This window comes from Nuphar pumila, chromosome 8 (genome assembly GCF_984573655.1).
Source record: "Nuphar pumila chromosome 8, dmNupPumi1.hap1.1, whole genome shotgun sequence".
Taxonomy (NCBI): Eukaryota; Viridiplantae; Streptophyta; class Magnoliopsida; order Nymphaeales; family Nymphaeaceae; genus Nuphar; species Nuphar pumila.
In genome coordinates, this window is record NC_143256.1 from 21,219,463 (window position 1) to 21,291,551 (window position 72,089).

The window sequence follows — 72,089 nt, forward strand, 5'->3', positions numbered from 1 at the left end:
TTCTTTTGGAAATCCGAGTTTCAACTCGGGTTTTTCTTCTATTATTTTCAGTCGAAGTTCTGAGTTCCGACCAGGACTTCCTTTTGAATCCAATCCTGGCATTGAAAATCCTTTATTTCCTTTGAAAATCCGAGTACCAGCTCGGGTTTTTCTTCTATTATTTTCAGTCAAAGTTCTGAGTTTCGACCAAGACTTCCTTTTGAATCCAATCCTAGCATTGGAAAACCTTCCATCATTCCTTTGAAAATCCGAGTTCCAGCTCGGGTTTTTCTTCTATTATTTTCAGTCGAAGTTCTGAGTTCCAACCAGGACTTTTTTCTGAATCCAATCCTCGCATTGGAAATCCTTCATTCTTTTGGAAATCCGAGTTCCAACTCGGGTTTTTCTTCTATTATTTTCAGTCGAAGTTCTGAGTTCCGACCAGGACTTCCTTTTGAATCCAATCCTGGCATTGAAAATCCTTCATTTCTTTTGAAAATCCGAGTACCAGCTCGGGTTTTTCTTCTATTATTTTCAGTCAAAGTTCTGAGTTTCGACCAAGACTTCCTTTTGAATTCAATCCTAGCATTGGAAATCCTTCATTCCTTTGAAAATCCGAGTACCAGCTCGGGTTTTTCTTCTATTATTTTCAGTCGAAGTTCTGAGTTCTGACCAGAACTTCCTTTTGAATCCAATCCTCGCATTGGAAAACCTTCCATCATTCCTTTGAAAATCCGAGTTCCATCTCGGGTTTTTCTTCTATTATTTTCAGTCGAAGTTCTGAGTTCCGACCAGGACTTCCTTTTGAATCCAATCCTAGCATTGGAAATCCTTCATTCTTTTGGAAATCCGAGTTCAAGCTCGGGTTTTTCTTCTATTATTTTCAGTCGAAGTTCTGAGTTCCGACCAGGATTTCCTTTTGAATCCAATCCTCGCATTGGAAATTCATCATTTCTTCTACCCCTTCAGGTTAAGGGATAAACCTGATGCCTCCTGCTAACGAGGTATTTCTTTCCTTCCTTCCTAGTTCAGGATAAGGAGATAAATCCTGAAAACAGACCACACGCAGTTAGGATGTGACGGTCCATTGAATTCAGAATCTTTCATCAAAATTTTACTTTCCTAGCTCATCTTCCCACCCCAGTCCTCACACTGGCTATTTCTCAAATTTTTCAATCATATGTTGAACTCATTTAGAAAAACCGGTCCTCGCATCGGTAACCTTCTAAATTCAGTGTTTTGATCAAATTCTTCCCTTTTTACAGAATTCAAGTTCTGACTTAAATTTGATGTACTTCCAAAAGATCCAGCATCTCGCTGGTCATGTGTTTCCAAAAGATCCAACTTTCGTTGGTCATGTATTTCCAAAAGATCCAGATTTTGCTGGTCATGTATTTTAAACGTTTCAGCTTTCCGCTGGTCATGTATTTCAAACGTTCCAGCTTCTACTGGTCATGTATTTCAAAGGTTCCAGCTTTTGCTGGTCATGTATTTCCAAAATCAAAAGACTGCAACTCAAGGTCTCATCAAAATCTATATTGAATGATTATTTCATAAAGAATTCATGAAAACTTTGCCAATTTGCTAAAAGCATTTGTTGATTCTAAATATATTCTCCACGAAAAGAATTCTCTCAGATTACCTCCTGTATTTCCTTCCAAAAGGTGAAACTTTTTGCGAAAAGAGGTAAAATTCAAATATTTTCCTGTTGATCAACCAAAAGGATGTAAGAAATATCCTCGATATGATCAATAAAAGAAATCTTCAATGATGTTGAAAAGCCAGAAGCGAATTGATATTGATCTTGGCTATGGCGCGTGTTTTAAAATGACTTTCTGGTAATCAGACAGTGGAAATATCTGGAGCTATAAAACAATCCACTCAACCCATATCTTCTCATTGTCGTTTAAAAAGTTGCAATCAAATATCCGCAAAAGGGATCTCTCAATTGTCGTCAAGATGAAGGCGAATTAAGCGAGTGGATCTCCCGGGCCAAAGAAGATTTGAAACATCTCCAAGATGACGGAGTTTGTGACAGATCCTTCCAGGGAAAGTTTGGATCACTGTCGAGATGAAGGCAGATGTGATAAACCTACCGACAAACCCTAAAAGATATTTGATTTCAGCTACATCTAAAAGACCTCTTTGAGCCAATATCATATAGAATACCTGAGATAAAAGAAGGATCGAAATATATCCAAGATGAAGGAGTTTGTGACGTACCCTTCCCTGAAAAAGAGAGAAAAAAGTCAGGACATCCAAATGAAGGATGATGTGAGAAACCGAGAAAGCCCAATGACTCAAAAAGAGTGCAAAAGATCATCATGGGAGGACACCCAGATATAAAACTGCCAAAGTTGCCAAAAGTCATCTTTTCTTATGCAAAATTCTTTTATCAATATCTTTTCATTACTTGCTTTTATGAAATTAAGAATATTTCTTTTATTCTCATATCAGGGAAATTGATAGCTTCCTTGAAGAAAATCATCAGTGCTAAATTTTTGAATTTGACTCTTAAAACCGAGGAGTTAACCTCATTAGAGGAAATACTCTAGGTAAAAGAGGGAATATCTTTGCACATACATGCACATTTAGTAGCATCTGAATCTACTATGATTTTATCTTATTGGCAAAACTTCCTAGCTATTCCAAGAATTAAATAAACATTCAATATTCACTTTGACGCAACCTAGCGTTGTTTGTATTTCCCAAAAAGGGTTGCCTCATAAGAAGTATCTCCTCCTGTCCCATCATGGTTTTCTCATTAACGAATTCTGTATGGATGACCCACTCAGGATAAGGGTCAAAAACCTGAAATTTCTTGCGAAAGATTCTTTGATTTCAAAAGCTATTTCAGTCTCAGCAATGAGACGCCCAATTTCTTCTCCCTTTTCAAAAGCTTTAGGGACTCTATATTTCCTCCTTTCGCAAAAACCCCTCTCGGATTTGTTCATCCAAATTCCGAAGGTCCCATCGTGCTTCCTCCATTTTTGAGAAACCTGTATGGTAGATTTCCCCCACTCAGGATAAGGGACAAACCTGAACCATTTGCGAAAGATCATTTACTTCAAAAGCTATTTTAGTCTCAGCAATGAGACGCCCAATTTCTTCTCCCTTTTCAAAAGCTTTAGGGACTCTATATTTCCTCCTTTCGCAAAAACCACTCTCGGATTTGTTCATCCAAATTCCGAAGGTTCCATCGTGCTTTCTCCATTTTTGAGAAACCTGTATGGTAGATTTCCCCCACTCAGGATAAGGGACAAACCTGAACCATTTGCGAAAGATCATTTACTTCAAAAGCTATTTTAGTCTCAGCAATGAGTCGCCCAATTTCTTCTCCCTTTTTAAAAGCTTTAGGGACTCTATATTTCCTCTTTTCGCAAAAACCCCTCTCGGATTTGTTCATCCAAATTCTGAAGGTCCCATCGTGCTTTCTCCATTTTTGATAAACCTGTATGGTAGATTTCCCCCACTCAGGATAAGGGACAAACCTGAACCATTTGCGAAAGATCATTTACTTCAAAAGCTATTTCAGTCTCAGCAATGAGACGCACCATTTCTTCCCCTTTTTCGAAGCTTTAAGGACTCTATATTTTCTCCTTTCGCAAAAACCCCTCTCGGATTTGTTCGTCCAAATTCTGAAGGTCCCATTATCGTTTTCTCCATTTTTGAGAAACCGGTATGGTAGATTTCCCCCACTCAGGATAAGGGTCAAACCTGAACCCCCTACGAAAGGTCATAGATTTCAAAAGCTATTTCAGTCTCAACAATGAGACGCCCAATTTCTTCCCCTTTTCAAAGATTTAGGGAACCCTATATTTTCCTCCTCTCGTAAAACCCCTTCCGGATTTGTTCGTCCAAATTCCGAAGGTCCCATTATGGTTTCTCCATTTGAGAAATTCGTATGGTAGATTTCCTATCCAGATTAAAAGTTAACCCGGAACCTCGCTTCGCGAGGTATCTTCCTTGCAGGTTTGGGTTAAACCTGAGTCACATTCCAATAAGATTCCTCATTTTTGACAAGATGTTTTCTTCCAGTCCCACCGTGGTTCTTCTCATCAAGGAACCCATGCTTCATATATTCCTCCAAGAAAGGACCATACTCGAGCTTCATTTCACAAGGCCTTTCCCAAAATGTCCCATCAAGGTACTCATGTATTCCTTTCCTCATTTCCAAATTCATTTTTGATATATCTTCGTCCCATCCAGGTTAAGGGCTAAACCTGAATCATTCCAAAAAGAGTATCTTGTCTCACCCACGAGACCTGATCAAAATTCTCATTTCCCACCATTTCAGAATTTTCATCTAAAGTCCCATCATGATTTCCTTATTTTCTACTCAATCATATCATGTTCGAGGATTTCGTCTTCCCAAAACCATTCAGGATAAGGTTCTAAGCCTGAAAAACCATATTTTCAAAATAATTCTTCCACACCCAGTTCAAACCTGCTGACTGGGGCATTTTCAAAATTTGGAGTGTTGTCTTTGCCACTAAGCTCGGCTCTCAACCGGCTTAGTAGCAAACAGGGGCATCTGTGAATACCCCAAATTTTTCAAAGTTTTGTAAAAATGAACCTTTTGCCCCTGATTCCATTTTCTGAGAAAATCAAAACAATTTCAAAGCTAAATTTCAGTCATTCTTCAGATTTTCTGAATTAAATTCCATATTAATGTATTCAAAATCAATTCCGGATCGGAATCCAGCACTTTAAATCCATATTTCCTTAAAATCCGGATCAGAAACCCATTTCTGAGGAAATTTTCTCAAAATAGCTTTTAATTTCTCAGAAAAACTCTCTTTTGTAAATATTTTTGCAAAAACACAAAAAATTAGTTTTAATCTTTTATTTTCTCAAATCTTAGGAATTTTACTTTAAAAAAAAAATTGGAAAAATAAAACAAAAAAGCAAAAAAAAAAATGGAAAATTTCAAAGAAAAATGAATGAGTTTAAACCTTTTAAAGTCGATTTTGCTAAAAAAATCATTTTAAACCTTTTTTTTTTTATGAAAATTTTGTTAAGGGAGCCTCTTTTTGGAAAAACCAAAAAGTTTTCACAAGTAAACCCTAATCGCCCCCTCTCGTTCACGCTGGAAGCCCTCCTCTTCAGCCATCTGATCCCCAACAACCTTCATCCTTCATCTCCACCTTCCATCCGGAACGAACCCCCCTTCTCGATGGTTCTCCTCCTTCGATATAAGCAGGTATGGAGAAAGGGGTAAGGCATCGTCTTCACCCCCGCATGCTCCCTTTTTCCTTCTCCTCAATCATCCATTTTCTTCAGCTCTTCACTATATTTCTTCTCATCCATTACAACCAACCAACATAAGGTTTTTCCTCTCAGCATTATATCCTTCTCCATTTTGATCTTGAAGAGAACCATACAACAGATCTCACCTCCTCTCATCTCATTACCTCTTGAGGTCTTCTCTTTAAGCGGCTGAAGGTCGACCTTCCTACAATCCGTTCTGAAGCTTCATTTGATAGCAATAGCATTCAGCGAGAGTGCTCTCTTCCTCTCAATCGAAGCAAGGCTACGACTCAATCTGCCATTGAAGGAAATACCCCTCTCAGAATCTCTGCAACACGTCTAAAAAAATATATATATATATATTTAAGACAAGAATAGAAAGGAAAGCCCCTTCTGAATCCCTACGGTAAGAGGCGGATCACCCATGCAGCAGAAGAACGGTAAGCATCCCTTCTTCTCTCTGATATATTTACATTTTCTTCATTTATTTATTTATTTTTTGCTTTGAGCCCCATTAGAGCACAGCTTGTAAATCCGATTTGCATATAGCAACATCGGTTTACACAATGCTACATCACCGGAATGGTCGAATTCCTACATTTTTTTTTTCTTTATGATTTGCTTGTATGCTCTGTTCCATACTAATGATCGGGCAGTAATTCCCTTTTGATCTTGTGAATTGTTGTTCCTCCTCCTGTTTGTCATCTGTTGAATCTTAAACTGCTGTCTCCATCAGGGTCGGTGGTTGATCTGGATAGTCGCAATTCCTTTTTTTTTTTCTCTTTCTCATATTAGACTTTGTTTCCTTCTCCTATCTCGGCTTTGATTTTCTGTTTTAACTTCAAATACTAGTCGACACCTGATTCCTTGCTTTGATAACAATCAATGGTGTTTTATTTTTCTTTTTGATATCTTGCTGGTATACTTCACCACATACGATTGTTCTGAGCATCACCTATCATGATCATTACATCTTCCTTTCATTTGAGTATATATATATTTTTTTGTGCTTTTTTTTCTCTTTTTCTTTTATTGTGTGCTTTGTTCTACCATTATCTCGTAACCTCTGCATTTTACTTTCGTATTTCGCCATCTACATTTTCTGTGCATTGGAATTGCATCGTCGGCATACCGATCTTAATGTTGTGAAAAATTCGAGAGGGGTAATCAACACAGCAAAGATGTTCGGGACTACTCTGGTTACGACCTTCTGTGATGAGTTTATTGTTATCTCATTGCTTGTTACAATATAATCGGCATTCCAATGCCCATTACAACATGTTCACTGTGCTAAGCCAAAAGAAAAGAAGGCGATGAGTCCCCATTTAATTTGCTAAAAGCAAACGGATTCTGGTTGGGCCCCCAAAGAGATAAATCAAGGGTTTCATATTCAAACAAATCCATAGAGGAGACCTTAAATGATTAAGGATGGAGATGCTGTGTCCACGCAGGTATGTATCTCTGTGCGTGGGTTACATTAAATTCCACCAGAATTTTCAACTCATTGACATGATTTCATCTATTATCTGGAAATTTCCATAGATTTTCAGGTGGTACAAGCAGAAGGAGCGTCAGTATTGAGGTTCTCTAAAGTTATCTTAGATTTTCTAAGTTCTGATGGCTGTTAGTTATGGAAATTGCTGTATCTTTTTTTTTAGTTCATTGTTATACCTGTGTATCAACATGCTCTGCATCCCTTTCATCTACCATTTATATACTGTTTATTGTAATATTCACACTTCATGACCATACCTTTTGCATTTTAGTTCCTTTTCTTTTTGTTTTGTTATTGTTATTCTTCACTTATTTTTCTGTTTTGTCACTTGATTTGTGACTTTGATCTGGTCCATTCCATCTGTTCATGAATGTACCATCTTGATTTAAAGCCTACCTGTGAGACCTACAAAGACATGATAAATTTTCCTATCAAAATGAAAGATTTCAAAGAGGCGTACCAGTTACTGGCTAGTTTAGATAAGAAGAAAATCATGCCAACTGCAGGTATGTATAATTCCATCATGGGAGGATGCTTCAGAGAGAGAAATGTTAGATGGTTCTGAAACAAATGGAACAGACAAATGTTAAATCAGATTTAGAGATTTTTTATTTTTTATCTAATATTCATTGCTCAATGACTTGAATGATAAAGTCTAGCTGTGCGATTTTGATAAACACAAGATTCGATCCTCTTCAGGTTCATGTTTGTTGCTCTGGTGAACTCCTGTTCTTAGTTGCAGGGATCAAGGAATTATACAGGTGTTTTTCAAGGAATTGTCTCCCTGTTGCCAGCTTACAGCATCGTTGGCATTAGAGTATTAAAATCTTAGGACCAACTTGGCTTAATTAGGGTACCCTAGGTTCTAATTAACACTTCACTCCCTCTGCACCACTAATGACTGACGACTTATATCTAACACACATTTTGCTGCATGGTGTCACACTCACAGCTTTCATAGCACTTTCTAGCCAACATCTTACTGCACAGCATCATATGTAAAGCTGTCATAAAACACTTGCACTTTCACAGGCGATTCCCGTGACACCCTTACCTTTCTCCAGTTCATCTGCTAAAATTCACCACTTTCAGTATGCTGTCGCCACAGCACTGCCGCACCAACCATACCTGCCATTCATATACTTACATGACTTCCAGCCATTGCCAACCTCACCATCCTGCTGCTACAGTGGAGTTTGCAGCAATCTGCGTATATCTTTTGCAAAAGCTTGTATGTCATCTGATTATTATGTCAAAATTCGTGTGTTAGTCTAAATATACCTTGACATTTACATTCCATTTACCCCATCCATACACTCTATGCTTCAAACAACATATAGGCATCTGGCATCTATCTTCAATCATTCCTGTATATCATTTCACAGCACAGTTGCATTCTTGGCCTCCATGCAGCGTCAGCATATTGCATTGCATTGTCTTCACTATATGTACATATACCAGGTCACTTTTATTACTTTGGCTTCCAGCTCCCAGCATCACCATCCTTGTTGTTCGTACCTGCAACATCTCAGTCACTCCTAGTTCATGTTATAGCCTTCACATTCACATACTCCAACACTACCCATACATCCATAGGCTATAATAGTGCTGGTTGTGGCTTTCATTTTTAAGCAGTGACAACCACTGTTGTGGCCTCCATTTTTGCATTTTGAGCAGTGTTTAGCATAGCTGAAACCCTTATTATGCACAACTGTCCTCCAGCTCCACTTTCTGCACCTACACACCCCTTATTTCATCTTTGCCTCATAGTTAGCTGTATCCACCCTCATCACCACAGGCTATCATCGAAGCCCTTAACTTAGGATATCTTTCCACATTTATCTTTCATTAGGATATTACATGTATACCTTGATGTTCATGCCTCACCAGTTTGCCACATCACCCTAATGCATATTTTAAATAAAGCATTGCATTTTCATTGGTAGAGAACATATACATAAGCATTTCATTAGTTGTATTCTAGGTTCAATGTGAGATTTTGCAAATTTTTATATGCATCTGCCATCTTTGCTAACTCTATTTTTGCAGGAAATATGTGAAGAATGTCATTTCCTAGGGGTTGTATCTTCAAAATTAAACCTTGTAATAAATTAGATCATAATGAGAATTCTTTGTATTTCAAGCATTAGATTAGAATGAATGAGCATTGTAAATATCATACATTACTTGTTTTCATACATTTTTTTTCTTTATTTCTCAAAATTCTCACTAATGACAACACGAATGGCACGTGCACCATTTCGTAAGAGGTAATTAATCCTAAGTTGAAGATTTACATCAACGGCCATAGTCGGGATGTAAACAAGACTTAGTATTTTTATCTTTTATAAAATAACACTGGATCCACACTGGATTCCTTTTTCAAAATCATCATATTTTCTTTAAATATTTTTCTCTTTTATCAGAATTTAATCTAAAATTAACTCAATATATAAACCAATGGCCATAGTCAGGGTATATTGAGAGTTAATTTCATTTTAAATTCTATAAAAGCACCAAAAATGTATTTTATTTTTCACTTGAATTTAAATGTGGTTATTATATAATATATCCAATGACCATAGTCAGGGATATATTATATCTTCAATCTCATTTTTAATTCATTTAAAGAATGAAATAGCTTTTCAAATTCCAAATTCAAATTTCAAACTTATTCAAATTCATTCATCATATAGGATAGAATTGCATCATGTTTTCAAAACTTCCTTTTCAAAATTCCAAGTGATCCTTCTTCTTAAATCTTATCCAAATCCAATTCTATCTCATTTCAAAGATTCAAAATTCAACTTCAAAAGTCCAAATTAACTTTGAAATACCAAAATCATTTTATTTCTCAAATCAAAATTCAAAATTCAAAGTTCAAATTAACTTTGAAGTTATCTTCTGATTTCAAAATCAAGTTCATCCCCTTATCTTCAATCAAAGGTTTGGATTTGAATCTCAAGTTTCAATCTGGGTTTCCAAAACCCAGATCCATCTTCAAAAGTCCCATTTGGACTTCTCAAAACCCAAATCCAAAATCAAATCCTAGTCTCAACTTGAATCCAGATTTCCAAGTATAGGACTCCATTCCACTTTGGATCTCCAATCACGGATCCAAATTCCATTTAGGATTCAAATCTTTATTCCACTCTGGATCTCGAATTACAGATCCAAATTCCCTTTAGGATCTAGAACCCAATGCTACTTTGGATCTTAGACTTCAGATCCAAAATCCATTTAGGATTCAGATCCCATTCTACCATTGGATCTCAGATTCAGATCCAAATTCGAATTCTTAGGATCCAGAATCCAACTCTACTTCGGATCTCAGACTTCAGATCCAAAATCCATTCTTTAGGATCTAGAACCCAATCCAATTCCATCTTAGGACCCAGAGTCCAACCCTATTTCGAATCTCAGATTTCAGATCCAAATACCATCTTGGATTCCAAATCTTGAATCCAATTCCATTCAAAATTTCAAGTCCAAATTCCACTTTAAATTCCAAATCTCAAAGCCAGTCCCAATTTTTCATTCAAATCAAAGTTCCTATTTCAGATCCAAAAATCAACTCAAAACTCTATTCAGAATCCAGAATTTGGATTCGGATTTCATCTTGAAATTCCAACTGTTCCAAATCCCATTCCTCAATTCCTTTAGATCCCCCACATTTCCTTCTAAACTTCAAAAAATTCAAAGTTAGAATTTCAATTCCATTCCAAATATTCATCCAAGTCCAAACTTCCAAATTCAAGGTCCATTTATGACTTTGAAATTTTTTCTTTCTTTTAGTTTCAAGATCATTTCTCTCAAAGATCCAAATTCATTTTCCTAAGCTCTGATTATTCTAAAAACTTAGAACTTCAAATCTTAAGTTCTAAGTTAGAAAACATTTCTTCACTTTATCTGATTCACTTGGAAATCCTTCAAAAATATTTTTCAAAAAGAGCATACATCTTTGCATTTGCACAAGCATGATTCATTGTGCATTTTAGACTTAGGATAAATACTTAGATAAATTCATTGCGAAGCAAAAGGCATTAATTCGACCCTTGGTTCGATTACCCCTGGTAAAGGCGCCAGGAATGGTCGAACCTCGTACCGACGAGCGGATCCCGTCTCCCAATTTTCCCGCAAATATTTCAAAAACGGAGGCGAGTTATTTTCAATATTTTTAAAATTAAGGTCAAGTGAGACCCACAAAAGAGTTCCTCTTCTCTTCTCTTTTTTCTTTTCTCTTCTCTCTTTCTTTCCGTTCTTTTATCTTTTCTCCTTTCAAAAAGGAGGAAAATAAGAGGTTAGAAAGGAAAAGAGAAGGAAGAGAGAGAACATTATGAGAGGAAAAATTTTGTGATGATCACAATATCCTTATCAACTACTGAAGCTGAATACATTGCTGCTAGCCTAGCTTGTACAAAAGTTATCTGGATGAAACAAACCTTAAAAGATTTTGGTTTAAATTTTGAAAATACAACTATTTTCTGTGACAATACTAGTGCTATAAACTTATCTAAGAATCCTATTTTACACTCACGAACTAAGCACATTCAAATAAGACACCACTTCTTAAGAGAACAAGTCTTAAACAACATAATTAAACTCGAATTCATCCCCACTAATCAACAGTTAGCAGATATATTCACTAAACCATTGAAACATGAAGACTTTACATGAATTAGAAGAGAACTAGGAATATGCAAACTAAGTGACTTATAAATTAATCACACTTATTATAATTAATACTCCTTATAAGTTAGGTTAAAATCTTATTTTAAAAAGTTTTTTTCTTCTTATCGATTTTTGTTAGTCAAACTAGGTTTCCATATTCACGTATACTCTAAACTCTTATAAGACACATTCTTTATGTCTTTCAACTTGTCATCTTTCAAGTACACATCCATAATGACTCCTTGTCCTATCTCCTTTTACTCATATCCATAAGAACTAATTATATTAAAGTAAAAGCTATCATGACATTGTTCACATCACTCATCTCATAACTCCTTTATTATTTTTGTTCTTTTGTGAAAACTTCTCTCACGATAAGTTGATTCACCTTCAACATGATAACATATTATTTTATGAGAAATCTTGCTTTTCAAATTTTAGTCAAAATCGAATGATTATTTTTTGGTTCTTTTTACCTTCTTCTAAAGATCTAGTTGCTATGTTTTTTACGTATAAATTTTACTATATCATTTGTTATATCATATATTACGTACACTCTATTTCTATCATGTCTTCCTTTCCTCCTATCGAGACACTTCACTAAAATATTAATACCTTTCATAAAAAAAAATTCAAATGATTATCCTCTCGTACCACCTATTAAGTTGTTATATTTCACATAAAATTTTTACTATATCATCTATTATATCATAGCCTAAGAACAATCTATTATCATCTCTTCATGCTTTACATCTTTTACAAAAAAAGTGTTGTAAAATTCTCTTTTCAAAAACTTGTACTCCACTCATAAGTACGATTTGTATCACCTTTTTATCTCTCTCTCTCTACATTATACGAAGTTCCTTTCCATCCGTGACCATGACTCTCTCATATATTTTATATCTCTCTCCAATCGAGATTCATTAAAACCTTGTCCTTAACTTCACTTTATGTCATACATCTCCTATTCAACTTCAAGTGATTGGTGTCCTTTATGACCACTTTCATTTCTCTACATATCCGTATCACCCTCCTTTATATCTATTCACACTCCTTTCACGTATATCAAAATATACACTTCTTAAATAAGAAATTATCGCATTTCCTTATACTCTCATGTTTGTCCTATTCCAAACTCTCTCTTCACGATTTTGGAATGCTTTCACATAAAGTAAATTCTTGAAAAAGTTGTTTGTTCTTATTAGGCCATTATTCACTCTCTATCTATTCTTCATGATCTTCACGAAAAACTTTAAAAACTCTTGAATCATTCTTTCTCTTACGTTTAATATGACACTCCATACTCAATTCATGACTCTTCTCACTATCCAACAAGATTGCCCTTAGTAAATTTGTTACTTATATAGAAAAATTATTTTGAAACTATGTCCTTCTTAATATCTATACTAATATAATACACCTTCTTCCAAAATTGATTTGATTTGTCATTCACAAGTCTCTTATTTTACAACTCACGCATTTTCTCTTTCCACTAAAATCTAAAAATCCTTCACTTCCAATGTCATTCATTTCTTATCACCATTATTTTTCTTCTTCTATTTATTAGATTGATTCATATCTCATTCCCACGATTTTCTCTATTCTCTTACAAACTCTTACTCTTTCCAAGTCTCTTTCTCTTGCTCGTTCTTTCTAAGCTCTTGCCATGGCTTCCTCGTCCAACACTGCAATCACTGTCGCCGACCTAAGGTATCCCGATCTATTTCACTTCTACAACTCCCTTTGCTCTCGACCAATTCATGAAGGTAAATTGGTTAACTACGACGACTTCGTATTATTTGACCTAGAAAGATCTCTCTCCGAACTTAAACACTTACTAGGATCTTCATCCCAAGCTGCTTACTATCCCGAACTCGTCTGACTCTTCTACACAAATTTTTCCTCTGATCATGAACAAACTACCATCACCACCAAAGTACGCGGACGCCTGATGTTCTTTCATGCTTCCTCATTAGGCAAAATTCTTAACCTTCCTTCCACCGGCATAAACCTAGACAACATAGTACCACTCGAACGGTCGGTACTTCGAAAAATTCTTCTCTGCACCAACAGCTCACAACTTCCCTGGCACATGAGGAATCTCCAACCTCATGCTCAACTGCTTGCCCAGATTCTTCTCCACAATATCTATCCCAAGCCTCCACGCAAGGGATTAGTACCAAGAAAAATCTCTCTCCTTCTCTACGCAATTTTTTCTTCTACTCCGATAAACTGGTCCAACATTCTTTTCGACCTTTTTATTCGTTATAAAAAATTCCAGCCTCTTCTTTTCGGGTGTTTTATAACTTCCATTTTAAAATACTTTAAAGTACCCCTTCAAAACGAAGTTATCCTCCATCCCTCTCAGGTCCTCAATGCTACTTCCTTCAATCTAAGGTCACTGCACCTTCTCGGCTCTGATGAAGATGCTCTAACATCCAACAACTTATCTTTTAGACTGTACTAGCTGTACTTTATTCGGTCTGTAATAACTTTTAATTAATTTTGGTTTGTAATAACTTTACATTATTTTTTGGTCTGTAATAACTCTCTTACTCTGATCCCTTCCTTTTTGTCCATGACAAAGGGGGAGAAATCCTGTCTCCATTATTGGAGAAAAATACTCGTATTTAACATTTTTCAATATTTTTATGATAAGTATTCTTTCTATGCATAATGTCTTTTTGACAGGGGGAGCATATTTTGTCATCATCAAAAAGGGGGAGAATGTTGAGAAACTCTGTTTTGATGTCACATAATATGATACACTGTCTTATTTGATTTCATATGATATGATAATATGTCTTCTTGAAAAATGTTATATAATGACTGGATATGTTTTGCCATATATCTAACGAGTATTTGATGCAAGGATATATCACTCAAAAAGGATGGAGACCTCCTGTTCAAGTACAACTATGGTGCAATCATACTCCTTGAAGAAAAAGCTTGTTGAGCCATACACTCCTAAAGACCATCTAAAGAGATCGGCTTCCTCAAGTTGAAGATTTTTTCTTCTTTAGAGTCATATGTAACAGAACCTTCAGAAGCATGCATATTGCATATTGCATATTACATACTCATTCATAAAAGCTATTTCATAAAAGTATACGATAGTTTCAAAAAGCTCCTTTTTGAAAACAAATAATTGTACCTTCTTACAACCCTTTATGAAAAAGGTATTTTGACATGATTTCAAAATGTAATAATTGTACCTTATATTATATACAAGACAACTTGAAAAGTAATGATTTTAAAAGTAGGAAAAAGACAAAACATGAAATCGGCTACACAAAGAAAATAAATATAATATGTTTTAAAAAGACTCTAGTTACCTTCTTTAAAGAAATGATTTCAAATATAGGAAAAAGACAATACATGAAATTGGCTACACAAAGAAAACAAATATAATATGTTTTGAAAAGACTCTAGTTACCTTCTTTAAAGAAATGATTTCAAATATAGGAAAAAGACAAAACATGAAATCGGCTACACAAAGAAAACAAATATAATATTGGTTTTGCAAAGACTCTAGTTACCTTTTTACAAACTCATAGAATGTCGACTTACTTGAAGTCATCATTCTCTTTGTATAGCATTAAATACCTCCTGTAAGAAATCCTTGTTAAATATCCTTCTCAAGAATGTCGACTTACTTGTAGTCTTCATTCTCTCTGTAGACTTTGAAAAACACAACATAAAGAAAACACTTGACATGACTATGTACAAATAAATATCTCAAAGCACTCATTGTACTTACACTCATTTAAAGTAAAGAAGTACTTATGTACCTCAAATCATTAATTAGAATAAAGACAAAACTACATAATAGCCTACAATCCAACGTTCAATGTACTATTGTAAGAAATAGACTTTTTACATAAAATATGTATTACCTAAAATATTACAACGACTAGTGTACCTTATATTTTACTTTTATGGAAAGAAGCAACGACTAGTGTACCTTATATTTTACTTTTATGGAAAGAAGACTTTCTCGAATTTCTCTAAAGATGTTTTTTTATTTGACATGACATTTCACATCTCAAAAAAAGGCTACGATTTCAAAAAGCCAACGACTATTTTTTTTAAGCTATAAAAACACACTCAAATGAACTATTCAAGATAGAAGGGAATGGAATAGACAAGTGAGCTTACAACAAGAAAAATACCTATTCGATATTTGAAAGAGAGCCTAGAAAAAGAAAGAGAAAAAGTAAAAAATAACTCTTTGATAAAGAGTATCTTCTATGTGACAAACAGAACATTCTGAGAATCCTTCATTCGTGCATTCATATCATCCTGAAGGTTCTATAGGAAGTATTGTAACTTTCTGTTATTCACTGTAATCCTTCTTTGTTGAAAGAAGTAGACCTCTGTGAAAGAGGGTGTTGCCCTTCTCTGTTGAGAGAAGAAGACTTCTGTGTAAGAGGGTGTTGTCCTTCTCTGTTGAGAGAAGAAGACCTGTGTGTAAGAGGGTGTTGTCCTTCTCTGTTGAGAGAAGAAGACCTCTTTGGAAGAGGGTGTGCCCCTTCTCTGTTGAGAGAAGAAGACCTCTGAGGAAGAGGGTGTTGTACTATTTATTCGGTGACTCGGATGTTATATTGGAAAGCTCAAGTGGTTTGCTTGGGGACTGGATGTAGGTCAGGGTTTTGACCGAACCAGTATAAATCCTGTGTTTATTGTGTTGTGCCTTACTGCTTTATTTTTTATTATATCAACTTGCATCATATTTCACTATTCACCCCCCCTCTAGTGAAATTTCAAAAGGGCCTCGAACTTGGGACGTCATCACGTCTGGCCGTGAGCCCCACCACAATGCTACTCCTTTTGTTGTCTTCTTTATTATTTAAATATCTTTTAAGCCGGTGTGGTGCTCTGAAGCATTCTTACTTGAACGTGAAGTCTATTGCCAGGAAGGTCTGAATCACCTCATTATAGTATTCTAATATTATGCAACTAGAGTCATTCTTCCTCTCTTATTTATTTATTGAAAATACTCTATTTTTTTTCCAGAGTTTTACATGCACAATATCAATAATGTTTGTTCTTTTAGAAAAAAAAGACTTATGACTTCATTCCTTTGGCTACACACGATAAAGTTATTGCATGATATCAAGATCTAGATAATTTGGCCTTACATTACATTATACCCCGAAAATGTTGGCTCAATATCCACTCCTAAATCTATAATAGTAGCCTAACCACTTAATTTAGTATTTATGGCATTAGTGAGGACCTTTCGACAGTTGGATAGTTGACCATAGCCTAGGTGCCTTTGTTTTGTCAGTTCAACCTGCTAATACATCTAGCCAATTGGGTCCCCTTTGCTAGTCCTACATCTATGAAGCCTTAGTCCTGTAGAGAATAGCAACTAAGCTTGAACTAGGTATGCTCGGAGGCACGCATATACACACACTATCTTTTAGGTGATAATTTCTCCACTTAGGATCAAGTCCTTGGTGCAATGAGTACTCGTGCACCTATGCTCTTAGGATACAACCAAAATTTTGCCTACTCGCAATAAATCAATCAAAAGCTATGGTAAGACTGATAACCTTGACATGAGCCACCTTGAATAAACTTACATCATTTCCCTAAAAAGGGTCCCCTCAAATGAATTTTTGACAAATCAAATTAAGCTTTTGGGTCTTACAGCCATAAAACCATATAGGAGGAAAGATTTCACCATACTACTTTTTTTTAAAGGACCCTACTCACTTTTTCACAAACACAAATTCACACCTCCTAACTTTTTAAAATAAATTTCTTTATTGACTCAACTTACCCTTACCCTTTATACAAAGATGTTGGCATTTGATGATGTGAAGATATGTTTGGTTGGAAAGAAACAATAGAGTTTTCAAGGGTAAAAAGAATAATATAGAGCTGCTTTACATGAAAACTAGAGTTGAACTAAAAGCTAGAGCCCTACTGAACTGACAAGACTCAGACTTGTAATGGATTGATTATCCACGAATTGGCCCCTAGGAGGTAGTCTCACAATGATGGGATCTAGGTACCAGGAAGAATTAAAATAGTGTGTGCAACCCGAAAAGCTCTAATGTGCTCTATGGTATACTTCCTCTGTATAAATACTTTCTCTAAGGATGATCCAATTCTACATAGGGTTGCTATGATGGTGGCACAATATCAGCTAATGTTTCTTTGGTTTTTGTTTTATATCTTTTCCCGTCTATGTTGTTTAGTGTGACCTCCCATCGCCCTATTTTATCCCTGAGCTAATTCCTTATATATGTTTATTATTGAGTAGTTTCATGACTTTAAGATTAAAATTTTTGTCGGCGGATTTATTTATCTAGTTTAGGAAGAAAAAGGAAAAGAGGAAAAATGTCAGGTAATTTATGGATTAGTTAAGCATGTTATTGAGGTCATCAATAAACATGTAGTACATTAGTAAACAGAGAATTCATGCATGCATCAAGAGCACGGGTATGGATGCACATTTCCAAGGAGCAACCAACTGACATTGCCTATTTCTTTCTTGGATACAACCAATACAAATGATTCTCAATCAACTAAATGTAAGTCTTGGCCTCTTGGCTCTGATCCTAAGATGGATATATGTTGGCTTCAGGCCATGAATCATACGCTTGCACAAGATACAAGGTAGTAGTGGCATTGTAAAACCCAAGTTTTAAAAAAAAAAAAAACTTTCGAACCTAGGTCGGATCCGACCCGAACCCGTTAGGGTTATAAATCATTATCGCGAGGGTTTTAAACCCTCGCCTTTTTTCTTTTCTTTTCTCCCCCCCCCCCCTATAGCCGCTTTGTTTCCCTCCTCTCATTTTTCTCTGGAAAAGGAAACCCCGTTGGGTTTTCCTGATTCATGCCTCCACCTAAGCCCTTTAAGAGGCCGTGCGAGGGGAAAGAGGGCACGTGCGCCTCTTTCCTTCTCTCCCTCCCGATCACCCTCCTCTCTCTCTCACTCTCCCTCATCTTCCTCGATTTGTCGGAGCTAGCTCGAGTAGCCCTTTCGTTCAGCGTGCCCCGAACACCACCGGCTCCCTGTGGGCTGCTGCGACCCCAATGCCATTCTCACCCTCTCTATGTGTTCACCCGCTCTGGCCTTTTGATTGACCTCCGAGCTCTAGCCTGCGAGCCATCGTTGGTGACGCCAACCTTGTCGGTCCCATCTCAGGTTACTCTCTCTCTCCCTTCGTTGTTTGCTTTCTCTTCCTCTTCTTCTTTCCGCAGGGGCGACACCGTTATCGCCTGAGAGTTCTGGCAGGCAATGAGACACCATGCCTTCCCCTGGTCTGGCAAGGGCTTTGCCCCTATCGATTTCCTTTTCGCTCGCCCTCCGACAGGGCTATGGCCATGCCGCCTCTTTTCGGCAGACCGGAAGGAGCCAAGCCCCTGACACCTGGGTTCCTTGTAGGATAGCAGGGGTCGAGCCTCTGCCACCTTTACCTTCTCAGCAGGGGCTTCGCCCCTGCCCTTTGTGTCTTTCTCGGCAGACAGGGGCAAGCCTCTGCCACCTTTGGTTTGGTCGGCATAGGTGATGCCCTGCCCCTCTCTGTCTCCCTCATTTGTTTCGGCAGACAAGGGCGATGCCCCTTCTATTGTTGGGACTCCTTCGACAAAGGTTTGCGCCTGCCCCTTCTTTTTCCACGATAGACAAAGGTTCGCCCCCTGTCTTTGCCCTTCCCCCCCCCCCCCCCCCCCCCTCTTCGGATATGTCAGCTATAGGCTTTGCCCCTGCCTTCTAGTAGTTTGCCCAGGTAGGGGCCTCGTTCCTACCGTTTGAACCTTCTGTCTGGTACGGTCATCTCTTTGCCTCTCGATTCTTGTCAGGCAGGGACTGCCGTTCCCAGGTTTCGTCAGGCAGGGGTGAAGCCCTTGCAATTTCCAGATTTCTGGCATATTCTCTGCCCCTTATCCTTCTTTCATTCTGTTTTTACTAAACTAACAGTTTACTTCTCTCAGCTTGCACAACGGAGCTCATTCATGCCCCGCGACCCGGGTCGTCATCACCTACGCTCAGAGACGATCGAAACCTCGCAACTTCCCAAGGTGGGGAAAAGTTGCGCAAAAAGGTAGTATATGAACTGAATTTAGTTAAGATAATTAAAATAGCCATGCTAGATATGCCTAGTCATACTTTTATTCCTTCCAGTACTTATCTGCTTTGCGCATTTACTGGCTTGCTTAGATATTTGATTGATGTACGGTTTTGTACCTCGTGCATTTTGTTTATGCATCCTCTGCTCAATGTGTGATTTTGCATATCGAGTATTGCTTAGTACTTTGTTATCACACTATAATATGCACATGCTCACAATTATGGTATACAAGTAAATGAAGCCTTTTATATATCTTGTTTTTCACTAATTTTCAAAGGATGCGAGTGGCGCTTGTGCGCAACAGTTCCTTTTAAAAAAAGGATTCCTTATGCGAATCCAGTTTTCAAATGCACCATTTTGCAAAAGCGAAGATTGGAAGTTTCGCAGGTTGCGAAAGTGCAACTAAGTTTTCTAAGTCAGCACTTTCAAATAGAATGCTTTACAACTCTAATTTGATATTTTGATATGATTCAAAAACTCTGAAAAGGGCTATAACTTATTAAAAGCGCAGTCTTGCAAAGCAAGCTCAAAGGTTTTGGGAGTTGCAATATAACAATCATGTCTCCCAAATTATTGTGTCTTTGGAAAATGGAAGCAAGATCCGTAGCGATCTTCGGCATGCAATATTGTATCGTCACTCCAAAAAAGAGTGCATGACATCTGAGCATTTTTTATTTGCATTGAATCTTAGTGTAATTTTTGTGTTGGGTTTTTTCTTGAGAAACCTATACCCCCTTTCGTCATAACGTACTTGTAGACATGCACGGCATGGTAGTACTACGATGATCCGATAAGAGATCCGAGGCAATCCCGTATCGTGCAATATGCCATTGTTGTTAATATAATTTAAAAGACTTGATCTTATCAAACTAAGTAATTGTTGTATCACTTCTTTTATAAAAGATAAATGTTGGGGTTTCTTTTGAGAAACTGTTTTCCCTTTTTATCGTAGTCATACATTTTGACAGGTATGGCCGTACCTTTGGAAAGGTACGTCACATTGGTGTTACGATGATCGGATGAGAGGTCAGTGGTAACCTCAAAACGTGTTTTGGTACCCTATTGTAATCATGTAGGGTTGATGATCGCCTAACAGGCAAAATGCTTATGAGGGTCTAAAGGACCAGAGCATGACAAATATGAACTTGAGTGGTTAGACTGTGTATTTTTACAAAGCAAATGTGTTGGGGATTTCATACGAGAAATCCATTCCCCTCTCATCGTGGTTGTATTTTTGAACATGTACATTGCGTATTACAATGAGTAGGATAAGAGGTCCATGTTTACCTTGAACGTGCAATGGCGCGTATAATCCACATAATGGTGATGGTTTCGCCTTCAAAGGCAAGATGCTCGAGTGGGTCAAAAGATTAGAGCATGTAGAACAAGGCGGCGATTAAGAAACCCTCATCGTGCTCGTTCGACATGGTTCGTCAAGAGAGAGGACGAATGGTACAAAACTCTGATGGAAAAGTCCTTTAATAGCAGATACGGGCAGAAGACTCAGATTCCCTAGTCATCGGAGTTAGGGAAAATGGGCTACAAATGGTAGCTTATAGTTGGATGCATCCATGAACCACTCACATGCATTTGGGGATTTACTCTCTTGGCTATTGGCCATCCCCTTAAGAGCGGACTCAGTCAGTCATCCGAGTTATCTAAAACACATAGCATAATAAACCTCTGGATTGGTCTCGACTGTTTCTACGTTTTATGCCTTGCACGTACCCGCCTGACCAACTAATATCGAAACATAAGTTAAACTATTCACATTATTGAGATGTGCGTGCTGTGACGTGACTTGCTTGTTTGCTCAATAGTTCAATATACTACTCGTTAAACTTTGTACGTTTGTTTCAGTGTTACACTAGTTCTTTGCTAGTAATAACTAGCAGCTCATACTAGCTAAATGCTTATGATAATAGCATTATGCTAGTTGCAATATGATGCATGTGACTTTCTTTATTACTTCGTTAAACTATTCGTGTTGATTGTAATGTAGCATTTGTTGGTTTGAGTCTCTTATGACTAATGTGACTGCTTACAACTTAAATCTACAAACCGTTTACATCTTATGGCTAATGCAATTGCTTGATTGTACAATTGCTTATGGTTTGTAATTTACACACTGGCTATACCATGTGCTTGGTAGAATTGCTTGCAATGTAATGGCTTACAACTCGTAATCTATGAACTGTTTACAACTAGGACTATTGTAGCTGCTTGTCTTATGAGCTGTTTACAATCTGTGATTAATATATTTAGTGTCGTGTGATTGCCTACCGCATATAGCTTATAAACTACTTGTGGCGCAATTGCTTATAGCTTGTGGTTTACGATCTACCTCCGCCTTGTAATTAATGGAACTGCTTGTTGTGTAATTGCTTGCACCTTATGATTAATGTATTTGCTTGCTATGAAATTATGTATGTCTTATGTGAAATGAACTCTTACCCTGTGATAGTTGATAGCTCACTTGATTTTACAGTAAATTGCTCATATTGAAAACTTTTATTTGTTTGCATAGTCAATTGTTCATGTTAGAAATAGTTATTCATTTGCATAGTCTATTTGCATATGCTTGATATAACTCATCTCTTGTTCTAAATTACTTAGTTCAGTTCTATATTGTCTCACTTATGCACCTACCAGTTTTTTGTGAAACTGACCCATTTTATGGGCAGGTGATGTATAAGTCAATGTGGCTTGTGATGGAACAATGACGTGATGAGATCAAGATGAGACTCTTTTCTTGACGTTTCGCTCCTGAGGACATGTTAGTAAATTTGGTATAAAGTATATTTCAAAAATTCTCTTTTAAAACTCATTATGAGTTATCTTGATCACTTTATAAGCATACGTTTTTGGGATCACACACACATGTTGTACACCTTTGTCAATACTATTTTAACTCAGAATACAATCTCTACGGAGAGCCATTCAGTGAAATTTTACAGACGAAATTCTTTTAAGGGGGGTAGGATGTAAAACCCAAGTTTTTCCAAAAAAAAAAAAAATCAGACCTGGGTCGGATCTGACCCGAAGCCGTAACCCGTTAGGGTTATAAATTTTTATCGCGAGGGTTTTAAACCCTCACCTTTTTTTCTTTCTTTTCTCCCCCCCCCTCCCCGTAGCCACTCAATTTCCCTCCTCTCATTTTTCTCTGGAAAAGGAAACCCCGCTGGGGTTTCCCGATTCATGCCTCAATCGGGGCCCTTTAAGAGGCCGTGCGAGGGGAAAGAGGACATGTGCACCTCTTTCCGACTCTCCCTCCTGATTGCCCTCCTCTCTCTCTCACTCTTCCTCGATTCGTAGGAGCTAGCCCGAGTAGCCCTCCCGTCCAGCATGCCTCAAACACCAGCGGCTCTCTGTGGGCGGCTGCGACCCCAACGCCATCCTCACCCTCTCTCCATGTTCACCCGCTCTCCCCTTTTGATTGACCTCCGATCTCCAGCCTACGAGCCATCGCTGGTGACGCCGACCGTGTTGGTCCCTTCTCATATTACTCTCTCTCCCTTCGTTGTTTGCTTCCTCTTCTTCTTTCGGCAGGGGTGACGCCGCTATCGCTTGAGATTTCTGACAGGCAGAGCGACGCCATGCCTTCCCTTGATCTGGCAGGGGCTTTGCCTCTGTCGATGTCCTTTTTGCTCATCCTCCGATAGGCCGACAAGGCTATGGCTCTGCTACCTGTTTTTGGCAGACCGGCAGGGGCCAAGCCCTTGCTGCCTGGGTTCCTTGTAGGATAGCAGGGGCCGATCCCCTGCTGCCTTTACATTCTCGGCAGGGGCTTCGCCCATGCCCTTTGTGTCTTTCTTGGTAGGCAGGGGTGATGCCCTGCCCCTCACTGTCTCCCTCTTTTGTTTTGGTTGGCAGGGGCAATGCCTCTGCTGTCATTGGGATTCCTTCGACAGGGGCTTTGCCCCTGCCCCTTCTTTTTCCTCGATAGATAGGGGTTCGCCCCCTGTCTCTGCCCTTTTTCCCCCCTCTTTGGATGTGTCAGCCAGGGGCTTCGCCTCTGCCTCCTCATAGTTTGCTCAGACAGGGGCCTCGTTTCTGCCGTTTGAACCTTCTGTCTAGCAGGGTAGTCACCCTGCCTCTCGATTCTTGTCAAGCAGGGACTGTCATTCCCAGGTTTCGTCAGGCAGAGGTGAAGCCTCTGCCATTTCCAGATTTTTGGCATATCCTCTGCCCCTTATCTTTCATTCATTCTGTTTTTACTATACTAACATTTTACTTCTCTCAGCTTGCACAACGAAGCTCATTCATGCCCCGCGACTCGAGCCATCATCACCTATGCTCAGAGACGATCGAAACCTCGCAACTTCCCAAGGTAGGGGAAAGTTGCGCAAAAAGGCAGTAGATGAACTGAATTAAGTTGAGATAATTAAAATAGTCATGCTAGATATGCCTAGTCATACTTTATTTTCTTTCTGTACTTATCTGCTTTGCGCATTTACTTGCTTGCTTAGATATTTAACCGATGTATGGTTTTGTACCTTGTGCATTTTGCTTATGCATCCTCTGCTCAATCTGTGATTTTGCATATCGAGTATTGCTTAGTACTTTGTTATCACGCTATAATATGCACATGCTCATAGTTATGGTATACAAGTAAATGAAGCCTTTTATATATCCTATTTTTCGCTAATTTTCAAAGGATGCAAGTGGCGGTTGTGCGCAACAGTTCCTTTTAAAAAAAGGATTCCTTATGCGAATCCAGTTTTCAAATGCGCCATTTTGCAAAAGCGAAGATTGAAAGTCTCGCATGTTGCGAAAGTGCAACTAAGTTTTCCAAGTCAGCACTTTCAAATAGAATGATTTACAACTCTAATTTGATATTTTGATATGATTCAAAAACTCTGAAAAGGGTTATAACTTATCAAGGGTGCAGTCTTGCAAAGCAAGCTCGAAGGTTTTGGGAGTTGTAATATAACAATCATGTCTCCCAAATTATTGTGTCTTTGGAAAATCGAAGCAAGATCTGTAGCGATCTTCGGCATGTAATATTGTATCGTCACTCCAAAAGAGAGTGTATGCCATCTGAGCATTTTTTATTTGCATTGAATCTTAGTGTAATTTTTGTGTTGGGGTTTTTATTGAGAAACCTATACCCCCCTTTTGTCATAACGTACTTGTAGACATGCGCGGCATGGTAGTACTACGATGATCCGAGGCAATCCCGTATCATGCAATATGCCATTGTTGTTAATATAATTTAAAAGACTTGATCTTATCAAACTGAGTAGTTATTGTATCACTTCTTTTATAAAAGATAAATGTTGGGGTTTCTTTTGAGAAACCGTTTTCCCTTTTTATCGTAGTCATACATTTTGACAAGTATGGTTGTACCTTTGGACAGGTACGTCACATTGGTGTTACGATGATCGAATGAGAGGTCAGTGGTAACCTCGAAACGTGTTTTGGCACCTTATTGTAATCATGTAATGTTGATGATCGCCTAACAGGCAAAATGCTCGTGAGGGTCTAAAGGACCAGAGCATGACAAATATGAACTTGAGTGGTTACACTATGTATTTTTACAAAGCAAATGTGTTGGAGATTTCATACAAGAAATCCATTCCCCTATCATCGTGGTTGTACTTTTGAACATGTACAATGCGTATTACAATGAGTAAGATAAGAGGTCCATGTTTACCTCGAACGTGCAATGGCGCGTATAATCCACATAATGGTGATGGTTTCGCCTTCATAGGCAAGATGCTCGAGTGGGTCGAAAGATTAGAGCATGTAGAACGAGGCGGTGGTTAAGAAACCCCCATCGTGCTCGTTCGACACGGTTCGTCAAGAGAGAGGACGAATGGTACAAAACTCTGATGGACAGGTCCTTTAATAGCAAATACGGGCAAAAGACTCAGATTCCCTAGTCATCGGAGTTAGGGAAAATGGGCTACAAATGGTAGCTTACAGTTGGATGCATCCATGAACCACTCACACGCCTTTGGGGATTTACTCTCTTGGCCATTGGCCGTCCCCTTAAGAGCGGACTTAGTCATCCATTCGAGTTATCTAAAACACATAGCATAATAAACCTCTGGATTGGTCTCGACTGTTTCTACGTTTTGTGTCTTGCACGTACCCGCCTGACCAACTAATATCGAAACATAAGTTAAACTATTTACATTATTGAGATATGCGTGTTGTGACGTGACTTGCTTGTTTGCTCAATAGTTCAATATACTACGCGATGAAGTTTGTACGTTTGTTTCAGTGTTACACTAGTTCTTTGCTAGTAATAACTAGCAGCTCATACTAGCTAAATGCTTATGATAATAGCATTATGCTAGTTGCAATATGATGCATGTGACTTTCTTTACTACTTCGTTAAACTGTTCGTGCTGGTTGTAATGTAGCATTTGTTGGTTTGAGTCTCTTATGACTAATGTGACTGCTTACAACTTAAATCTACGAACTGTTTACATCATATGGCTAATGCAATTGCTGGATTGTATAATTGCTTATTGTTTGTAATTTGCACACTGCCTATACCATGTGCTTGGTAGAATTGCTTGCAATGTAATGACTTACAACTTGTAATCTACGAACTGTTTACAACTAGGACTATTGTAGATGTTTGTCTTATGAGCTGCTTACAATTCGTGATTAATATAATTATTGTCGTGTGATTGCCTACCACATATAGCTTATAAACTACTTATGGTGCAATTGCTTATAGCTTGTGGTTTATGAACTACCTGCGCCTTGTAATTAATGAAACTACTTGTTGTGTAATTGCTTGCACCTTATGATTAATGTATTTGTTTGCCATGAAATTGTGTATATATGTCTTATATGAAATGAACTCTTACCCTGTGATAGTTGATAGCTCACTTGATTTTACAGTAAATTGCTCATATTGAAAACCTTTATTTGTTTGCATACTCAATTGTTCATGTTAGAAATAGTTATTCATTTGCATAGTCTATTTGCATATGCTTGATATAACTCATCTCTTGTTCTAAATTGCTTAGTTCAGTTTTATATTGTCTCACTTGTGCACCTACCAGTTTTTTGTGAAACTGACCCATTTTATTAGCAGATGATGTATAGGTCAATGCGGCTTGTGATAGCACAATGACATGATGAGATCAAGATGAGACTCTTTCCCTGACGTTTCACTATTCAGGACATGTTGGTAAATTTGGTATAAAGTATATTTCAAAAATTCTCTTTTAATTAAACCTTGAGTTACTAAAATTGTTATACTAAACTTCTTTTTGGTTTCAATAAATATAATGAGTTGCAAAATCTAATGTACAAATTCTCAATTATTGAAACTGCATTTTGAAACCATTTGATTTCACTAGTTGTGCGGAATTCAACAAAGGAAAGTTTACGCTATAATGCACTTAAGGTCCATTGACTTGTTTTTAAAATATCATTTTCTGCTGAATTAATATTTAAACTCTGATAATCGTATGATTTCAAAGCTTTCTAAACTATTATAAAAGTTACAAGTCCTGAATTTTTGGCGTGTTACAGGCATAGCTGGTTCGGTGTAGCCAACCCAAACTGATGAATGAAAAGTCGTGATTCAACTTAATATATTGACTGATGGTTTTATGTTGGGTATGAAATCTAAATTTAAAACACGGATCACTTTTCGATATAAAGAGTATGAGGCTAAATATATATGTTTGTATCTAACCATTTCGATACCCAATCCAAACAGTTTAATTTATGGAAAATGACCACATTATATAAAAAAATTGACGTGCTTTAAAAAATGCCCGCAAGTTACCAAATCTGCCAAATAGACAATTTCATAGGTTCCTATTTTTTTCTTGAGGCTTTTACCTCTTGTAGGTGCAAATTTTCAATTCCGCACATCAAGACTCTAAAATAATACACCTATTTTCTAAATCATAAAATTTGTGAAATTTTAAAACAATTTGTGAAATTTTGAATGAGTTTCGCATGATCACCTATGAAAATCATAAAATTTGTGAAAGTTCGATAATTGTGAACGAGTATCACATGAAGTATTACGAAATTTTTAAAAATTATGAAGCCCAATATTGCAAAATTTCTTATTCAAATCACACCTATATTACGAATTTCCTTTTTCTTGTGAAATTCCTTTATATATAAATGTGCGTTTAGTTTTTTTTTTCTCATTTGTATATGAAAAGAGCGTTTACCCCAATCCTCTTCGTCTCCTCCCTTTAGAACCCCGACCCTTTTGATGATTCTGGTGAAAGTTTGCTCCACCTTGTTCAAGTTAGCAGTATCCTTTTCCTCCACTTCTCCAGTTGGTTATTAAGGTGAATTCCATATAATATATCTATTGTTTTGTTATTTTTCTTTTTCTTTACAACATAGTTTCTTATTCTTTTTATTTTGTTGTTGCTATGGACTTATTATGTATGTATGTGATATTGTGGATGTTATTCTATATAAATATGTAATATTTGTCATCGAATTTACTGTTTAAGGTATATGATCTTTAGGGATTTTTGCATATATTTACTTATTTTTGTCTCTTGCTTGTCAATATTTGATTGTTTTGTCAACATTAGCATATAAAATACTGCATGAATGTATTTACCTTTTTAATGCAGTAGCTATAAAGATTCATACTTAGACTTAGTAGTTTTCACAGCTAAAAACTGACATAAAGACGCGATCTGTCGAAGACAATTTACATGACACCATACTCTTTTGTGAGTATAAAGCAATATTTCTCTTCTATTCTCCCTTCTATTAGAAACTAATCAATAAACATTAAAATTTACAGCAAATGCTCGAAACTCTCCTACATTGAAACAAGGCAAACATGCTTATGCCGTTTGTCATATTCCTTCTTTGAATGTGAGAAGGTACATGCTTGTATAACATAAAATTTGAACTGCACAACTACCTTAAAATCAATATATGTTGCAGATCTTGATTCCTTTCAACTGGAGCAATTATCATTATGTTCTTTGGGAGATAAATATGGAAGAGAAAGAGTTATGGTTATATAATTTGATAAAGATTACAAAACTTCTTCATAGTAACGCCATAGATATAGTACATAGTGTTATTATATATTCAATATTGTGCTTCTTTTGTTCAAGTACTCATTTAGTTTAATATTGTATTACAGGTTCATTTTTTTAATTGATGGATTAGTTATAATATTTATGTAGATTGGTCGGCCACTATTGTACAAGATATTCCTAAGCAATCAAACTAGTAATTACTTTTCTACATGTTTGTTAATTCATTTTGTACATGCTTGTTTACTTGATATATGAATGTTACGGGTATAATTGTGGAATATGTCTTTTTGTATATACAATACATAGGATTACGTGAATCATTAAATTTTACACAGTTATACCATTCTCATGATTTTTTTTTGTGCCATTTATCACACATTTATTGAGTGACCTTTTTTAGGTTGATGTTACTGAAGCTAGGCATCGACTGATAAATACAAGTATACAAACACCCAAATAAACACATGGTTATTGATAGCATGCCTGATGTGTATATATATATGTGTGTGTGTGTGTAGATATATATTTTATATCTATGGTATTCTTCCTCTGTATAAATACTTTCTCTAAGGATGATCCAATTCTACATAGGGTTGCTATGATGGTGGCACAATATCAACTGATGTTTCTTTGGTTTCTGTTTTATATCTTTTCTCGTATATGTTGTTTAGTGTGACCTCCCATCGCTCTGTTTTTTCTTTGAGCTAATTCTTTGTGTATGTTTATTATTGAGTAGTTTCATGACTTTAAGATTGAAATTTCTGTCGGTGGCTTTACTTATCTAGTTTAGGAAGAAAAAGGAAAAGAGAAAAAATGTCAGGTAATTTATGGATTAGTTAGGCATGTTATTTTGGTCATCAATAAACATGTAGTACATTAGTAAATAGAGCTTTGATAATGTATTGTTCACATTTTATGAAAAAATATGGCTCACAAAAGGTGATAAATCTCAACCATAGGAAGTGCATTTTTATGGTTCACCTTAGGCTCATTCAATACTGGACATGCTGCAAGACCATTCAATTATGATGTCTATTAGTTGGCTGGATTCATGCATGAATCAAGAGCACGGGTATGGATGCACATTTCCAAGGAGCAACCAAATGACATTGCCCATTTCTTTCTTGGATACATGCAATACAAATGATTCTCAATCAACTAAATGTAAGTCTTGGCCTTTTGGCCCTGATCCTAAGACGGATGAATGTTGGCTTCAGACCATGTAGGCTTGCACTAGATACAAGGTAGTAGTGGCATAGCTGTTGTGCAAGATATTCCTAAGCAATAAAACTATTAATTACTTTTCTACATGTTTGTTAACTCATTTTGTACTTCCCTTGATATATGAATGTTACAGGTATAATTGTAGAATATGTCTTTTTGTATATGCACTAGTTAAGATTACGTGAATCATTAAATTTTACACAGTTATACCATTCTCATGTTTTATGTTTTTATGTGCCATTTATCACACATTTACTGAGTGACCTTTTTTAGGCTGATGCGACTGAAGCTAGGCAGCGATTGATAAATACAAGTACACAAACACCCAAATAAACACATGGTTATGGATAGCATGCCTGATGTATATATATATATATATATATATATATATATATATATATATATATGTGTGTGTGTGTGTGTGTGTGTGTGTGGATATGTATTTTATATCTAAGCACTTGTTGAAAGCTAAATAGCATTGCATCAAGCCATCAACATCTATGCTAAGGCCTACACCATGACAATGCAAGTCATTGAGCCATCCCACCATCCTTGATTTTTTTTTCTTTTTAAAATCTGCTATTTTTCACAGTCGGTGGCTTGATTTGATCCTCTTGCATGTTGGGTCCCAGCCATTCGGGATTGAATGATCAATCTGTTAATGCATCCCTTGTGTCATCACAACCATTCACATGTCAACATTTTAAGAGTGAGGACCCCATTCTATTGCTGAGAGGTCCACAGGATGCCAACCTGTGATAGGCTGGGACATGGTTAAGATAATTGGGTCCGGATTCAGGTCCACCAGTATTAGGATAAAATGAGCATATGTACAGCTCTGTCCATGTTGTCATGACTACAAGAACACCCATATGGTATTGACCCCTCCCCCCAAGATCACATGTTTCTCAAATTCCACTCAGACTTTCATGTAAATCCAGATCAAATGTTTTTAATCCATCCACCTTATGTTTTGATGACGAGAGTGATTGAGACATCTGACCATCCTCAATTTTTTCATCCTCTATTTTGAGAGCCGGTTGCTTGATTGGATCATCATGCGTGTTAGGCCCCTCCAGTTGATGAACAAAAAGAAGGGTTGTCTCCATGCTGTGGTGGCCTCCAGCATACCCATCTCCTTACCCATATGGTATTGCCCCCCACATGACATGCTTCCTACTTGCCATCTATGTACCCAATTTTAGTCACTCCCTCGCTCTTTATATACCAGCACAAGTGACCAAAGTTTCTCATCAACACAACGTATCAATAATCACAACTCAAACTCAGCTACACTCAAAATACTTTTGCTTGTCCTTTGAGAAAAGCTTTGAAGCGCAATCATCATCTTCATCTTCAACCTGCAAGAATGATCAGCACAAAGAGGTTAGTGGAGATGGCTAAGAAGTGGCAGAAGATGGCTTTTAGAGGGAGAAGAAGAATCTCATTTGGTGTTGTGAACAAGAGCAACACCAAAGTCGCAGAAATTGCAGAGAAGGGCCATTTTGTGGCTTATGCCGCAGATGGCAAAAGGTACATGATTCCCTTGGCTTGCCTCCAAAGATCCATCTTCCAGGAGCTATTGAAGATGGCTGAAGAAGAGATTGGGTTGGACGGTGCAATTACATTCCCTTGTGACTCTACAATCATCGACTACATCATGTCACTTGTGCACAGAGACATGACTAGGCAGATGGAGAATGCATTGGTGGCATCTTTATGTAGCACTAGATGCTTGTCATCCTCAGAGTTGCCTCAGAGCCACCCCTGCCATCATGTGCCCCTTCATGGATTTTGAGCAAAGAGAATATTGTATATAAAATACATTTGTACAAATGAAAATTTTGAGATAAATTCCAACTTTTTGGTCAAGAAATTGCCTGTTCACTGTATTTTTCCTGTTCTAAATCATAAGTAAAATGAACTTAGGTCGCTCACCTAGTAAAGCATTTGGAAAATTTGTTTATTACCTATACATGACTGGTACCAATTACTAGTTAACACTGGCACGTACTCAGCCTGAATTCCTGTTGCATATGCATTCTCCCATTTCGAGTAGTTTCATGACTTGAAGATTGAAATTTCTGTCGGTGGCTTTACTTATCTAGGTTTGGAAGAAAACGAAGAGGAAAAACGTCATGGTATTTATGGATTGGTTAAGCATGTTATGAGGTTATCATTAACGATGCATTATTGCATTAGTAAACAGAACTTGAATCATGTATTATCCACGTTTTACAAGAAGTGATACATAACCATAGGATGTGTAATTTTGTGGTTCACCTTAGGCTCATTCAATCCTGTGGATGCTGCAGGACCATTCAATTATGATGACTATTAATTGGCAAGATTAGGGGTGCACAAGAAGCTGAGCTAGCTTGAGCTTGACTCGGGCTTGACTCGATTAAGATCGGCTCAGGCTCATCCGATAAGTAAGCGAGCCGAACTTGAGCAAAATCTCAGGCTCGTTAAACATAAATGAGTCGAGTTTTTTGATCCTGGCTCGTGTGCACCCCCAGGCAGGATTCATGAATCACGGGTATGGATGCACATTTTGAAGCACATCACGAAGAGCCACCAACTGACATTGCCCTTTTCTTTCTTGGATACATGCAATATAAATGATTCTCAAACAAGTAAATGTAAGTCTTGGCCTCTTGGCTCCTATCCTATGATGGGATGAATCCTGGCTTTAGGCCATGTATCCTAGGCTTGCACCAAATACAGGGTAGTAGTGGTATAGCGGGGTCAGTGTACCCAACCCAAACCGATGTATCAAACCAATTAGTACTCCCGACTCAACCCAATTTATTGACTGATGGCTTTGGGTCGGGTATGAAATCTAAATTTAAAACATGGATCACTTTTGTATAAAAAGAGTATGAGGCCCAATATATTTGTATCTAACCATTTGTATCTAACCAATTTGATACCCAATCCAAACTGTTTAATTTATGGGACAAATTGGATACCCAGAGAAGGAATTATTGTAAAAAAAAAGCAGGTCTGTCTGAGATAAACCTTCACTGTTAGGAAATGCTATAAAGATGCTCAAGGGGTTTGTATAATTTTGACATCATCTAGTGGCCTGTTAGCTAGTTTCTACTTAAGAAGTAAGGTTGTGGGTCCTGATTTATCTCATTCAAGCCTTCCTTTTTTACTTCAGAAAGGAACCATTTTTTTAACGACTTACCCATTCTCTCACATTCCCATTGTTAATGACAGTTCTTTCTCTCTCTCTTTCTCTCTCTCTCTCTCTCTCTCTCTCTCTCTCTCTCTATATATATATATATATATATATATATATAATATGTGTGTGTGTGTGTGTGTGATTGGGATCAAGAAGGGAACTCCTGTATACAAAAGCGAAGAGGGTCAACAACTAATTACCAAGTCTGGCTTTTGGGCTCCTTAAACCTATTCTAGCTTGGGAGAAGCTTGGACTTGACATGGTTCAAGCTACATCCTGGACTGTTCACTTTATATTTGAGATAAGCTCAAGATAATTATGAGCATGTTTGCCTAGATGAGCTCAACTCCAAGCCCGTGTTTGAATGATAGCCACCGTGGGGAATAACTATAACTTCTTGGAAAGTTTTAATCTAAACTTTTTCAGCCTATAGATCGCTTACTCTGTTTAGTAAAATGGTTAAACTATTTATACCCCCAAGTGTAAGTCATGTGAAGATTATTATTTTTATTTTACATATGTTTGGTTCGATCAAGTTTAAATAACAATGCTAATTATATTGGTAATAATTCTTTTTTATCACCAAATGAGCCACTTATTTTTCTCTTTTAGCCATGGCCTGAAAATGCTTGAATACCTCTAGAACTTGGTCCTTAGTTCTCAGAGTATAAGCCCAGACTTTCCTTGAGTGATCATCAATGAAAGTCATAAAGTACATTGCACCACCAAGTGTCTTGACCTTCAAAGGTCCGCATACATCAAAGTGTACAAGATCTAGAACATGAGATTTTCTAGATACAATGCTTTTATGGAAAGAAACTCGATTTTGTTTACCATAGAAGCAATGGACACATGGTTCTAACGATGTACCTGCTGCACCTGTCAGAAGCTCTTTCTTGACCAGAACTTGCAGCCCCTTCTCGCTCATATGGCTGAGCCTTCTATACCATAACTCTGTGGATGATCCAGTCTCCACAACATCCACAACACTCTTGCAGATCTTCGCTTGCAAAGTGTAAATAGAACAGGCCTTTGTCCCTCTATCTACCACCAAGGAACCCTTGGTTAGCTTCCAACTTTCATCGCTGAAGGTGTTGTTGTAACTCTCATCATCCAACTTTCCGACAGAGATCAGATTCAGTCGGATGTCTGGTATATGCCTCACGTCTTTCAGAAACAACTTGCAGTCGATGCTTGTTTCCAAGCAGATGTTGCCTATGCTAACAATCTTTGACACATCCTCATTTCTCATTCGGACATTACTTAATTCACCTTGTGAATAGGAAGTGTAGAAATCAGCCCGTGAGGTAACATGAAATAAAGCACCAGAGTCAATCACCCAATCAGTCTTCAGACCGATCAAATTTATGCTAGTGCCGTCATAGACAACCATGTGCTCTTCTGTGACTCAGGCGGTAACACCCTGCTTCTCTTCTGGGCTCTTCTCTCTGCTCTGCTCCTTGAACTTGAGCTTCCTGCACTCCCTCTTCACATGCCCCTTCTTGTGGCAATAATAGCACTCGACATCCTTTTTCGAGCTCGAGTGTGAGTGGCCTCTGGATTGGCCACAGAAGTACGGGGTCTTGATCTTACTTCTACCTCTCCCCTTCTTTTCAACCACAAACGCCTCGAAGGTAGAAGCAACACCTGATGACCTTCTCTTGGTCTCTTCATTTAGCAGACTACTGGTAACTTGGCTCATAGTTACCGTTCCATCAGGTGCAGAGTTACTAATAGTAACCACCAAAGTTTCCCAACTCCTAGGAAGGAAACTAAGAAGCAACAAAGCTTGTAGCTCATCATCAAAAGCGATCTTCATTGTGGCTAGCTGATTCACAATGCTTTTGATGTCGTTCAAATGCTCTGCGATAGAGCTACCCTCCTTATACTTGAGGTTTACAAGCTTTCGAAATAGAAAAGCCTTGTTCACTATCGACTTTCTGTCGTAGAGACTTTCTAGTTTGGTCCAAAGATCATGCACCAAAGTTTTTGTAGAAACATGATGAAAGACACTGTCGTCTATCCACTGCTGAATGAAGCTGACCACCTTTCGGTCTAGTTTTTTTCATTTGTCGTCTTTCATCTCTTCTGGTTTGCTGCTGACACCCACAATGGGTCCATTCAGATCTTTACAAACTAAGAGGTCTTCCATCTTAGTTTTCCATGTCATCTAGTTTGTGCCATTCAAACTGATCATACGCCCGACAACGTTGTTCTCCATGACTTCACACACAAATATACAAACCAATGCTTTGATACCAGATGTTGGGGATAAAGCGGAAACAAACTGACGGATCGAGTCTTCCCCACAAGTGTGAATCGATGGAAACAATGCAACGATGACAGTGGAAAAAAATAAAAACCAAACCAACAACACACACAACGATTTACGTGGTTCCCTCTCAACTGAGGTACGTCCACGGCGACTGATAGGTCAGCACCTTCCACTATCTTCTTGCAAAGATTACAAAGTGGCCAAAAGACATAAGCCTTATAAACACGATGGAAGATACCTCGCGAGGTTCCGGGTTAACTCTTAGTCTGAATAGGAAATCTACCATACGGGTTTCTCAAATGGAGAAACCATAATGGGACCTTCGGAACTTGGACGAAAAAATCCGAAAGGGGTTTTATGAGAGGAGGAAAATATAGGGTTCCCTAAAGCTTCGAAAAGGGGAAGAAATTGGGCGTCTCATTGCTGAGACTGAAATAGCTTTTGAAATCTATGACCTCTCGCAGGGGGGTTCAGGTTTGGCCCTTAACCTGAGTGGGGGAAATCTACCATACAGGTTTCTCAAAAATGGAGAAAGCACGATGGGACCTTCGAAATTTGGACGAATAAATCCGAAAGGGGTTTTGCGAAAGGAGGAAATATAGGGTTCCCTAAAGCTTTGAAAAGGGAGAAGAAATTGGGCGTCTCATTGCTGAGACTGAAATAGCTTTTGAAATCAAATGATCTTTCGCAGAAGGTTCAGGTTTGACCCTTATCCTGAGTGGGGGAAATCTACCATACGAATTTCTCAAAAATGAAGAAAGCACGATGGGACCTTCGAAATTTGGACAGACAAATCCGAAAGGGGTTTTTGCGAAAGGAGAAATATAGGGTTCTCTAAAGCTTTGAAAAGGGGAAGAAATTGAGCGTCTCATTGCTGAGACTGAAATAGCTTTTAAAATCAAATGATCTTTCGCAAATGGTTCAGGTTTGACCCTAATCCTGAGTGGGGAAATCTACCATACAGGTTTCTCAAAAATGGAGAAAGCATGATGGGACCTTCAGAATTTAGACGAACAAATCCGAAAGGGGTTTTTGCGAAAGGAGGAAATATAGGGTTCCCTAAAGCTTTTGAAAAGGGGAAGAAATTGGGCGTCTCATTGCTGAGACTGAAATAGCTTTTAAAATCAAATGACCTCTCGCAGGGGGTTCAGGTTTGACCCTTATCTTGAGTGGGAGAAATCTACCATACAGGTTTCTCAAAAATGGAGAAACCATAATGGGACCTTCGAAATATGGATGAACAAATCCGAAAAGGGGTTTTACGAGAGGAGGAAAATATAGGGTTCCCTAAAACTTTGAAAAGGGGAAGAAATTGGGCGTCTCATTGCTGAGACTGAAATAGCTTTTAAAATCAAATGACCTCTCGCAGGGGGTTCAGGTTTGACCCTTATCCTGAGTGGGAGAAATCTACCATACAGTTTTCTCAAAAATGGAGAAACCATAATGGGACCTTCGGAACTTGGATGAACAAATCCAAAAGGGGTTTTACGAGAGGAGGAAAATATAGGGTTCCCTAAAGCTTCGAAAAGGGGAAGAAATTGGGCGTCTCATTGCTGAGACTGAAATAACTTTTGAAATCTATGACCTCTCGCAGAAAAATTTCTGGTTTTTGACCTTTATCCTGAATGGGTCTTCCATACGGAATTCTTCAATGAGAAAACCGTGATGGGACAGGAAGAGATACTTCCTTCAGAGGCAACTCTTTATGGGGAATATAAACAAAGCTAGGTTGCATAAAAAATGAATATTGAATGTTTATTTCATTCTTGGAATAGCTAGAAAATTTTGCCAATAAGATAAAATCGTAGTAGATTCAAACGCTTGGAAATGTGCACGTATGTGCAAAGATATTCTCTCTTTTACCTAGAGTATTTCCCCCGAATGAGGTTAACTCCTCAGTTCTAAGAGTCAGATTCAAATTTTTAGCGCTGATGATTTTCTTCAAGGAAGCTATCCATTTCCTTGATATGAGAAGTGAAGAAATATTCTTAATTTCATAAAAGCAAGTAATGAAGAGATATTGATAAAAGAATTTTGCATGAGAAAGGATGACTTCTGACAACTTTGGCAGTTTGATATTTGAGTGTTTTCCCACGATGATCTTTTTGCACTCTTTTTGAGTCATTGGGCTTTCCAGGCTTTTTACATCATCCTTCATTTCGGAGATGTCCTGATTTTTCTCTCTTTTTCAAGGAAGAGTACATCACAAACTCCTTCATCTCGGAGATGTTTCGATCCTTCTTTTTCTCAAGGATTATATGTATGATATTGGCTTAAAAGGTCTTTTAGATGTAGCTGGAATCAAATATCTTTTAGGGTTTGTCGGTAGGCTCATCACACTCGCCTTCATCTTGACGGTGATCTGAACTTTCCCTGGAAGAAACCTTCACAAACTCCTTCATCTTGGAGATGATCCAAATCTTCTTTGGCCCCGTGGGTCTGCTCGCATATTCGTCTTCATCTTGACGACAGTTGAGAGATCGCTTTTGCGGATATTTGATTACAACTTTAAACGAATGAGAAGATATGGGTCGAGTGCATTCTTTCTATAGCTCGAGATATTTCCACTGTCTGATTGCCAAAAAAGTCATTTTAAAACATGCATCGTAGCCAAGATCAATATCAATTCGCTTCTGGCTTTTCAACATCATTGAAGATTTCTTTCATTGATCATATCGAGGACATTTCTTACATCCTTTTGGTTGATCAACAGGAAAAGATTTGAATTTTACTTCTTTTTCGCAAAAAGTTTCACCTTTTGGAAGGAAATACTGAAGGTAATCTGAGAAAATTCTTTTTGTGCAGTAAGAATATTTAGAATTAACAAATGCTTTTAGCAAATTGGCAAAGTTTTCATGAATTCTTTGTGAAATAATCACTCAATATAGATTTTGATGAGATCTTGAGTTACAATCTTTTGATTTAAGAAATACATGACCAGCAAAAGCTGGAACCTTTGAAATACATGACCAGTAGAAGCTGGAACGTTTGAAATACATGACCAGTGAAAGTTGGAACATTTGAAATACCTGACCAGCGAAAGCTGGAACATTTGAAATACCTGACCAGCAAAATGCTGGAACGTTTGAAATACATGACCAGCAAAAGCTGGAACGTTTGAAATATATGATCAACGAGCGTTGATCTTTTGGAAATACCTGATAAGCGAAAGCTGGAACGTTTGAAATACTTGACCAGCAAAATGCTGGAACGTTTGGAAATACATGACCAACGAGTGTTGGATCTTTTGGAAACACATGACCAGTGAGATGCTGGTTCTTTTGGAAATACATCAGATTTAAGTCAGATCTTGAATTTTGTAAAAGGAAAGAATTTTATCAGAATACTGAATTTAGAAGGTTATCGGTGCGAGAACCGAATTTTCCAAATGAGCTCAACATATGCTTGAAAATTTCGAGAAATAAGATAAGCATAGGAGAGTAAAATTTGATGAGAGATTCTGAATTCAATGAACCATCGCATCCTAACTGTATGTGGTTTGTTTTCAGGATTTATCTCCTTATCCTGAACTGGGAAGGAAGGAAGGAAAGAAATACCTCGTTAGCAGGAGGCATCAGGTTTATCCCTTAACCTGAAGGGGAGGAAGGAAAGAAATACCTCGTTAGCAGGAGGCATCAGGTTTATCCCTTAACCAGAAAGAGGCACAGAAGGATTTTTAAAGAGAATAAACCTGGATTTTTGAAATTTGAAATGGATTAGCCGGAAGGCTGAATTTTGGAAGAATGTCCCGCCCGGCAGTTGGGATTTTTTGAAATAGAAGAGAGTCCGAGTTGGGACTCGAATCTTTAGAAAATAAAAGATAAAGAGAAACCCGAGTTTTGAAAATTTAACTTTCTAAAGAAACAATTGTTTTCTAATGCGAGGATTGGATTCAAAAGGAAGTCCGAGTCGGGACTCGGAATTTCAAACGAAATTAATAGATGAAAAACCCGAGCTGGAACTCAGTTTTCTAAAGAAATGATTGATTTCCAATGCGAGGATTGGATTCAAAAGGAAGTCCTGGTCGAAACTCAGAACTTCGAACGAAAAATAATAGAAGAAAAACCTGAGCTGGAACTCGATTTTCTAAAGAAATGATTGATTTTCCAATGCGAGGATTGAATTCAAAAGGAAGTCCTGGTCAGAACTAAGAACTTCGAACGAAAAAAAATAGAAGAAAAACCCAAGCTGGAACTCGGATTTCTAAAGGAATGATTGATTTTCCAATGCGAGGATTGGATTCAAAAGGAAGTCCTGGTCGGAACTCAAAACTTTGAACGAAAAATAATAGAAGAAAAACCTGAGCTGGAACTTGGATTTCTAAAGGAATGTTTTATTTTCCAATGCGAGGATTGGATTCAAAAGGAAGTCCTGGTCGGAACTCAGAACTTCGAACGAAAAATAATAGAAGAAAAACCCGAGCTGGAACTCGGATTTCTAAAGGAATGATTGATTTTCCAATGCGAGGATTGGATTCAAAAGGAAGTCCTGGTCGGAACTCAGAACTTCGAACGAAAAATAATAGAAGAAAAACCCGAGCTGGAACTCGGATTTCTAAAGGAATGATTGATTTTCCAATGTGAGGATTGGATTCAAAAGAAAGTCCTGGTCGGAACTCAGAACTTCGAACGAAAAATAATAGAAGAAAAACCCGAGCTGGAACTCAGATTTCTAAAGGAATGATTGATTTTCCAATGCGAGGATTGGATTCAAAAGGAAGTCCTGGTCGAAACTCAGAACTTCGAACGAAAAATAATAGAAGAAAAACCCGAGCTGGAACTCGGATTTCTAAAGAAATGATTGATTTTCCAATGCGAGGATTGGATTCAAAAGGAAGTCCTGGTCGGAACTCAGAACTTCGAACGAGAGAATAAAAGGAGAAGCCCAAGTGAGAACTCGGGTTTTTGACAGAAAGTTTTTAATCAAAAGATTAAATTTTGAAAATTTGCCAGTGCGAGGACCGGACCTGGGATTGAGAATGATCATTTAGAGGACTGAATTCGTTTGCATGTGATCTGATTGCCCCCTTATCTTGACTGGGGAGAAAATAAAATTTGAAAAGAACAAATGAGAAGAAATAGAAATTGATGGGAGATTTGACGAAAGAGAAGAATCAAGGAGATTTTATGGAAATCATCTTTGTAAAAGAATTCTCACAGGTAGCATTGTCGCTCCTATGAGGGGTTTCAGGATTATCCCTTATCCTGAATGGGAAAGGAATAAATTTTGGCCAAAAATTAATAAAAGGCTTGATAAAGAAAAGACAAAATTTGACAAAAAAATAAAATTGATAAAAATTGGATAAAGAAAGAGATTTAGTAGAGATTAATGAAGCTTTAAAAGAGAAAGGCATTCAGGACTATCCCTTATCCTGAAAAAAGAAGGACCTCGTAGGATGAGGTTTCAGGTTTATCCCTTAACCTGAAAGGGGGAGAAAGAAAGAAAAGAAGGAAAAAGAAATACCTCATGGAAAAGAGGCATCAAGTTTATCCCTTAACCTGAAAGGGAAAGATTTTGAAATAAGAATTGATAAGAAAAAAAAATGAATGAATAAAATTTGATAAAGGTAAATAAAACTGATAAAGACTGAAAGAAGATTTGAAAATTTTTGAAAAAGAGTTTGATCCTGCCTGCATGTGGGATCTTTAAAATGAGAGAAGAAGATGAGAAAATCATTTTAGGAAAGAAAGATTAACCACGAGAGCTAATCTTTTTAAGGGGATCATTCATGAGAGATCATCATGAGGGTTAATTTTTTGAAGCAATGATTTGAAAACCAATTTGTAGAAAATATGATCAACACGAGGATTGATATTTGAATGCAATGATTCAAAATCAATTTTTTAGAAAATATGATCAACACAAGGGTTGATCTTTGAATACAATGATTTGAAATCAATTTTTTAGAAAACATAATCAACACGAGGATGGATCGTTGAATGCAATGATTTGAAATCAACTTTTTAGAAAACATATTCAACACCAGGATTGATCTTTGAATGCAATGATTTAAAATCAATTTTCAGAAAATATGATCAACACAAGGGTTGATGTTTGAATGTAATGAAATCAATTTTTGGAAAATGAGATCAACACAAGGGTTGATCTTTGAAATGCAATGATTCAAAATCAATTTGTAGAAAAATATGATCAACACGAGGGTTGATCTTTGAATATAATGAAATCAAATTTTGGAAAATGAGATCAACACAAGGGTTGATCTTTGAATGTAATGGTTCGAAACTAATTTTTAGAAAATATGATCAACACAAAGGCTGATCTTTGAATGTAATGATTCGAAGTCAATTCTTTGGAAAATATGATCAACACAAGGGTTGATCTTTGAAATGCAATAATTCGAAATCAATTTTCAGAAAATATGATCAACGCAAGGGTTGATCTTTGAAATGCAATGATTTGAAATCAATTTGTTAGAAAAATATGATCAACACAAGGGTTGATCATTGAAAAAGGTTGCAATAAAATATTTGAACTAAAATTTTTATGATTTTTGAAAGACCCTCATAGTCAATATCATTTCTCACATGAATGATGTCAGGATTGTCCCGAATTTTGAAAAAGAAATTTAATGCCCCAATATAGCAAAAAAGAAGAAAGTATTGAATATCAAAGATATAAAGAAAATCGACATTTCATTGATAAGCAAATGTTGATAACAAAACTGAATATTTACAAGTATTTTAACTAAAAGAAGTCACAAAGACTGGGCTGACATGCCCCTACAAAGCGACTGACAGAGAGGGATGAAAGCGAAAAACTCTTGGTATTCTCAATTCTCTGATTGGTCTGGAAAAGGTCTGGTTGAACCTGCAGGCTGCTCTTCTCCTTCCTCTGGTACCAGAAGCTCTTTATCAATGTAGTCCTGCACAATGTTTTTGAGGATGAAGCAGCGCTCCGTGTCATGCCCCCTCGCTCGATGAAACTTGCAAAAGCGATTCTTCCATTTCCCTTTGGTGACAGAGGGATCATCCTGCTTTGGGAGTTTGATCATTTCTTTCTCGAGCAGGTATTGGAGAACTTCTTCGATCGGCTGACCTAGAGGAGTAAGCTGACGATCGTAACCCCAACCTTCACGCTTTGCTTTCTTCGGCTTGCTTGACTTCTGCCGAGTGCTGGCCCCTGCCTGGTAACTGGACTGAGCTTGCATGTTTAGGAGATCTGGATGCCTTTCTTCTTCGTTTTTGACAAAGAGATTCTTATCAAGGCAATCCTGAACGATATTCTTGAAGTCAAAGCAATGTTCATTGTCATGCCCTGTTACTCGATGGTAACCGCAAAAGTGGTCTATATATTTTCCCATGATTGTGGAAGGGTTGGTGGCTTTTGGGGGCTTGAGTAATCCGCTAGACAACATGTATTCGAGGACTTTGTCGAGCAGCTCATCTAAAGGAGTAAAATCTCGACCCTTGCTCCAATCCTTACGCTTTGGTTCTTCTTGCTTCTTGCCTCTTTGCTGAGGACTGTATTGAAGAGGTCTATCACGGTTTTTACAATATTTCCCAAATTGGCTTTTATACTCTCTCAAGTTGCTGCCCTGGTTGCCTTGATTGATGCCCCTGTTGGCTTTAGAGTTTCCTGCACTGATATGGCTGTGTTCAGTCATGGGGAAGGTGACAGGTGCCTTTCCTTCTGTGGGAGCTTTTCCGCAATTGGCTTCAGCTTGTTCAGACAATATTTCAACCATCATCCTTTTGAATAATTGGTATATCGCGGGATCGATCTCACTTTTGCTGTCCTGAACTCCCTTTCTGGCAGATTTTTGAGAATCCATTCCTTACTCTCTCTACTTGTAACTGGGACGTTAGTGCAATCTCTGAGCTTTGCCTGACTCAACTGATAGCGCCGATGCTCTCTGTAGAGTATAAAATGGGTCTTTTAGAAAAGATCTAGGAAGAAATTTTAATAAAGGAGAAAATCATAATCTGAAAATGAAAACATCCCATTACGAGGGACCGGGTTGTCACCAAAATTTGCGACAACTGCACTGTTTTTCTGAAAAAAAGGATAGACAAGTAAAATGTGAATAAAGATAAATTTTGAAAAGGACATATCCTGACAAAAGATGTTTTATTGTAAATGAGTGTAAGGAATAGAATATAGAAAAGAAAATTTTTGAAGAATTGCAGACAGGATAAAAAAGAATTAGAAGAAATTAAGAGAAGAAAAAGGAAAATACACTGGGTTTTAAAACAAGGAGGAAATTTTGAATAATATATACCCAGGGTTTTGGAAAATATAGGGAATATAAAATATCATACAATCATAGATATACAAACAAGGATGCAAAAACAACACTCCCTAGAGGCTGACTCTAGATGCAATATTTTGAAATGGCTTGTAGGACCTTAATCCTAACTCTAGGGTTCAGATCATCTGATTCCAATCAAGATACGCCGATATACTCAAGCCGAAGCTCGAAGTACGTGGCATAGAAATATTCCTCCGGTTCTAAGGTAATGGCTTCCCAACATCTTTGAGCACCTACCGATATACCTCGGACTATGGCCCTTAAGTACGTGGTAGGGGGGCGCGAACCCAAATAAGTAGTCCAGTTGTGAGGCTCTCTCCCGAACTATGGTTCAGTGAGACAGCCCAGCAACGTGAAGACCGGGACAACATAGGTAAGGAGGTTTTCAAAATATGCTCAACATGCAAGAAATCAGATGGCTCTAATGCAAGTCCTAAAGAGATAGATTAAAATGAAGAGAAGCATACACTTGCATATATTGTTTGCATTCAATCCCTAGAATTGAGGAGAGTTGTATTTTAGACCTAAGTCTAGTGTGAGCATGGAATAATCTCCTCAATATGGTCCTACCAAACCATACTTAAATCCTATATGAAAATGATGTCAGCTTAGGACAGAATCTAGGCTCCTAAGGTTTGTATGGAAAATATAGCTGACATTTGAAGAATAAAGACTTAGATAATATCAAATCAAAGAAGAAAAATGCATTAAATTCGACCAGACGAAGACGAGTCCCATCACGGTCGTCAAAACTGTGATCATCGCAAAATTTTTCCTCTCTTGTGGTTTCTCTCTCTTCCTTCTCTTTTCCTTTTCCAACCTCTATTTTCCTCATTTTTGAAGGGAGAAGAATAAAAGAGAGAAAAGAAGAGAGAAGAGAAAAGAAAAGAAAAGGAGAGAAGAGGAACTCTTTTGCGGGTCTCACTTGACCTTAATTTTGAAAATATTTGAAATAACTCGCCTCCGTTTTGAAATATTTGTGGGAAAACTGAGAGACGGGATCTGCTCGTCGGTACGAGGTTCGACCGTTCCTAGCGCCTTTACCAGGGGTAATCGAACCAAGGGTCGAATTTTGTGCCTTTTGTTTTGCTAAGAAATTATCTAGGAATTTATTCTAAGTCTAAATGCACATAGAATCATACTTGTGCAATGCAAGGATGTATGCTTTCTTTTGAAAATGGTTTTGAAATTTTCCCAAGTGTTTTTGAGATGAATCTGATGATAGAGTGAAGAAATGGTTTCTAACTTAGAACTTAAGATTAAAGTTCTAAGTTTTTAGAATAATCAGAATTTTGAAAATAAATCTTGACTTTGAAATGAAGGATTTTTGAAATTGACATAAAAGGAGAAGAAAGGAAACTTCAAAGTCATAAATGGACTTTGAATTTAGAAGTTTGAACTTTGGATGAATATTTGGAATGGAATGGAATTCTAACTTTGAAGTATTGAAATCAAAATAAAATGTGGGAAATCTAAATAGAATTTTGAGAAATAGAATTTGATTTGAAAGTTGAAATTCAAGATAGAATTTGAATCCAAAGTCTGGATTTTAAATAAAATTGAAATTCAGGATGAGATTGAATTCTGGATTTAGAATCCTAAATGGGGATTGGATTTAAAGTTTGGGATTAAATGGATTTGGTTTTAAGAATTGGAATTGGGAATAGAAGTTGATTTGAAATCTGGGATTCAAGATGAAATTTGAATCTAAAGTTTGGATTCTAAAATAGAGTTGAGATTCAAGATGAACTGAATTCTGGTTTTGGGATCCTAAGGGAAACTTGGATCTGAAATATGAGATTTAGGATAGAATTGGATCCAAGATTTGGAATCCAAGATGGAATTTGGATTTGAAGTCTGAGATCCAAGATAGAGTTGGACTCTGGACCCTAAGATAGAATTGAATCTGAAGTCTGAGATCCAAAGTAGAATTGGGTTCTGGATCCTAGAATGAATTTGGATCTGAAGTCTGAGATCCAAAGTAGAATTTGGGTTCTGGATCCTAGAATGGATTTGGATCTGAAGTCTGAGATCTAAAGTAGAATTGGATTCTGGATCCTAAATGGAATTTAGATCTGAAATCTGAGATCCAAAGTAGAATTGGGTTCTCGGATTCGAGATCCAAAGTAAAGATTGTACTTGAAAATTTGGATCCAAGTTGGGATTAGAATCTAACCTTGGATTTGGATTCTGAAAACCCAAATGGGGCTTTTGAAGATGGATCTAGGTTTTGGAAACCCGGATTGAATTTTAAAACTTTAGGAAGATTTAGATTTTGAGATTCAAAAATCAATCTCAAACTGTGATTGAAGATAGGAAGATAAACTTGATTTTGATTTTGAGAATAAATCAGAAATTTCAAAGTTTAATCTGAACTTTGAAATTGAATCTTGAATTTTGGGTTGGAATTTTGGAGTTTGAATATGAAATGATTTTGAAATTCCAAAGTCAAATTGGACTTTGAAATTGAGATAGATTTGGAATTTGAAATAGAAATTTGAAGAAGGGATATTCACAATCACTTGGGTTTTTGAAAGGGAGTTTTTGAAAATATGATGCAATTCTACCCTAAATGATGAATGAATTTGAATAAGTTTGAAATTGGATTTGAAAATCATATTTCATTCTTCAAATGAATTTAAATAAGATTAATGACATAATACACTCCTGACTATGGTCATTGAATGTATTATATAATAGTCATATCTAAATTCAAAGAAAGAATAAAATACCTTTTGGTGCTTTTATAAAATTTAAAATGAAATTAATTCTCAATATACCCTGACTATGGCCATTGGTATATATGTTGAATTAATTTAAAATTAAATTCTGATAAAAGAGAAAAATATAAAAATATGATGATTTTTGAAAAGGATCCAGTGTTATTTTATAAAAGATAAAAACACTAAGTCTTGTTTACATCCTGACTATGGCCATTGATGTAAATCATCAACTTAGGATTAATTACCTCTTACGAAATGGTGCACGTGCCACTCGTGTTTCACCATTGTAAAAATTTTGAGAAATAAAGGCAAAAAGCATGAAAATGAGCCATTTATGATATTTACAATGTTCATTCATTCTAGTCTATGCTTTGAGAAGATAAAATCTTAATTACAACACTAAGATTGAAATTGAAAATATCAAACACCTCTAATCTAAGAAAGATATTTAATATTTTTACATCTTTCCTGCAAAACAGGGTCAACACCAAGCAAAAGTGCAAAATATAGAAGAATTGAAAACATTGTGTTAAAACAAAAGACATACCTGAAAGTGTTTATTCTAATGAAGAAATGAATATGTCAAACGTAATGCTTAAAAAAAATGCATATAGCATGCCCTATGCTTAATGAGGAAATTCATATGATGTGATAAAATGGAAATAGGAAATGTATATGGGATGCTGGGCTGGAAATATATGCATGTATGCAATATAGGAAGATGAGGGTATGGTGCATTATGAGAGGTGAATGTAATATATGACAGCACAAGTGAAGATATTGTGGAGATAGCAAAAGGCAATTGTGAGGGTAAGTGATGTGCATAGTAATGAGAGGGCTACTATTAGCAGGTTGCAGGGTGCTAATGTCTAGTATGATGAAGGATGTTGTATACAAGGCATGTGCAAGTGTATAGGTGCAACCAAATGTGGAAATGTTGTGGTGCAACAAACACAGGAATTTGTTGGGTACGCTGTAAAGGGGCTGTGTACAGGAGGAGTGCAGGAGGTGAGTGTCATCAAGTAGGTACCACAGGTGTGGGTGAAGTGAATATCTATGATATTGTGTATACATGGTGGAAAATTTCATAGAGCTGCTGTAGTGATATTTGTAGAAGATGTGCAGCTGGTAAGCGGGGATAGCAAATGACACGTGCACAGGTAAGCATTGTGCATGTTACATAATGCAAATGGCTGGAACTAACTAATGTTGCAATAGGGTGGTAATTGTGTGAACATCTAATCATATAAAAATAGCTGCCATAACTTGATTGTCTAATCTAAATATTGATATAAGAGAGCAAAGCAAAATCACTAATCCATAAATAAGAGAAATCCAAACAAATCTAAGTACAGTGACGGGAGATGCAATGGTGTACTTGTGGCCAGATATTGTGGATGCAAAGGCAATAATTGGTTATCTTACTCCAATCACAATGTCGTGTGGACTGCAACTCTCGTGAAAATATCGTAACCTGGATGGCGATGTGGCAGACGTTGTGATACCTTTCCCACCACGCGATATCGGTCCCAGTCACATAATCCCCATTTTGGACCTAATCTGCGTACACCCAGAGACTATCATTCCTCAAAACATCAGAATAAAGAAAGAAAGATGCACAGGAGGATAAACAAGATGGTGGATGACTCTGAGGCTCCTTCGTTTCAGCATTAGAATTCCTGAAGGGTTAAATCCAGCAATGTCTCACATCCTGCTGATATGGCCACTAGAATAACTTCGGCAACAGGTGTCGTGACTGATACAAGTGCTGGGGCGCGCATCAACAAGGAGGAGATAGCGGACTAGTAATGTGGATGATAGTAGAGGATGTACATCAGGGATACGCCAGATGGTGAGTGAGTCCGGCAAGTGAAATCACAGGATATCTCCACAAGAAAAGTACACATAGAAGATGAACCCGATGGATGAGCCCAAGGGGCACATCTGAATCTTCTTCAAAGTGTTTTGAACACATAATTTCTTATAACAGGTTAGCTTTAACAGGTCAGACTTACCTATCAGATTAGCTTCTTCCCTCGATCTTACCACAAAACACCAACTCAGGAAGTCATTTTTTGTTTTTTGTTTTTTTTGTTTTTTTCAGCAATAAACCGATCCATAACAGACAGATCCCTCCTACTTGGATTCTGCAAATTACTTCCAGTAAAAAAAAAGGAAAAGGCCTTCAATTCATTTAACTCTAACATAAGTGGGGATCACCGATCACTTCCCCAAACTTGAGTGATAGTAGCCGAGTCGGCAATCCGACTAGTGCAGATTAGATTTCAACAAGCCATTTAGACTTACCCACACTGAGTCCACTTGAAAATCAACAATCATCCGATCTCAATATAATAGTTATCAAGAATAAAAAAAGAAAAACTTTGAGAAAACACAAATATTGAAAACGTCTCTTATATGAGTTCAGGAGGGAACCATGAGCGAAGGTTAGAGCTCATTGATACTGTAACAAGAATTTAAATACCAGTAGGACATATGTACATAAGCATTGAAGGCATGGTAGAAAGGAAACATCAACCCAAAGTAAGAACATATATCATAGCAAAATAAAATTCATGCCTGTAATGAGACTTTGGGAGAGAGGATGTACTTGCGTCACCATCCAGCCTGGCCCTTTGTCATGCCTGGGGGCAGCTGAAACACAGTGCCTATGCACAATGTAGGAATCATACAATGTATTTTGTTCAATTGCACTGAAACTGACATCATGAACATCACATTGTTCTCCATGACTACCAAAGATAGACGAATTTGGCCTGTAACAGCTCACTGGAACCTCTAGATCTCAATTTTAGGTTTATGATATTCATGAGCCAAGATACAACCAACCTGAGAATAAATCAAGAGAGATGGCCCGAATCTTCTTTGGAGGAGCGATGCACTCTCAAGGTGATTACAATCAAGACGATTTGCTAGAAATCCAACTCAAGCTTTATTCATCACAACAGCTGACTAATGAGGAACTTATATAATGAGGCTCTTTCTGAATCCTGCCTCTCATGGAGCTTCTACAGTGGGCTTACCTTCTGCAGTTTTCCCTTTCTTTCTTTCTTTTTTTTGTAGAAACATGGACTCCATAATCAATTCATCAAAATAACACTCTACAATGAATTGAATATGATAAATACAGTCATGTGCACAAAGTAAAACAAGGGTAACGAGCATGTGAACATTGGAAAATGCAAATGGTCACAAGAGAGTGAGATATTATGTGAATAGAACATCAAGGGAATTGGAGCAGCAAAAAGCCCATGAAATAAAATATGTTTTTTGGCTGAAATGGAGAGATGATATGTAACTGTGTTACGACAAACCACAGGAGATGCAAGCAGACAGATCATAATACAACAACATGTTTGGAAGAATGAAAGCATAAAAAAAAAACAAATGGTAATATATATAGGCATCCATTGCAAAGGGGTCATGAGCAGTGAAAACATATGTCCATGCTATGGAAAAGTATGAAACTGTGTTGTAACAGGATTCTGAGAATAGAAGCATGGATTCGTGTTATGATAAAACATAAATTCATGCTGTAATGATCTAGACACTTAGGAAAAACCGGTCTCAGGTCAAAAATTTAATGTAAAGCTGAAATGGGCAGAAATATAACTAATTTGAAACCAGCGCACGAGCAGAACAACACCGCTTTCTTAATAACATTAGAAGAGTCGTTACACGAACTGGTAAAATCACCCTTCTAGATTCTGTCGTGAATTGGCCTTCACGATGGCTCTGTTCATATCAAAGATCGATGCCCGATTTTTGAGGTTTTCGTCTAAAAAAAAATGCGATGGAGAGAAACAATAAAAATACTGGTGCTGACTCGAGAAATAGAAAAAGAAATAACTAAAATGGAACGACGATGATAATCATGAAAACAAATGATCTGAGAAAGGAAAACGATTTGTTGGAACTCCTTTGCTCCTCTTGATATTGCTTATCTGCAACCCGATTTGCTATATGCAAATCGGGAACTGCAGAGTATGCGTTAATGGGCAAATCAAAACAAAGTAAGAGAAAAACAGAAGAAGAACAAAGAAAAGAAGAAGAAGAAGAAAAAAAATGAATAGAGGGAAAGGGGAATATAACCAAAAAGGAAGAGATTCAAGAAAAAAAAAATGCAAGAAGGTCAAGAATCGAGAGAAAGGAGAGATGCTTACTTGTGATTCTGCTAATGTTCGACCGATCTTCTGCTGGTTGAAGAGAAAACACCAGAGGGAGGAATGTAAAACACCGATGAATGCTGCTCACGATTGATTCCAGAGTGGGTGGCTCGATTGTGTATGAGAAAAAGATGGATGACAACAGTGGATTCACCCAGAAGCTCTGATGATGATGGGTTTTTGATTGGTGAAGACGACCGAGAGTAAAGAAGAAGATGCGGGGGTGGAGAAGAGAAGTAGAGAAGAAGGGGGTGCCGGGGGATAATGGATGAAGAAAGAAGGAAGAAGGAGGAAATGGCTGAAGGGGAAAGGGTGAAGATCGATCGTCAAGGAGAAGAAGGTGGAGCGGTAGAAGATGGATGAAGCAATGGAATTCAGATGGTTTGTTTAAATAAAACCGAGAAGAAGAGTCGGGAAGGATTGGTCAGTTAGAGATGAATGAGAGAGAGAGGGGAAGATCGATGGAGGGAGAGAGAGGAAGGAGGGGGGAGGTGCCAGCCGGCTGCCCTCTTTTTCCAGGGCTTTCAAAACCCTAAAGGGTTTGTAAAGGGGTCTTCGGGTTTTTCATTTTATGAGATTTTTTCAAAAAAGGGGTCTTTTAAGAAAAATTTGCTAAAAGAGTTTTTTTATAAGATATGATTTATAAAAAGGCTTACTTCTAAAAAAAAAATTGTATTTTTCTCTTCCTTTTGATTTTCTTTTTGTTCTTTTTCTTCATTTTATGAAGCTAAAAAAAAGGGATTAAAAAGTCATTTTATAATTTTTCAGAAATATTTACAAAGAGAAGGGTTTTCTGAGAAATTTGGGTTTGATTTCTTCAGAAAATGGGTTTGGATCCGGATTTTGAGGAAATATGAATTTAAAATACTGGATTCGGATCCAGAATTGAGTTTGAATATATCAATATGGAATTTAATCCAGAAAATCTGAAGAATATCTGATTTTTAGCTTTGGTCTTCTCAGAAAATGGAGTCAGGGGAAAAAGGTCATTTTTATAATTTTTTTGAAAAATTTGGGGTGTTCACAGGCTTCCATGTTGTAGTTCATTTGGCAAGGAGGCCCTGGACTAGCCCTATGCCCAGCAACCTCACCCAGCCGGCCAGTCCTTCTTGGGTTCAGACGTTGTTGGCCTGAGTTAGCCAAGGTCAAGCCAAGATGGTCTCGCACCATCTTCTGCTTTCCCCTTTCTGTTCAGCTGGACCAGTCCAGACTGCTGGACGTGCCCAGCAGTGGGTGACCCTAGACCGTCCACCATCGGGTCAGTCTGGGCGCCCTTCTCTTTCCCTTGTGGTTTGAGACGGCCCATATCTGAGCCCCATTTCGGTGGTTGTGGCATTTGGTTCCCTTTGGCCTGACACGGTCTGGACCGAATCTGGTCCAGACCTGTCAAAGGCCCCCACTCGAGCTGGGTTCAATTTTGGGCATTTAGCCCCTCTTCGCCATGTTATGACAGAGTTCTTGGGTCTGCTGCAACTAGGTAGCAGTAGTTGAGCTACAACCGGGCACAACCAGATAGGCCTGCACGTCCCTTTTTGGTGGTGGTCGAGCCACACTTGGGTCTGGATGCCCAGTCTAGACCTTAATCAGGGCTGAGCAAGCCCAGCGTGGGTCTGGACTAGTTGATCCCGACCTGGGCTATCCCTGGTGGCCGCGACCCACACCCATGGTCTTCCCCTAGACCGAACCCACTTGGTCCAGGTGGTTCAGCCCTGTAGCAGTGGTATGTTGACGCATTTGCAGCATAGTCCGCTGCACCTTCTCAGATCAGCAATGCAACCCAAACCGAGCCCTGCTGTGTGTTGCGTGTGGTGCCCCATGGCACCGTGTGGCTAGTGAGCTGACGGGTCCGATCTGGCCAGACCCGTGTTCAGCCCACTAGGTTTTTCCCTCTCTAGTGGGAACTCACTTTTCGAGCTCTCTAGCATCGTTGGTGGGCCTATGGGATGCAGCTTCTTGGACTGTTGTGATCATCGCAAAATTTTTCCTCTCATAATACTCTCTCTCTTCCTTCTCTTTTCCTTTCCAACCTCTATTTCCTCCTTTTTGAAGAGAGAAAATAAAAGACGGAAAGAAAGAGAGAAGAGAAAAGAAAAGAAGAGGAGAAGATGAACTCTTTTGCGGGCCTCACTTGACCTTAATTTTGAAAATTATTTGAAATAACTCGCCTCCATTTTTGAAATATTTGCGGGAAAACTGGGAGACGAGATTCGCTCGTCGGTACGAGGTTCGACCGTTCCTGGCGCCTTTACCAGGGGTAATCGAACCAAGGGTCGAATTCATGCATTTTGTTTTGCTAAGAATTTATCTAAGAATTTATCCTAAGTCTAAAATGCACAAAGAATCATGCTTGTGCAAATGCAAAGATGTATGCTCTTTTTGAAAATGATTTGAAAATACTCCAAGTGTTTCGGAGATGAACTTGGTGAGGGAATGAAAAAATAATTGAATCTAACTTAGAACTTGAGATAGATCAGAGAAGTTCTAAGTCTTTGAAGTAAATCAGAGTTGGAAGAATGAATCTTGATTTTGAGAAAGAATGATTTGAAGCTTTTGAAAATGAAGTTCCAAAGTTGGAAATGGACTTTGAATTTGAACTTGAATTTAGGAAAGGAAATGAATACTTGAGATGGAATTGAATTTAGATTTTGAAGTTTGAAATTTAAAATGAGTCTGAGAAATCGAATGGTATTTAAGAATAGACATGGATTTAGGAGATTCAGATTAGATCTGAAAATGAATTTGAAATCTAGAATTGGAATTGGATTACGGATCCTAGAACGGGATCCAAGATTTAGAAATCAAGATGGACATGGGTTCTGGATCCTAAAATGGAGTGGATCTGAAGTCTGAGATCCAAATGTGAATTGGGTTCTGGATCCTAGAATGGATTTTAGATCTGTAATCTGAGATCCAATGTAGAATTGGGTTCTGGATCCTAGAATGGATTTTGGATCTGTAGTCTGAGATCCAATGTAGAATGGGGATCTAGATCCTAGAATGGATTTTGGATCTGTAATCTGAGATCCAATATAGAATGGGGATCTGGATCCTAAGTGGAATTTTGGATCTATAATCCGAGATCCAAAGGTGGATTTGAACTCTGTATCCTAAGATAGAGTTTGGATCTGAATCTGAGATCCAAAGTAGAAGTGGAGTCTTTGAACCTAGAATAGAGTTTTGGATCTGAATCTGAGATCCAAAGTAAAAGTAGAATCTTGGATCCTAGAACGGATTTGATCCATGATTTAGAATCCAAGATGAAATGTGGATCTGAAGTCTAAGATCCAAAGTGGGATTGAATTTATACTTGGAAATCTGGATCCAAGTTGAAATTAGGATTTAACTTTGGATTCGGATTATGAAAAGTCTGAATAGGACCTTTTAAAGATGGATCTGGGTTTTAGAAACCCAGATTTAAATTTAAATTTAAATTTTGAGATTCAAATCCAAGCCTTGATTGAAGATAAGAGGATGGACTTTGATTTTTAAATCAGAAGATAACTTCAAAGTTAAATTGGACTTTGAATTTTGAATTTGGGTTAGAATTTTGGAGCTTGAATATAAAATGATTTTGGAATTTCAAAGTCAAATTGGACTTTGAAATTGAATTTTTGAATCTTGAAAAATGAGATAGAATTGGATTTGAATAAGATTTGATCTGAATAAGGAAGAAGAAGAATCACTTGGAATTTTGAAAAGGAAATTTTTGAAAATATGATGCAATTCTATCCTACATGATGAATGAATTTGAATAAGTTGAAATTGGATTTGAAAATTATATTTCATTCTTCAAATGAATTTAAATAAGACTAATGATATAATACACTCCCGACTATGGTCATTGAATGTATTATATAATAGTCATATCTAAATTCAAATGAAGGATAAAATACCTTTTTGGTGCTTTTATAGAATTTAAAATGAAATGAACCCTCAATATACCCTGACTATGGCCATTGGTATATATTTTGGGTTAATTTTAAGTTAAATTCTAATAAAAGAAGAAAATATTTATGGAAAATATGATGAATTTTGAAAATGGATCTAGTGTGGATCCAATTTGTTATTTTGTAAAAGATAAAAATACTAAGTTTTGTCCACACCCTGACTATGGCCATTGATGTGGATCATCAACTTAGGATCAATTACCTCTTACGAAATGGTGCACGCGCCATTCGTGTTTCACCATTGTGAGAAGTTGAGAAATAAAGGCAAAAAGCATGAGAATGAGCCATTTATGATATTTACAATGCTCATACATTCTATCTAACGCAAGAAATGAAAATTTCTCATTCCAATCTAACTATTACAATGGATAAAATCAAATGTACAACCCCAAGTAATGATATTTTTTTTTTTTCATATTTCCTGCAAAACAACCAGGTTAGTAATGAAAAGAAAAGGAAAATTATACACATATGGAAATCAAATGATGAAAATATATATATGGTAAAAAGGATGGAAAATGGCATATATATAAATATATATGTTCAAATATATACATATGGGTTTATATAGATAGGTAGATGTGTATACATCAATAGCTTATGAGAAGGATATCATAATAGATTTATTTATCTGTCGATTTCTACATATGATTTCCAGAGGTGATCATGAACCTTGATATGTTAATATATATGCAGGTGGAAAAGAAGTCCACTGATACTGTAGTGTTGCAGCTGGGTTAAAAGCAAATGATTGCTATGGATGGTAGGTGGAAGAGGTACCAGATTGATCAACCTTTATATTGTGACAAACACCATGGTTCATGAAAGATGGGTGCCATGAGCTACAACCATCATGAGCCACTATGAAGAGCTCACAGCCAAGTGAAGGTTTGGTATGCAATAGAAGACCAGTACTAATAGAGTGCCTTACACAAACAGGATCAAGCTCCAGGTCATGCCGATGTGGCAGCCTGTTGATGGATTATAGATTTAACATGGATACAGTGACATACAATATTGTATGAGGTTTTATCAACTTCTAAAAAAAAATTGAGACCTGATCCAAGCTTTCGACTGTTTGGCTTTCATATGCTAAAGAGGTACTTACAACAGGTGTGTGTGAACCGGTATATAGTGGAAGCTGCTCAATGTGAAGGGGCTGCGTAGGTGTGACAGTGCCAACAGTGATCTATACATAAGTGGAGGCTGGATACAAGGCTCAAGGGATTTGGTGATCGGCTGTTAATCAGATCTAGTGCCTAACCATCCAACTGTATTGACAGATTATGCTAACGATGGAGATGATTAAGTCATGGATGTAACTGAAATGGTGACTTTTGGGGTAATATAAACCGTGGAGCTTGGTGGCCTGGGCAATGCAGTATGTGCATAAACGGGGATTGAGTGCGTATGTAATGTAAGTGAAGAATGCAGATGTTGACATACGACTCAACACAACCTAGAAGCTGAAGTGCATGAATATAAAGTGCAGTGGAATGCACTATGAGTTTTCTGCAAGAAGAATGAAATTCTGCAACACTTGCCAACATTCCATTAAAGGGATGCCAAATGACATTTAGCCTTGTTAAACAATTGGTGAAAATGTCACCATCCAGGATAGGAAAACATGGGTGCCAAGTATACCATGAGGTTTCTAATTGCCAACAAGTCTGAGTACCTGAACACCATAAAATGCCTCATCAATAAGGAATAGAACGAATAAAGATAAAAGTTATTGATGCATAGATATGCGTCTTGCAGGAAATTTAGCGGGAAGGTGACTACTACGAACATCACTATTCAGACTAGTGGTAAAGTAGTGCATTTTTTTTATGTATGAAATGATGATGAAGCGTTGAGCATGCTATAACAGAGGTAATGATAGCAGATGATCTATTGGCGGCAACATTAAGTGCAAGCAATCTCCAAATATGATTGAAATTATTTTACAGCAGTGACTCCTTTAAAATCAATCCTATATTGGTCTTTGAAGTTTCTTGGAAAGGTGTAGTTTTAGTTGTTTATCTGTGGGTCCACGAGGGAAACAAACTTCCATGAATACTAAAATGATCCAAAATGTCGCATTCCTGAAACTGTTTTTTTTTTTATATCATCACAGAGATCTATGCAATTAGCTATATTTGAACATTTTGAAGACTTTGATGTCTCCAAGCAAAAAGTCCGTGAGAATTTCTGAAAAGCTGTTCCTAACAAGTTCTTCTTCATTAAGCCTTTTCCATGATTTTGGAAAAGGGATTTCCGATGTCACAGTCACTCTAGAGTGGCGACAACACAGAAAGACAGCGAACAGAGAGAATCTCCATCGCCTCTTCACAAACAGGAAGATAAGTATGCTTTACAGGGTCTAACCAACCTGCAGGACTTCGATTCCCCCTTTTTTTTTTAGGGATGAAGTTGCAAAAACTCAGCAAAAATAAGATAAAATAAAGATAAATAAAATAAAATACAGTTAACAAGAAACACAGGAAACATCAAAGAAGGAATGAAATGGCGACCAATCAAAGGATGTTCACAGTAGCCAACCCATGTTTTGATGAGAGCCAAGGCAAGTATATCAAAGGTATTGAATTGAACAGCATATACAGATGCGATAATAATACTGAACTCAGGGATTCTAAAACGGTAAATGTCATGAATCATAGCACAGAACATACTAAAAAAAAGAGAGTATATATTACATAATAGTGCAAGATGAGTGAAAAATAACCGAATGAATTAAGTGGCTAATATATATTCAACCTAAAAGAAGAAAAAAATAAACAAATAAATAAAGCAGGTATAAAAGAAACATTGAACAGAAAAAAAAAATGGAATGGGGAAAAGAAAATCTAAACAATCCGTGGATGAACAAAATATGCCGATGTAGTATTTGCTGAAGGGATGCTGACTGGTAATGTTAAGATAAAACGACATAAGGCAAAAAAAAAATGCTATGATGATGCTGCGACTATGATTATATGCGTATGGGATGCAAGATAGCTGACCATTCTGCCACTGATATGCAAGGGTGTCTGCTAAAATAAGGAAAATTGGCCACCAGCAGTAAGACTCCCGACCCCTTTATCCTAAAGATAATCAAACCCCTACGGTACCCTGCGTATATTGTTGTATTGGATCAACAATGCTGGGTCAAATCGATGTTGCTATGAGCATCTAATGGGATGCATCCAGGGATTTATCCTTCAATCGATTTGAGCTAAAGAATCCGACACTAACTAGAGCCTAATATAACGCGATGAATGAAATGGAGCATGGAAATGTAAGTCGAGATTTAAGTGTAGACAACAAATCAACGAGACAGAACGTCAGTTGCTATGAACGATTAAACACAATGGGGCAAAGACGCAATCATAGTGAATAGTATATAATGGACAAAAGTGAATGAAAGGTCATTAGAATCACTAAGCTAGCATCAAATGGAGGGAAACAAATGAATGCTACTGCAAGTATTCGAACATATGTAATCCAAAGGAAAATCATAAAAAGAAAAAGGGAGAAGACAAAAGGGGAAAAAAATTATTGGAATATGGGCATTCCATTACTGTTGCACTGTGTAAACTGATTTGTTATATACAAATCAGGTTTACGTGGTGTGCGTTCATAGGGACAAAATCGGGGACCAGAAGGAAAAATTCGAATAAAGGGGAGGAAGAAGGTTTACCTTTTATCTCCTTTTCAAGTCCTCCTTCTGATCGAGAAGAAGGTGAGCGGGGAGGCAGATGTTGGAGAAGGAGGTTGGCTCCCTTCTTAAGAAGATGGGTATGTAAACACCCCAAATTTTCACTCACCTCCCCAACATTTCCACAAAGCATCAGTATCCAGCCTTTGAAATCGCCGGAGAGCAAAATGGTCATTTTCTGAGCCCGGACCTTGCAAAAGTCTAAATTTCATCGGGAACTCTCAAAATTTCTCTATTTTTAACTCAGATGTTCAAAATTTTACTCCTGACAGGAGACAGACATCTCCAAGTCTTGGTTCAAGATTATATTGCATAAGACATGGCATTGCATATCATTACATGAGCATCTCATATCACTGCACTGCAAAGCATGTCATTTCGAGGTCCAGAACTCTCGATTTCAAAATTTTCAATCCAGATTAGAATTTCAACTCTTTTCAAAATTGATTTCAAAACCCTGGGTCTTCAAAATTATCAATTCTTCCCATTTTACCCCCAGGACTCTGAATTTCAAAATATTTCCTCAGGAAAATAATCTGGAAAATTTTCAATAAATTTCAACTTAGATTTTGCCTTAAGTTATTGCAACTATCATTCTTTTACAAAATCGCCCTACAGGGCCAACTCTTTCCAAAAATTCCTGTTTTACCCATTAGTCCAGATTTTATGAAAATTCCAAAAAGAAGTTGTTGTTTTATCTTTATTTCAATAAAGAAGCAATGTGGGACCCACACTGAGGTGGTCACACAAGCTTTTCTTTTGAAAATTTGAATTTTGAAAAACCCAAAAATATAGGAGCCTTGTCCTCTGGATTGGTGCCACTTGTCTTTTCTCTCTCCTCCCATTTCCATGCCAAGTGTCAGTGTGGGACTACCTTAAGAAGCCACCACATGTCATCCCATTTATCTGCCATGTGTCACCCTACCCATCCTGCGGCATGTGTCATTCCAAAGATCACCAGGAGATGCCAAGTGTCATAGGTTGTCCTGTCCAGAAAAAGTGGAGCTTGTCTCCTCTGAGGTGGCGCCACTTGAAGTGTGTCTCCTGCAGAGGACACGTGTCAACCTCTCCCTCCTTCAGAAAAAGTAGCCTGACACATGTCTCTCCCTACTTTTCTCAGAAAAGTAGGAGACACATGTCATCTCCAGCTTCCTTTAGAAAAAGTAGAAGACACATGTCACTCCCTGCTTTTCTCAGAAAAAGCAAGTGACACATGTCACCCTCTGCTCTTCTCAGAAAAAGCAAGGGACACGTGTCTCTCTCTGCTTTCTTCAGAAAAAGCAAGTGACACATGTCACCTTCTGCCTCCTTCAGAAAAAGCTAGAATTCAAATATTCAAACTCAAGGCTAGGTGGCGCAAATCCTGAACTTCACCTTTTCTATTTTGTGTGAGATGGTGCCATGTGTCCCTTTCCCTCTTTTTCCTCCCTCTTGCCACATGGCATTGTAGGAGCCACCCTGAGGTGGCGCCACATGTCCATCCTCCATTCCTCCAGAGCCAACCTCCATTTGAAATTCAAATTCTCCTCTGAGGTGGCGCCATTTGAGAAGGCCTCTCCAGACAGCTGACACATGTCCGCCACATGTCCAGACCTCCCTGCATTAGAAAAAGTAGAAAAAACCCCCCTCTGAGGTGGCGCATTCTGCTTATTCCAGTCCTATTCTCCTGCCACATGGCATTGTAGGAGCCACTCTGAGGAACCGCCACATGTCAATCTCTCATTTCCTGCAGAAAAGTAGAATTTGAATTCCTCTGAGGTGGCACAGTCTGATTCTTCCACTCTTGTCCTTCTGACACATGTCAAGAGCCTCCAGAGAGGGCGCCACATGGCGTGCTCCTACTATTTCCAGCTTTACACCTCAGAACACCTTTTGAGGTGGCACCATTCCAGAGCTCCCACTTGGCTTCATTTTTATTTTTTTTATTTTTTATTTTTAATAAAAGTAGCCCACCATGAGGTGGCGCCACCTGAGGGCTCCCTACAAAAGGCAAATTTGAATTTCAAACTCCAAGAGAGCACCCTCTGAGGTGGCGCCATCTGGGAGCTTCCTGCAGAGAAAATCAAGCAAACCAAATTTTGAAAATTTTCAAATCCTGCTGAGGTGTCTCACCCACAAAATTCCCATTTTTTATTTTCTCAAAAAAATCAAAATAGCACCCCTGAGATGGCGCCACATGGAGGGCTCAGATTGAGCCTGTTTGAAATTCAAATTTTTTAGAAAAATCTATAAAAATAAGGCCCCATGCCCAGCATAGGGAGACCATTTTTTTTAGCTCTTATGAACTTGAAAATTCAACCTAGTCTTCTTGAGAATCCGATTTTTGGCATTTTGGAATTCACGCCCCTTTGGCTCAGTGAAGAAGGTGTAGTGGGTCGATTTTGGTGAACCATCCGAAGCCCGGAGCGAAGAACGAACGAGGCTCGGGATAGCTGTCCCTTTCAAGAGCTTCAACGCTGCCTAACGAAGCAAGGTGCACCCCTTTTCCTCTTGATTTGATTTCATGATTCGATTCGGGAGTCGTTTGAAGAAAGAGCTCATCCGAGAGATGGATTGAGCTATTCTCATGAAACGACATACATAAAAATATTCAATTATGCTTCCTTGATGATTTTTAACATTCATGAATTTAGCTAGATTTAATTTGCATTTTATTTCATCAATTTAGCACGTTTCATGAATTAATTAGGATTAATTTAGCATTTATTTCAATTCTGCTCATTTTCAGTAGTTCTCTGTTTTTGTCAGTCAGTCCACACGTCATTTCATGCATTTATATTTTATTACAAATCCCAAAAAAATCACGGAATGCTCCCTTAGGTGTCCCTAGAATTGTGCCAAAAACTCGAAAGCATTTGAATTTGTTTAGTGCGGTAAACATTCAAAATGACAAGTCGAGTTTTGTTACCCGGGATGCGTTTTAAAAATATTTGTCCGACTTGTAAAATCGATATCTCCCTCATGAGAGATCCGATTTTCGATCCGAAAGATGTTCTGAACTCGAGAGAATGTCTAATTTTTAACCGGATTTTCCCATATTTTTATGATTTTTTTTATGTCTGACAAAAATCCGAGAGTTTGGGACACGTGTCAGAGCCTGATTTAGGCCTCTGAGATTTTGGATCGACTTAGGGCTATAGGTTCTCTTTGTGTGTTGCTCCAAATCCAATATTGAAAAAAGTGAAAGTCATCTCCGTGATGTCCTCTGTTTGTATCTAAAAGCCTGTGATTTTTAGAACAGCTGTGATACCTGTTTCGGATTTTTGTTGTCAGTCCTATGTTTTGTCACATTTGTCCGTCCTGTTGATTTAGGCAGAAAAAGTTATATTTTTATATGTGTTTCTGTTTATCAAATGCCAAAGTCATGAACATGAAAGTTGTCCATGTAGATGTCTTGAGTAGCTCTGATTAATATCATAAATTTTCATGGCTGTTTTATATTTTTTTTGCATTTTACATCCGATTAGGGTGATTTTTAACTCTGTCAGAACTAAATCCCTGTTATTGAACTCACCATGGCTCAAATCCCGAGGCTGTAAAAACCAAAAATGTTTCACTTTGGGTCCTTTAGCAGTCTGAAAAATATCAGAAGTTTTCATGGTGTAAATCTTGCATTATTATGTTAAGCATTGCATTTGGTTCGGATCCATGGGCGAAATCCACCATTTTAGGATTTTCTTCAAATTTTAGCATTTAAATCATATCATTTTGTGATTTTTAGCATTCTAGGCTGTTTATCAGAGTAAGTAGATGCTTCATACCGAATTTGATGTAATTTAGAATCCATTTGTGGTTCGGTTTAGCCATAATATCAAAACAGGGTCCCGCAGGACCCAGATCCAAGCGAAAAACAAGCGAAATTCATTATTTTGGATAAATTGCAATATGTCAAATTCTGATTTTACAGTCTTAATGTATTTATCAGCATGTAATCATGTCTCTTACTGCATTTTATCATCATTTGATTCAATTTGAATTTCAAAATCTCAATTTTATCAAAATTTCCTTCAAAACCCCTGATTTTAAAGGTATAACTTTAATTTTAGGAGTATTTTGGTCATTTTGACCCCAATTCCGAATTTCAAACTATTTTACACCGAATTTCCTGCATTTACATCATTTCAAATATCAAGGAAGCATGAGAATAGGGTTTATATCCAATTAAATCCAATAATTTCATAATATTATTGGAAAATCTTGGAAAAACCCACATATTTGAGCTAACCTTATTCTAAGTTTGGCAGGGACATTCAAAAGAAGGAGCTGAAGTCTGCAAATTTCCTTTTATTTCATTTACTTAGTGATGTAATAATGTAAATTTTGGAATAAGATTTTAATTTCTTGCTTAGACTAGGATGCATATCATATAGTTTGAATTTATGCAATATCTTGATTATATGATTCATGCATTTTATTCCAAAAGCATTATGGATGTTCACGAATGGCATGTGCACCAACTCTTAGGGAGTTGATGAACTCGGTGGAATCCATATTTACGGCCCTAGTCGGAGTATGGATGAGACCCAGATCCATCATCTTTCTACTAGTCACATTGAGCCTACACTCTTAGGCTATCTTAAAATGCACATCATATTTCCAATGTTTTCAAAGCTTTGTGCATTAAATCAATTAAACTCTGAACATATTCATGGCCACAGTCAGAATATGTGAAGGATTTATTTTGACTTAATGCACATTTTTCCAAGCAATTCCTCAGAAAATCTTTTCAAAGTGCATTCATTTACTCATGTCATTCGCATCATGAAATCATTGGTTTTCCCATGATTTTCTCAAGAAAACTTCATTCTCAAGAAAATCGATTTCTCAAGAAACTCTTGAGGATCTTTCAAAATCGGTTTTCCCAAGTCAAGTTTTCCACAGTTTTCCCTGGAAAATGTTATTTTCTTAAGACTTTCAAAAAAAGAGTTTTCCAATCTTTCTCCAAGATCAAAATCGATTTCCAAGGATTCCAAGGGTAAAATTCCCAGGATTTTAATTTCCCAAGTTTTGAATTTCCTTCTCCAATGAGTTTTCTTATAAATTTTCCATCATTTTTTCTCAAAGTCAGAGTTTTCCTGAGAAATGTTTCCCCTTTTCTCAAGAATCACTTCTGTTTTCCCAGGATTTTCAACCATTCATGATTTTCCCAAGTCTTTATAAAATTTCTCGAGATTTCAAGTCTTTTCATCAGAGTTTTCCTGAGAAATCAATTTCCATTTCGCTCCTTAGAAATATTTTCCAATCCCAAAGCATTTTCCAAGCATACATTATGTTTTCCAACTTACATTTTCCAAATCTCATAGCACATGCCTGAGTTCTCTGTGCATATAGGATAGAACATGATTTTGATGATTTAACTAAGTCAAGCACAATTTTGGTCCTTGGTTCGATTACCCCTGTTAAAGGCGACAGGAATGGTCGAACCTCGTACCGACAGGTCGAGCCCCATCTCATGGACTTTCCCGCAATTTTCAAAACGGAGGCGAGTATTTCAAAAACAATTTCCAAAATCCGGTCAAGTTTGAAGCGTGAAAGCGTTCCCTCTCTCTCTTCCGCAAGGAGGGGAATACGGGAAAAAATTTCGCGACGATAACAGGGTAACGCTTGACAATAATCAATCCTCCAAGAGCGAAATCGATCCTCAATAGAACGGGTACACGATGAGAGAAATCGATGGATGCTGAAGGAGAGTTGATGCCTGAGAATGGGTGTTGAGCGTAGAAGGTGGGTTGTTACATGAAAGCCAATGATAGAAAAATTGATCCCCCTGAAGGAGATGGGGTGTCTCTTCTTAAAGAGAGACTGGATGGTTCGAGAATGGAGACAGTTGCAGATGGAAGGTGGGAAGCGACGATGGCTGTTGCAGATCGGACGACGGAGAGAGAGGAGCGAGCCTGCAGCCGTTGCAAATTTTCTCTATTTCAAAAAGGAGGTCCCCTTAAAAAGAAATTTTCATAAAATTGTTTTCCAAAATGAGGTTTTCAGCAAAACCAACTTTAAGAAGCCTAAAGTCATTCATCATTTTTTTTTGCGTAGCTTTTCTTAATCTCTTGGTTTTTATGTTATTTTTCTATTTTTTTTGTATTTTTAGAATAAAATCCTGAAGTTTTACGAGAAAACGAAGATTAAAACTATTTTTTTTTGTGTTTTTGTAAAATATTTACAAAAGGGGATTTTTCTGAGAATTTTAGAAACTATTTTGAGAAAATTTCTCCAGAAATGGGTTAGGATTCGGGTTTTAAGAAAATATGGATTTAAAGTACTGGATTCGGATCCGGAATTGATTTTGAGTATATCAATATGGATTTTAGTTCAGAAAATCTGAAGAATGATCAAAATTTAGCTTTGGTTTTCTCAGAAAATGAAATAGGGGCAAAAGGGTCATTTTTACAAAACTTTGAAAAATTTGGGGTGTTCACAACTGCATGTGGGCTTACGACACATATTTTCAACTGCCTCGATAAATTCTATAGTTATTAACTTGCTACATCATGGGCAATGTGCACGATTTCCAAAGCAAAGATATATATGTATATAAATGGAGCGTAACAAGTATATGCACATAGTGGGGGTGGCACACAGTCGCACATACTCTCCACTTTTGCAAAAGAATGGTAGAAGATTATTGCATGAATAAGAGGCTTATCACGTTGTCGAATCGTAACACCTTGCACGGACTGATGCAAATGTAGCGTTAATCTTATCGCACTTCGCTTGCACCTTGGCATGCCATAAATTACTTATCGAAGCATATCGTCATGTGCTTAAGTATCATAATGTACGATGAAGCAACTAATAGCACATGCACTGTTACATATTCTGGCACGAGAGCAAGCATACAAATGAATGCTTTTCACTGGTACATCATGGCTCTAACTTAGAAGAATGGAATGAATTATTCAAGCGTCTCAGCATTTAATGAGTTTTTCCCTTGCATATAATGAATGAAAGAATGGTTTCGAATTTGTTCATTTTGGACACATGATTCACCTTGACACTTGATGCATTCCGTGAATACTAGGGGACTCGAGGTATATGGTATGGTTATAATGGTCTTATAAGACTTCGTGAATGTTGGAACTCCTTGGTGAGTTTTGTGTGGGCAATGGCCTCACCTCGTGAGTCGAGCTCACTGATGTTAGAGACACATAGTCTTACATGCCTTTACACATCTCGTATTTTGTTTCTAGAAATGCCTTACCTGGGCTAAATATTTCTAACTATCTCATCATGATGCTTATTATTTTGTGTCGTTACGTTGCTAGTTCTCGTACTTGTTGCACGATGCACATATATGCTCACTTACACTTATGCTTGATTGCATATTTCTGACTCTTCCATTATGCTAGTCGTAGTTCTGCTCAATTGTCTCATCGCAATGTATGTAACCTTATATTGTTTGCTTGCATAATTTGCTTAATTGCATTGACTTATGTTTTAAAAGCATGTTATTACTAGTTGTCATCACTTACTTCTCTGCTTTCAGTTTGCTTACTGTCTATATACTTGCTTATGTTATACCTGTGAAATCGTGGTGAATGAATGATAATGTTACGTGTTGCATGAGAGCTTTGCTTTTGATTTTTACAACTAGTATATTGTGATGGTTTGTCTCACCAGCTCGCAAGAGTACTGACCTCATTTTATGGGGATACAGGTTGTGTTTTCTAGGTATGCGATGGAGCTCGATGTGCGGCGTAGGACATGAACCCACACTTCTAGAACGTTGAAGATCTTGTCAGTTGTTGTTCTTGTTAAAAGAGAAATGTTGTATCATTTTATAAATGTGCTTAATAAAATGTTTCACCTTGTTGTTCTCTGTAACCCGCCCAATGTTTTCCACTTGTTTTTTCCTTTCTAGTTTTCCGCTTTGCTAAATATATTTCAAAAAAAAAAGAGTTTACCCTAAAAATCTAAAGGATTTTTCAAGCTGGGATTCTGGGCGTTACAGTTTTGGTATCAGAGCAGTGTTTTAGAAGTGTGGTTTAATTCTCTGCACGCATCGACCATCGCATTGTAAGTATGCTTAATTTAGTAGAATTGAGTTTTTATTGCTTTATTGCTTTTCTTACATGTTTGGAGAAATTGTATGATATTTCGGTTGTTGTCAGATGTGAGACACGATTTTATGTTTAAAGCCTTATATGATTTGGCTCAAGGTATTGAGTGTCGGAACCAAGAGGTTCGAACTATTATGTAAGATAGATTTATGAGGTGAATCTATCTTGGTGAACTAAGTATACGTGCCTATTGTGGCCTGAGGGGACACTTAGAGATTGCGTGTCAGTTGAAGTCGGTATAGAATTCACGAATAATAGTGCTTTTACGCTTGCGAATATAGTTTCCCAAGCTAGTTCATGTCAACTCCTGTGAGAGTTGAAGTCGTTGATCTAACCTAGAGACCACTTGCGTATTTCACCTCCTCATTCCACATTACTTGAGTGGAGACGATGAATGAATTGTAACGAATATCGAACTATTGTACCAATCGTGTTAACGATGATGTGGTTTTGATGAGAATCGTCAGATGAGGCTCTAACTTCATATTTTTCCTTCTGCAACTTCGTTAGAGATGTTCGTGACCCTGTCTTCGATGAAGGGTATCTCTTCGGGTGTGATCTTCAGACAGAAGGCGAAAGCCTTGTCTGCGCCGGTTGAGCCTTTGAGTTCCTCGTTGGAAGATGTTGTAGATCTCCAATCGTTCTCGGTGATGAGAACGTATATGATGATGAGTGCTTAGCATGTGGCTTTTGTGTTGCCGGTGATGGCAATTGACTCCTGAGAGGGTCACTATTGGGGATAACATAACACCGATCTTCAGGGTGTTGTTGCTTTTGAGAGAACGCTGTGGGAATTCTTGTTTCCCAATCACAGTTGGGAGGATTGTGGTGAGTTGGCTCAGGTGGTGATTCCTGGTAGTGCCAATTATGCCGTTGGAATGGTGACTCTTCAGCGATGCCATTAGGGTGGTGATTCTCTAACGATGCCATTAGGGTGATGATGCTACTGGAGTGGTGATTCTTCAGTAATGCCGCTAGGGTGGTGATTCTCTTGCGATGCCATTAGGGTGGTGATTCTCTAATGAAGGTCATTAAAGTGGTGATTCTCCAGTGACACCGTTAGAGCAGTAACTCTCCAGCGATGTCGTTAGAGTGGTAACTCTCCAGCGATGTCATTAGAGTGGTGATTCTCTAATAATGACATTAGGGTGGTGACTCTTTGACGATGTCATTAGGGTGATGATGCTCTAATGATGTTGTCAGGGTGGTGATTCTCTAGTAATGTTGTTAGAGTGGTGATTCTCTAACGATGCCATTAGGGTGGTGATTCCCTAATGATGTTGTTGAAGTGGTGACTCTTTAACAATGCCGTTAGAGTGGTGATTCTCTAACAATGCCGCTAGGGTGGTGATTCCCTAACGATGTCATATGAGTAACGAATCTCTTTGTTCTGTTGTGTTAGAGTGGTGATTCTCTAACATTGGTCCTCTAGAATGGTGCCTTTCTAGCGATAGCAACCTTGTGTGTGTCGCTTGAGGTTATTCAAGGAACGTCTTTATATGTCATGTTGCTGACGATTAAGTTGTGGTGTATTTTGCTTGAATTATGTGTAGTGCGCTCGATGATTTTTTGAATGATTGTTGCGATTATCGTTTAGCGAGCATGGTTGTTAGACCTATCGATTAATTATTACATCTTTGTGTCATGATAGATGACTTGGAAGACCAGATGCAACGATATTATGGGCACTGTGAGCAACCTTGTGGAGATTGTACAACAACAAGTGGTTGCAATGCAACAGATGAGTGTGAACCTTCAACATGTAGCCCAAAGTAGGCAGAACATAAATACGGTTACCTATAAGCATTTCATGGAATTGGATCCTCTTGCTTTTGAGGGTAAGACGAACCCTAAAGCTGCAGAGTCATAGATACATGAGATAGAGCGCATTTTTTGTGTTTTGGATGTCCCAGAGGAACTGAAGGTGAACTTTGATACCTATCGTTTGAAAGACCATGCTGAGAAGTGGTGGGACACGATCTCTTCGGTTAAATTCAAAGACAAGAATGTTACGTGGGATGAATTTTTCGAAGTTTTTAACTTGGAGTATTTTCCTAAGCATGAACAAAGTAAGACGATGCAAGAATTTTTGGACCTACAACAGGGGACGACGACCCTGTCTCACTATATTACTAAGGTTCATTGTTTGGAGCGATATTGTCCAATTGTTTACGTCGCGGAGAAGGAACGACCAATGAAGTTCACTCATGGTTTAAGGCCTACTCTGAGAACGAAAGTGTTCACTAGCAGGCCAAAATCGCTCGAGGAGGCTATTGAGGTAGCTACTCTACTGGAAGAAGACCGAGCCGAGCAGCAGACTAAGGTTTTTGTGATTGCGAGTGAGAAGTATCCCAGTAGGAAGGAGTCTTCGCCACCTACTAGAAAATGGAAGCGTCAGGAAGGACATCAGAATCGCCAGCGAAGGAAATCACATCAACCTTATGCCCAGCGAAAGTGTCAATGATGCAACGAAGATCGTTCTTTCAGAACTTGCCCTCGCTACGATGGAAAGTGTTTCAAGTGTGGACAACCGGGGCACATTGCCAAGTTTTGTCTGAGGAAGTCTACGAGAGACTTAGTTATTGCCGACTAGGCACCGTCAGAAAAGATCTGACCATTTTGTCATTGTTTGGTGTTTTGTGATTTCGCGGACGAAATCCTTTTTAAGGAGGGTAGAATGTAAGACCCACGGATTTTTCTGAGGAATTCAATGTTTGTATGTTTGCGAAGTGTACACTTTCGTATGTTTACGGGGTTGTTACACCCATAATTTGATATATGCTTTGATTTTCGACTCATAATGAGTAAAGTCTGAAATCACGTAAGTGAAATGTACGAAGCGATATGAGTATAATTCTGGACAAATTAACTTCTAAAAATTTAAGGGTAAATTCATAATATATGTATTTAGTTTATCTCTGAATTTGGGACCCAAATGACGAAAAAACCCTGTCAGTGCATGAGAATTACTGAAAAATGCATATAAATGGTATATGAGTTGTAACGAGGACACTTCGCACAAATGATGGAAAAATTTACGGAGGAGCTTTGGAAAAATTAATGGCAATTAGGAAATTTAAAATGAAAGGATGTCGTGCTAATTTTAAATTCTATTTAAGGAATTAAATAAGCATCTTTATTTAATATTTACTCATCATTTCGGATCTGGGATCCAGCCAGAGGTGGCCGAAACCCATTGGGCGACTTCCAATATGGACGGTGGTGGCCATGAGGACCAGCTGGTCAAGGAGTTGACCAGTCTGGGCGGTGGCATGGAGGTAAAACTCCAACTTCATTTTGAATCCTAGTCGTGGGTTGGCCAAATGGGCAGCAACCCATGGCATTTTTGTAAGATCTCAAGTGCAGCCTACATGGCACACTTCCATTATCTAGAAGGGGGTGGCAACCCTAGGACATCCCTTATAATTTTCCCAAGTTTTAATATCATTATAGAAGCCTCTTGAATGGCATTTTTGAAAAGGTTTTAAATCATTTCAAATAGAGGATTTTGGTTGGTGGAGTGGGCGACCATGGGGGACCCGGATTAATCACCCCAGCCCTCCATCCAATCCGGATTAATCCTAGCTGTTCAATTAAAAAACCTAGGTATTTAGACATTAAAAAAAGAGAGAGAAAGCCCTAAGGGGCGATTTTCCCTCTCTCTCTCTCTCTCTCCCTCACATTCTCCAGTCGTGGGGCTACTCCTCCATAGTCGTGCTCCTTCTTTGAGCTTGGGTGTAGTGGTGGGTACCAAACCAGGACTCCCTTCTACACCACGAGGTTGGGAGTGTGCCTCCCTCTCTTCCATTTTGGCACGCAACGAAGGTGAACTACCACTTTCACCTTTCCATGTTTGTGATTTTTGGGTAGCAAGCTCCCATGTCTTTTCTTGTTTTTGCAAGTTGTACTTATCGTTTCCCTTTAAGTATTTGCATGTATGAGATATCATCAAGTCATCTCTGTATTTTCCTTGTGTTTCCCTTGCTTTCATTTTATTTTCCCTCTTTTGAGGCTTGTCTCGTGGTAGCCTACGGTCCTGCCCGACTATGGCAACGATTTTGGGCTGCCATGGAGGCCTTGGACTAGCCCTATGCCCAGCAACCTCACCCAGTCGGCCAGTCCTTCTTGGGTGCGGACGCTGCTGGCCTGGGTTAGCCAAGGTCGAGGCAAGATGGTCTCGCACCATCTTCTGCTTTCCCCTTTCTGTTCGGCTGGACCAGTCCAGACTGTTGGACGCGCCCAGCAGTGGGTGACCCCAGACCGTCCACCATCAGGTCAACCTAGGCGCCCTCCTCTTTCCCTTGTGGTCTGAGACGGCCCATATCCGAGCCCCATTTCGGTGGCTGTAGGATTTGGTTCCCTTTGGCCTGACACGGTCTGGACCGAATCTGGTCTAGACCTGTCAAAGGCCCCTGTCCCGAGCTGGGTTCGGTTTTGGGCATTTAGCCCCTCTTCGCCATGTTATGGCGGAGTTCTGGGGTTTGCTGCAACAAGGTTGCAGCAAGTGGGTTGCAACCGGGCGCAGGCAGGTGGGCCTGCACGTCTTTTTTTGGTGGTGGCCGAGCCACACTGGGGTCTGGATGCCCAGCCCAGACCTTGCTCATGGCTGAGCAAGCCCAACGTGGGTCTGGACTAGTCGGTCTAGACCTGGGCTATCCCTGGTGACCGCGACCCACACCTGTGGTCTTCCATTGGACCGAACCCACTTGGTCCAGGTGGTTCGGCCCTGTAGCAGTGGTATGTTGACGCATTTGCAGCATAGTCCGCTGCACCTTCTCAGATCAGCAGTGCAACCCAAACTGAGCCCTGCTATGTGTTGCGTGTGGTGCCCCATGGCACCGTGTGGCTAGTTAGCTGACGGGTCCGATCTGGCCAGACCCGTGTTCAGCCCACTAGTTTTTTCCCTCTCTAGTGGGAACTCACTTTTTGAGCTCTCTAGCATCGTTGGTGGGCCTATGGGATGCAACTTCTTGGACTGCATGTGGGCTTACGACAAATATTTTCAACTGCCCCGATACATTCTATAATTATTAACTTGCTACATCATGGGCAATGTGCACGATTTCCAAAGCAAAGATATATATGTATATAAATGGAGCATAACAAGTATATGCACATAGTGGGGGTGGCACACAGTCGCACATACTCTCCACTTTTGCAAAAGAATGGTATAAGATTATTGCATGAATAAGAGGCTTATCACGTTGTCGAATCGTAACACCTTGCACGGACTGATGCAAATATAGCGTTAATCTTATTGCACTTCGCTTGCACCTTGGCATGCCATAAATTACTTATCGAAGCATATCGTCATGTGCTTAAGTATCATAATGTACGATAAATCAACTAATAGCACATGCACGTTTGCACAGTCTGGCACGAGAGCAAGCATATGAATGAATGCTTTTCACTGGTACATCATGCCTCTAACTTAGAAGAATGGAACAAATTATTCAAGCGTCTCAGCATTTAATGAGTTTTTTCCTTGCATACAATGAATTAAAGAATGATTTCAAATTTGTTCATTTTGGACACAAGATTCACCTTGACACTTGATGCATTCTGTGAATACTAGGGACTCGAGGCATATGGTATGGTTATAATGGTCTTATAAGACTTCGTGAATGTTGGAACTCCTTGGTGAGTTTTGTGTGGGCAATGGACCCACCTCGTGAGTCGAGCTCACTGATGTTAGAGACAGATACTCTTACATGCCTTTACACGTCTCGTATTTCGTTTCTAGAAATGGCTTACCTGGGCTAAATGTTTCTAATTGTCTCATCATGATGCTCATTGTTTTGTACTGTTACGTTTCTAGTTCTCGTACTTGTTGCACGATGCACATATATGCTCACTTACACCTATGCTTGGATTGCATATTTCTGACTATACCATTATGCTAGTCGTAGTTCTGCTCAATTGTCTCATCGCAATGTATGTAACCTTATATTGTTAGCTTGCATAATTCGCTTAATTGCATTGACTTATGTTTTAAAAGCATGTTATTGCTAGTTGTCATCACTTATTGCT

At 38.0% G+C, this 72,089-nt stretch overlaps 1 pseudogene; it reads left to right on the forward strand.

Annotated features, from left to right (window-relative positions):
• Positions 1 to 31,104: 31,104 nt before the first annotated feature.
• On the forward strand, positions 31,105 to 31,506 carry LOC149829757 (auxin-responsive protein SAUR64 pseudogene; annotated as a pseudogene).
• The last annotated feature ends 40,583 nt before the right edge of the window (positions 31,507 to 72,089 follow it).